General features: G+C 39.4%; 4 protein-coding genes across 5 annotated transcripts; 1 reads left to right on the top strand and 3 right to left on the bottom strand.

Moving 5' to 3' along the window:
• Positions 1-18,594: 18,594 nt before the first annotated feature.
• Positions 18,595-20,920, bottom strand: LOC127514847 (thymosin beta-11). Of its 2 annotated transcripts, none has more exons than XM_051898083.1 (3): positions 20,776-20,920; positions 19,727-19,836; positions 18,595-19,504 (listed from the first exon to the last, which is right to left on the bottom strand). In XM_051898083.1, exons 2-3 carry the CDS (start codon positions 19,824-19,826, stop codon positions 19,473-19,475), a joined length of 132 nt encoding a protein of 43 aa, XP_051754043.1. In that variant the 5' UTR covers positions 19,827-19,836; positions 20,776-20,920; the 3' UTR covers positions 18,595-19,472. The 2 variants fall into 2 exon arrangements, with proteins under 2 accessions (XP_051754043.1, XP_051754039.1); XM_051898079.1 differs by having other exon boundaries at positions 19,727-19,839; positions 20,776-20,919.
• A 520-nt stretch (positions 20,921-21,440) lies between these two features.
• On the top strand, positions 21,441-38,427 carry pwp2h (PWP2 small subunit processome component). The gene is made up of 22 exons (XM_051896377.1): positions 21,441-21,608; positions 21,850-21,962; positions 22,103-22,197; positions 22,474-22,573; positions 22,672-22,815; positions 23,113-23,248; positions 24,030-24,301; positions 24,937-25,080; positions 25,623-25,693; positions 25,783-25,919; positions 25,994-26,142; positions 30,373-30,520; positions 30,805-30,955; positions 31,056-31,236; positions 33,593-33,740; positions 35,786-35,894; positions 36,015-36,080; positions 36,250-36,468; positions 36,574-36,724; positions 37,735-37,809; positions 37,948-38,072; positions 38,154-38,427. Exons 1-22 carry the CDS (start codon positions 21,591-21,593, stop codon positions 38,195-38,197), a joined length of 2,796 nt encoding a protein of 931 aa, XP_051752337.1. The 5' UTR covers positions 21,441-21,590; the 3' UTR covers positions 38,198-38,427.
• A 9,585-nt stretch (positions 38,428-48,012) lies between these two features.
• On the bottom strand, positions 48,013-50,164 carry LOC127514373 (nicotinamide N-methyltransferase-like). The gene is made up of 3 exons (XM_051897162.1): positions 49,783-50,164; positions 49,489-49,696; positions 48,013-49,068 (listed from the first exon to the last, which is right to left on the bottom strand). Exons 1-3 carry the CDS (start codon positions 49,940-49,942, stop codon positions 48,645-48,647), a joined length of 792 nt encoding a protein of 263 aa, XP_051753122.1. The 5' UTR covers positions 49,943-50,164; the 3' UTR covers positions 48,013-48,644.
• Positions 50,165-56,978: 6,814 nt separating this feature from the next.
• LOC127514368 (nicotinamide N-methyltransferase-like) lies at positions 56,979-59,143 on the bottom strand. Its single transcript, XM_051897148.1, has 3 exons — positions 58,739-59,143; positions 58,443-58,650; positions 56,979-58,022 (listed from the first exon to the last, which is right to left on the bottom strand). The coding sequence occupies exons 1-3, from the start codon at positions 58,896-58,898 to the stop codon at positions 57,596-57,598; spliced, it is 795 nt and encodes a 264-aa protein (XP_051753108.1). The 5' UTR covers positions 58,899-59,143; the 3' UTR covers positions 56,979-57,595.
• Between the last annotated feature and the right edge of the window lie 1,805 nt (positions 59,144-60,948).

The following is a 60,948-nucleotide window of genomic DNA, read 5'->3' as shown; positions in this document are numbered from 1 at the left end:
AAGATTTAAAGTGTGGCAGACCTTATCAGATTAATTTGTTACCTTTGTTGCTGTCATGTTTGACCCTGATCTTAGTGACTGGCAGTTTGAATACTTCTGAATATGTTCATAATTTTATTATGACCTTGACTTTTAATAATCATACATACAGTATTTTAACTACTTAAACTGGTAGTAGTTATGTGTTGGTAAAATGCTATCAGCTGCCATGGCAATGGCATCCAGACCAGAGCCAGTCATTGCCGCCTTGAGGAAGCTACGGTAGTGAGAAAAGAAACCACAGCAAGAAAACACTGAAAACCTATAAAAGGCACTATTCTGCATAAGAGCTGTCTAAACTCTCTGTTCCTCTTTGACCTCTTCTATCAGAGCATCCTTTGAGAAGATAATACAGCCCAACACACACACAAAAGCACTATGAATCAGTTTTGTATAACATGTAACAACTGCAAACTCATCAAAGGGAGATTTATAAAAAGAGAGTTACTATAATACAGAGGAAGTAGAACACACTCTCTTGTTGTAAAAGGTAAGCTAAATGAATTTAAATGAAAAAAGATTAAAAAGCATATATGTCACAGTGTGTAGCTGATAAAGAATGCACGATGAAGGAAATCTTTACAGAGAACTTTTAATTCAGTAAACAACTCGAACAGGAGAATAACTAGGAGAAATTAACAGCCAAAACACCATAAACATTCAACATCACAAGACAAGGGACTAAATGAAACAGAGGGCTTAAATAGAGCAAACAGAGGGAGGTACTAACTAGATAATTAATACAACACACCTGAAAAAAGGAATCTAATCAATTAGTAACTATGGAGACAAACAGGGAGAGAACGAAGGGGAGTTCAAGGGGCAAGGGCGGAGCCGGCAGTTCAGGGGACCATAGCAGCGCTGGCAGCTCAGGAAGCCATGGCAGTGCTGGCAGTTCAAGAACCCATGTAGGCGCTGGCAGTTCAGGAAGCCATGCCGGGTTATGAAGTGAAGTGGGTTGGAGGGGCTGGAGCAGACTCTGGTGCAGGCTCATGGGCTGGAGCGGACTCTGGAAAACATATTGGTCCGGACTCTGGGGAACATACTGGACCGGACTCTGGAGAGCGTACTGGACAGGACTCTGGAGAACATATTGGACTGCACTCTGGAGAACATACTGGACTGGACTCTATACCGTGCTCAAGGGCTGGAGCCTGCACTGGACTCTGGTCAGAGGCTGGAGCCGTATCTGGGCTCCAAGACATCCCCTCATACTCCACCAATACTCCTAGGGGCACATGTGTGGCGGCAATGACGGGACGAGACTCTGGAATGGCGGCCATCTTGGCGAATAACTTGGAGAAATTAACAGCCAAAACACCATAAACATTCAACATCACAAGACAAGGGACTTACTGAAACAGAAGGCTTAAATAGAGCAAACAGAGGGAGATACTACCTAGATAATTAATACAACACACCTGAAAAAAAGGAACCTAATCAATTAGTAACTATGGAGAAAAACAGGGAGAGAACGAAGGGGAAGTCAACTACAGTATCTCACAGAAGTGAGTACACCCCTCACATTTTTGTAAATATTTTATTATATCTTTTCATGTGACATCACTGAAGAAATGACACTTTGCTCCAATGTAAAGTAGTGAGTGTACAGCTTGTATAACAGTGTAAATTTGCTGTTCCCTCAAAATAACTTAACACACAGCCATTAATGTCTAAACTGCTGGCCACAAAAGTGAGTACACCCCTAAGTGAAAATGTCCAAATTGGGCCCAAAGTGTCAATATTTTGTGTGGCCACCATTATTTTCCAGCACTGCCTTAACCCTCTTGGGCATGGAGTTCACCAGAGCTTCACAGGTCGCCACTGGAGTCCTCTTCCACTCCTCCATGATGACATCACGGAGCTGGTGGATGTTAGAGACCTTGCGCTCCTCCACCTTCCATTTGAGGATGCCCCACAGATGCTCAATAGGGTTTAGGTACCCTCAGCTTCTTTAGCAAGGCAGTGGTCGTCTTGGAGGTGTGTTTGGGGTCGTCATCATGTTGGAATACTGCCCTGCGGCCCAGTCTCCGAAGGGAGGGGATCATGCTCTGCTTCAGTATGTCACAGTACATGTTGGCATTCATGGTTCCCTCAATGAACTGTAGCTCCCCAGTGCCAGCAGCACTCATGCAGCCCCAGACCATGACACTCCCACCACCATGCTTGACTGTAGGCAAGACACACTTGTCTGTGTACTCCTCACCTGGTTGCCGCCACACACGCTTGACACCATCTGAACCAAATAAGTTTATCTTGGTCTCATCAGACCACAGGACATGGTTCCAGTAATCCATGTCCTTAGTTTGCTTATCTTCAACAAACTGTTTGCGGGCTTTCTTGTGCATCATCTTTAGAAGAGGCTTCCTTCTGGGACGACAGCCATGCAGACCAATTTGATGCAGTGTGCGGCGTATGGTCTGAGCACTGACAGGCTGACCCCCCACCCCTTCAAACTCTGCAGCAATGCTGGCAGCACTCATATGTCTATTTCCCAAACACAACCTCTGGATATGATGCTGAGCACGTGCACTCAACTTCTTTGATCGACCATGGCGAGGCCTGTTCTGAGTGGAGCCTGTCCTATTAAACCGCTGTATGGTCTTGGCCACCATGCTGCAGCTCAATTTCAGGGTCTTGGCAATCTTCTTATAGCCTATGCCATCTTTATGAAGAGCAAAAATTCTTTTTTTCAGATCTTCCGAGAGTTCTTTGCCATGAGGTGCCATGTTGAACTTCCAGTGACCAGTATGAGAGAGTGAGAGGGATAACACCAAATTTAACATATATGCTCCCCATTTACACCTGAGACCTTGTAACACTAACGAGTCACATGACACCAGGGAGAGAAAATGGCTAATTGGGCCCAATTTGGACATTTTTACTTAGGGGTGTACTCACTTTTGTGGCCAGCGGTTTAGACATTAATGGCTGTGTATTGAGGGGACAGCAAATTTACACTGTTATACAAGCTGTACACTCACTACTTTACATTGTAGCAAAGTGTCATTTCTTCAGTGTTGTCACATGAAAAGATATAATAAAATATTTACAAAAATGTGAGGGGTGTTGTTACAGTACAGAAGGGACTGAGGCAGATATAACAGGCAAGGATGTTTATTGATACCAGCAATGGTGAAACAGCAGTGCAGGTGAATATAACGTGATGTAATTGAAGATGGATAGAGTGCAGATAAGTAATACTGTGATTTTGTTGATCGTAGAAGAGGGGAACTTGAATGACGCTGGAGAAACTTGACGTTGGAGACAGAGAACATTCACACACAGATGGGATTCACACAAGGAGAACAGGTGACGCTGGAGACAGGTAAGTAGTTTTATAGGAGTCCTTGAGGTAAGCATACAGGTAAGTCTTGATGCAAACGAGACCGGACAAAGTGGCTGTGTGTGTGAGTGCTCTAAATACTAGTGTTGATGAGGCTGTGATGAGGTGCAGGTGCCGGTGATCAGTACTCTGGGGAATCGGTGCACTGTGATTGGTGAGTGGTGGAGCCTGGCGTGTCTGTGACAGTACCCCCCCACCCCCCCCCCCCCCCCCCCCCCTCCATGGCCCGCTCCTGAGGGCCGAGGACCCCGACGTTGTGGTGGCCGTCCTCTTCCACGTAGGGCAGGTCTGTCAGGATGGTTGGAGTGGAAGGTGTGAAGCAGGTTGGGGTCCAGTATGTCGTTTCTGGGGACCCAAGAGCGTTCCTCGGGGCCGTAGCCTTCCCAGTCCACAAGATACTCTAGCAGACCACCACGGCGTCCGGAGTCCAAGATCTCGCGAACCTCGTATGCAGCTCCGTCCTCCAGGATGAGTGGAATGGGGGGTTCGGCAGCTGCTACGCCAGGCCCTGTGGAGAGAGGAACAGAAGGGTGGTGAGGTTTGAGGAGGGAGACATGAAAAGTGGGATGAATCCGATATTGTGGAGGTAATTGGAGTTGATACGTGACAGGGTTGATCTGCTTGGTGATGGTGAATGGGCCAATGAATCTGGGACTCAGTTTCTTGCAGGGCAGACGCAGTCTGATGTCCCGTGTTGACAGCCAGACCTTCTGTCCCGGTTGATAGGAGATAGCATTGGAACGACGAAGGTCGGCCATCATCCTGCGTCTGCGCAGGGCCTGCTGTAGCTGATGGTGTGCAGAGTCCCAGACCCTCTCGCTCTCTTCGAACCAGTAATCGACAGCTGGAACGTCCGATGGTTCCCCGGTCCAGGGGAACAGTGGGGGTTGGTAGCCGACGCAGGGAGTTTTGTGCGTACTCGGCCCAACCCAGATACTGGTTCCAAGAGTTCTGGTGGCCATGACAGAAGGTACGGAGGAAGCGGCCGATCTCCTGGATCTTCCTCTCCGTCTGCCCGTTCGACTGGGGGTGGTAGCCCGATGAGAGACTAATGGCCACACCTAGGAGTGAGAAGAAGGCCTTCCATACCCGTGAGGTGAATTGGGGTCCTCTGTCAGAGACGATGTCCTCGGGGATTCCGAAGTATCTGAACACGTGATTGAACATAAGTTCAGCGGTCTCCATGGCAGTGGGTAAGCCCCTCAGGGGAATCAGACGACATGACTTGGAAAATCCATCTACGATGACGAGGATGCAGGTAAAACCATCGGATACTGGTAGGTCGGTGATAAAATCTACTCCTAGGTGTGACCAGGGTCGACTGGGAACGAGCAGAGGATGGAGCTTGCCGGATGGAAGATGGCGTGGGCTCTTGGAGATGGCACACTCCCTACAACCCTGCACGTACCTTCTGACGTCAGCTGCCATGTTGGGCCACCAGAAGCGCTCCTTTAGCAGCGAGAGGGTTTCATTGACCCCTGGGTGGCCAGTGCCAAGTGACGTGTGGGCAGAGTGAATCAGTGGGGTGCGCTGTGCCCTGGTGGTGTAACGCAAGCCTGGTGGATAACCCGACGGAGTGTTGGTGGAGGCATTGGAGGAGGGCAATGTTTCCTCAGACCAGGTGATGGGACTTACGAGGATGGATTTAGGGAGGATGGTTTCTGGTTCTTCTGGTCGTTCTTCTGGAGCATGAAGACGAGAGAGGGCGTCCGCCTTGACGTTTTTGGAGCCGAGTCGATAGGAGATGGAGAAGTCAAAACGGGTGAAGAATAATGCCCCGCGGGCTTGCCGTGGGTTCAACCTCTTAGCAGCTTTTAAGTACTCCAAGTTCTTATGGTCGGTGAGAACTACGAAGGGGTGTTTAGCTCCCTCCAACCAATGCCTCCACTCTTCAAGGGCCAACTTCACGGCCAGAAGCTCGCGGTTCCCGATGTCGTAGTTGGTCTCCGCCGGGTTGAGCTTGCGGGAGAAGAAGGCGCATGGGTGAAGTCTACTTGGGGTCCCCTGCTGCTGAGAAAGTACCGCTCCCACTCCGGTGGTGGAGGCGTCCACCTCTACTACGAAGGGCAGGTCTGGATTGGGGTGGACGAGGAGGGGAGCGGTGGTGAAGGCTTCCTTGAGAGCTTCAAAGGCGTCGGTGGCAGCTGGTGTCCAGGACAGAGACTTGGGCTTATTTCGGAGTAGGTTTGTGAGTGGATGGGCGATGGAGCTGTAATCTTTGATGAATCGGCGATAAAAGTTTGCAAATCCGAGGAAACGTTGGAGTTCTTTGAGAGTGGATGGAGTGGGCCAGGTCTTGATAGCTTCCACCTTCCCCTCGTCCATCCGGATGCCACTGTGGTCGATGATGTAACCGAGGAAGTGCACTGAGGGCTGGTGAAAGGAACACTTCTCGGCTTTCAGGAAGAGGTGGAATTTCCTCAGGCGTTGGAGGACCTCCGCAACGTGGTGGCGATGTTCGGCCAAGCTCCGGGAGTATATTAGGATGTCGTCGATGTAGACCAGGACAAACTTATGGAGGAACTCCCGGAGCACCTTGTGGATGAAATCCTGGAATACGGAGGGGGCGTTGACCAGGCCATACGGCATAACGAGGTACTCATAGTGGCCGGTAGGTGTCACGAAGGCGGTCTTCCACTCGTCCCCCTCACGTATCCGGATGAGGTTGTACGCGCTGCGGAGGTCCAACTTGGTGAACGCAGTGGCACCGCGGAGATGGGCCGCTGGGACGAGAGGAAGGGGATAACGGAATTTGACGGTGATCTTATTCAGAGCGCGGTAGTCGATGCAGGGCCGCAAGCCTCCGTCCTTCTTTGCCACGAAGAAGAAGCTCGAAGCAGCAAGGGAAGTAGACTGGCGGATGTAACCTTGATCTAATGCTTCTTTAATGTATTCCTCCATGGATGGACAGGGGGTAGATTCTTCCCCTGGGCACTGACTCACCCGGAAGCAGATCAATGGCGCAGTCCCATGGCCGGTGTGGAGGCAGCTTGGAGGCTCGTTGCGGGCAGAAAACGTCACTGAAGGGGGCGTAACAGGATGGTATCTCGACAGAACGTTTCTCTACCGGACTCTCGATGGAAGTAGCACAGAGGGAGATTTCTTCAGAACGAGGAGATGAAGGAACTGGAATTTTGGAGATGCACGTAGAGAAACAGGTCTCGCCCTACTTCAGGATCTCGCCGCTGCCCCAGGAGATGACGGGGTTATGCTGCTCCAACCAGGGGCGCCCTAGGATCACGTCAGAGGTGGAATCCTTCAGAACCAGCAGATGGATGTTCTCTTGGTGCAGCACACCGATTCGCAGTTGGAGAGGGCCAGCACAGCGACTCACGCGTTTCTTTGTGAGGAGTTTGCCCGTTACAGAGTGGATCTGGTAGATGGTCAGAGAAGGCGTGGTCTTGAGCTTGAGTTGTCTGCAGAGGGTGCCGGAGATGAAGTTGCCGGCTGACCCTGAGTCGAGGAGCGCCACCACTGGAAGGGAAACATCAGCGGCAGTAAGGTTTACTACAGTGGTGAGTGGCTTCAATTTATTCATGGAGGGAAGGATAGCACTCACCATAGGACGCGGAGGACGGGTTGGGCATGTGGAGAGTACATGCCCAGGTAAACCACAGTATAAACATAAGTTTAGGGTCAGCCGCCGTTGTCGCTCTGCAGAAGATAGATGTGAGTTTTCCACCTGCATGGGCTCGTTGGCTGGTTCTGGAGGGCTGATGGATTCTGGTCGACGGAGGAAGGTGTTAAACAGTAACTGGCCCTGGTGTTCTTCAATACACGACTGCATACGGGTGGAGAAGCGAATGGAAAGCTGGATGAAGCGCTCGAGGCCGATGGAGTCCTCATATGCAGCGAGATGCAACCGCACCCGAGGATCCAACCCTTGTCGGTAGGTGGTAATCAACGCTTGTTCATTCCAACCACTAGAGGCAGCTAGCGTTCTAAACTGCAAAGCATATTCATTAATGGACATGGAACTTTGTTTCAGGTTGTATAATTTCTCACCGATCGAAGAGTCAGAAGTTGATTTCCCGAAGACCTCCCGGAAGTGAGCAACGAAACTGGAATAGGATTGCATGACTGGGCTGTTCTGGGACCAGATGGAGTCGGCCCACTGAAGCGCTTTGCCTTGCAGGTGAGAAATTATAAACGCTACTTTGGTACTTTCAGTGGGGTAGATCTCCAGGACCAGTGCACACTGCAGGAGGAATCCGCTGCAGTCCTCCGCCGAGCCAGAGTAGGGCGCTGGTTTGGCCATGGGACTGGCGTGAACCGGCGGTGAAGGAGTGGAGAGGGTGTTTGCGGAAGTGATCGCTGGAGCGGGTGACGGTGAACTGGAGGTGAGTGCTCGGCGCAGGGCGTCCACGAGCTCTTGGAAGGGATCCGGGTGACTCATGCTGGTATCAGGCTGTTATGGTCCGGTCTTCTGTTACAGTACAGAAGGGACTGAGGCAGATATAACAGGCAAGGATGTTTATTGATACCAGCAATGGTGAAACAGCAGTGCAGGTGAATATAACGTGATGTAATTGAAGATGGATAGAGTGCAGATAAGTAATACTGTCCTTTTGTTGATCGTAGAAGAGGGGAACTTGAATGACGCTGGAGAAACTTGACGTTGGAGACGGAGAACACTCACACACAGATGGGATTCACACGAGGAGAACAGGAGACGCTGGAGACAGGTAAGTAGTTTTGTAGGAGTCCTTGAGGTAAGCATACAGGTAAGTCTTGATGCAAACGAGACCGGACAAAGTGGCTGTGTGTGTGAGTGCTCTAAATACTAGTGTTGATGAGGCTGTGATGAGGTGCAGGTGCCGGTGATCAGTACTCTGGGGAATCGGTGTGCTGTGATTGGTGAGTGGTGGAGCCTGGTGTGTCTGTGAAAGGTGTACTCACTTCTGTGACATACTGTAATTAACAAACTCAAAACAAACCTAGAAACTTAGACATGAACAGAACAAGAAAACAGATCAAATAACAAACTCTAAACATGAACAAATAAACCAAAAATGTGACTTTTGTTTTTTATTTGACCTATTTCTACCACCTACTTTTCAAAAAGACTGGGTTTAAGGGTGTCATCTGTGCGCCATTTCTATAAATATTTCTGACCAGGTTACACTTTAAACTCTTACTTGTGGTGAACACTACTATGGTCCTTTCCCAAAGGAACCCTGGGCCCTCGCAATCTTCTGCACTTTTGTGGCGTAATGCCACTTTTAATGGCAGGTAGAAGTCTTCTGCGGAGCTCACTTGAGTGCGGGCTCAGCAAAAGTGCACATCGAGGATGCATATCGGCCGTAATGGGGGCGCTTGTGAGCACCCTTCTGAAACCTAAAATGACAAATGGGACAATCTGTGCCTAAGGTGTTGTAAGCTTAAAGGTAGGGTAGGCAGTTTCAGAGAGGCTAGCAATAGCAAGCTAGCTTTGAAAGCATGAGATCCCACCCTCCCTTCAGAGTGCTCTCCAAAGCCATGCCTCCTTTAAAACACATGAACACACAGCAGAGTCTGCAAAACGTCACAGGACGAGAGATGGCATTAAATTACCTCATGTCTCCAAGCACATAACATTACAATAATAATGAACGTAAACAACTTACAGAGCTCTTACTTGTACTGACTGCTGCTGGTTTATTTTGGCGTTGATAGTGTTGACATAGAAACGCATAAATTCGAGTTTGAGGATGTGAACAGCTCCAGGTAGAATGTCATGAATGGAAATACATGTTGACAGTCAGGTAGGAAATCGAAACCGAATGCAATGATTGGACGAACATTTTTTTGGTCCTGAGACTTCCACAGAAGATATATGTACGTTTTAAGTGTGCCATTTGTGACAGGGTCTAAATAAATCCCCTGTAAAACTGTGGGAACTTTTCTTGTTATCTAGCAAGGAGTAGGGATGGGCGATATGACCAAAATCTTATCAATATGAGTAATTTTCACAGTAACAATATATATCATTGTCACGTTAAGTTTAGTTTAGTTGCAGTTTGTTTCAGTTTGTTTACCTTCATCACGTATGTCTCTTTGTCTTTGTTCCTGCCACTGATCAGTCATGACATGGACACTAACATCAGCCATGGACACTAAACATCACAGCTGTTTGTCTTTAGTCATCATCTCTGTGTATTTAAGTTCCTGCCTGTTTCCTGTTCATTGTCGGTTGTTGTCTGTGCACTAGCACACGGTCATGTATGTTTACCTGTTATTCTGAGTTTTGTAATAAATCTTAAATTATAGAATCTTCGTTTCTTATCTTCTGTGGAACTCAACGTTACAGAACAACCGACCTGAAGATTGGATTATGCTGCGATTCACGATTTTTTTATTTTTATCTTTTGCTGAGGAGTTCTTCCATCTCGACATCACCTGCCCCTTCGACGACGAGACTCTGAAGTCACTTTTCTGGATCCAGGACCCAGCCAGACTCAGAGCCCGAATCACCACTTTCGACCGCAGAGAATTCGTGTGCACCCCCCACAGACGGAGAGCTACTACCTGCCAGGACGCGTCAGCCAGAGCCCAAGGAGAAGAGGATAGAGCTCCACCTCCCGCCTTCGACCTCTTCGCTCCATCTCGACCTGTCAGCTCTGTCTTTGTTCCTCCCAACTTCGGCTCCACTGGAGACCCTTGGACTTGTGGCTCCTCCGGGTTCCCTCGTCCTGCCATGGACTTCCACCATGGACTTGCGGGCTTGTCAGCTCCACTCCGTCCCTCCACCCCTACGGCTGCAGCGGGTTCCTCCTTTCCCTCGGCGTCACCTCTGTCCTCCGTCTCACCGGCTCCACCTCAGCCCTCAGGTACTCTGGCTCCGCCTTCAGAGTTCGTTGCTACGGCAACCATCACCATCACTTTATTTCAACATCATGCCTTTACCATCCCTTCATCACATCCTGTCACCAGCCACATCCTCGTCCTCCTCCTAAACCTCCGCCATCTCTCCTTATGTCTTCACTCTTGTGCAAGGGCATGCCTTGCCGGGAGGGGCGATATGTCATGTTCAGTTCAGTTTATTTGCAGTTTTCATGGACTTTTATCTATTTTTTAAAAAATTTTATTGAACAGAACACAAATTAACAGCAACAATGTGACATAGTGACTTATACATAAGAAAAAAACAGTGACAGATATATACACAAACATACAAAGACAGAAAAAAACATAAGCTATAGATGTATGGTTGTGGTAGTTTCAACAGGTACAGAGGTAAATTAAATACATAGTTTCATGAATTGTATTAGTAATTATTATTATTATTTAAATGTTCTTGTGTTGTTGTGTTGCATGGACTTTTAGTTAGATACCAATATTGCACTTTTAAAAACTCTTTTTAACATCAAACACATCCCACACTTTATTACCCATTTGCCCATGTTTCTTTATTGCTCTAACGTGTCAAGAACTCCTGCCCACTAAAAGTGGGGGCCTTGAAGTCAAAAAGATTGAGAATTGAGAACCGTGCTAGTATGGTGTTGTGATTTGTGAATATTGAAGCTTTGGCTATCATCAAGGCTGTCATTATGTGAATGAGAGGATTCACTCCTTCCTACACAAAATAACATCTGTCTTCAAATTCCTTGCATGCCAAGACATGTAAATGCAATTGTGTGTACCTGTGTTTAGAATGAGTCTGTCTGTACATGTTCGTGTTGACTTTCTGTGTGCTGTGTAGCATACTTGTACAGTATATTGTAGTGCATTTTTTACTTGATTAGTTAACATAGATCATTGCCACATAAAATTCACAAGATTCATATTTTTAGTTTGCGCCATGTGCTTATGTGATTTTTAACGTCAACAAATATTAATCATCAAGTCTACTTTTTCAAACTCAGTCTGGGGTGCGTTTCCTGTACAATGACGTAGCTCGCTGCTTCACTACCATAGTACGATGCATCGTTGAGCAAATTAACTAGCTAGTCACGACTGTTTCCCAAAACCGCATTGTCGCAAACCTGCCGTTTAGCCACGTTGGTTAATAATGTCATGCAGGTGGTGGAGTAATAACTTATTTAAATGAATCCATTTGAGATTGAATTAATGCTAGATTTTTTGCTATAAATTACGGACATGGCATCTGATTGCTACTTCTCAGTTATTTTGCTTTGATTCATAGGCTCGTTCTTACGTACTAGAGCACACGAGCACATACGCACATGCGCACTCTTCAAAAACGTTGCTTAAAATCTCTTGACATATTAAAATATGTAAATGACATTTGTATATATTCGAAATATACAAATAGTGGAAAAGGTTCTCTTTAGATTTTTATAATATTCTCTACACTTTTTTTTTTTTTTTTTAAGGACTGTTCAAGGTTCTTTGGGGTACCAAAAATGCTTCTTCTGTGGCATTACTGTCTGGCTGAGAAGCAAGGGTTTGAATAAGGGGGAAGAAGGGGTCTATGTGTTATCATTAACAGAGTTAATACTGATCTAGGGTCAGCAACACATAATAGATCTTAGATGGTGCAGAATGCCTTGTGCTAATTAAAGTTTCCTCGACGTGAGACTGGCATGCACTGTTATTAAAAGGCCTGTGGGTAATTAAGCTGCAGTCTCTCTTCCTAGACACACTTTTTCAATGTAATTAACATACATTACATTCTGGTCTGCACTTTAAAGATATCCCCTCAAATGTGGTTTGTATATTTTGATATACTATAACACAATAAGAAACGTCCATAATAATAAGTTAATAATTATCATATCCTGTGTCATATGATAAGGAAAAGACATAGGCCTGTTTACCTTTTAACACTCTTCAAAGGTACAATATATCTGTAATCTGAGTGAAAATGAATATTGCATACGTGTTCCTTAATACATCACGTGGAAACACAGAAGGAAGTGACAAAGTTTAAAAATTGAGAACAGTGGATGTTTGTGTTGTCATATAACTATGAGGAAGGAGACAGTTGTCTCAGTGGTCAGCAATGAACTGTATCCCACATACACTCTCTCACACACGCGTTGCACTACAAAGCTGAATTGTAGTTGTTCGAGTAAATGTCATAGCTACTACTCATAGCTGACTCCAGACTTCTGATGGACTTCTGAGAACTAACAAGTGCTTTTACTGATAATCTTGAGGAGATGCAGTGATAAAGCTCCTGGTAATGGTGTGGGAATGAGAGAGACAGACATGCACCAGATTGCCCACACACGCTCTTGGCCTGCAGTTTCGAGGCTCCATAATGGGTTAGTCTCTCACCACAGTATTGGCTTTGATTCTGCTAAAGCAACATTATTGATTAGTGTTCCTAAGAGTCAGTGCATCAGTTAAATCTATATATCATTGTCCATTCCACAGCTGCTGCACTGATTTACGTTACACTGGCATAACTTAAGAAAGAACACTCTGTTTGTGATATATCAGCAATAATCCTTCATTTTCTCCCTCACACATCACTACATTATGATACCTGAAAGCACTCTGCAGCAATCCTATTCCTGGCAATGTCAGTTGCTTGGCTGACACGTGGTATTAAATGTACACACTATGAAGCTGCAGATGTCAATGATGTCATGACAACAATCACTGGCTGATGTGTCACCCCAAGGACATGCACAATCCTGTAGCTACACTAGTGACCCACTGCATGAGTTGAGATTTGAAGGCAGGCCAGACAAAGGGAGAAAATGTCAATTTTGCATGTTTAAAGTTGCTATGAATTGAAATAGTGACAGATCTTTTCTTTCATATTGTGACATACATCCGAGTCTAACGGTCCGGATTATTTTTTACTTGGTTCTATGTATCGGTTGCTGATTGGATGTTGAAATGCATTTAAAAGTGGAGGCAGATGAACACAAGCTTACAATGGCAAGGTTTAAGAAAACAGATGGTTTGGTGAAGTCCTGTGTACGTCAACAGAGAGAAGAAAAAATGAAATATGCATACATGGATGAATTAAATAAGATCTATAATATGCATTTAGAAAATAGAAACAGGTGAATTTTCATTTCACACATTAGGAGCGCTCCAAAATAATATATCACTAGCGAAACATCTACTATAATATAAGAGAATATTTGTGATGCATATGTTGTTGGCACAATTATTTATTTTTGACCAAAGAATGGTTTAGTTATGACATGTATTGGTGGATTACAATGTATTTATGACATTTTTTATTACTAAACCAAGGCATTGTAGGCCTATTTTTTTATTCCTCGAAAAATCTGTAAAAATTCGACGCAATATACTGTAATATGAATTCATTTTCCGTATTGATTTTTTACTAGGGCTTTACCTGTATTTTGAATTATGCATTACATTGTATTGTGTTTTAGGGTTGAAGGAAATATCCATAAACATACGGGAAAAGTAACTTCCTTTTTTCTAGATTTTTTTTTTTTTTACATTGTACAGATAAAAACACACGAGTAGTACACCAATGATTGAGCAAAGGATCTTGGCTGTGGTTGTAGTCGTTATTGCAAATATTTTAGGTGGTGTCTCTTGCTCAAATGGGAGGCTATAGCAAGCAGAACAAAAGAAACCACAGGAATGATACTGAGTGAGGTTGTGCAACATAGCAATATAAATGTCACATTAGACTATTAATTATATGATTTGTGTAAAAGAACATTGCACTTTGCTGTAGTGTTTCTGGACCCAATGATGGTTATTGAAATATCTAATTGGACAATAAATATTGTAAATATGGAATATTTAAACATGCCTCCTGCAACTACAATCAACAATATTGCTGTCTTGCTGTTTACAAGCATACAGTAGGTCTTTGCAATCTTGAAAATTGTAAATATTGTTAAGACACTAACAATATTACACAATAGCAGGCATTTAAATAGAAGAATATGGCTTGGAGACTATATTATATTTTATATTTGAGATGATTCAGTTGCTTTTGATTCTTATATACTGAGAAAATGCAAAGTGATACTAAGCATATAGACTCATTCAATTGTCTTTAATACTTAAAAGTGACTACAACACTGATACTTTCTCATGTAAGTCAGGATGCTGTGGAAACAGCAGTGCAGGCCTCTGTTTACCTTATAGGCACTGTGATCAACAGATGGAATGTTTTGGAAAGTAGCAGTGATTGTTGAAAAAAGTGAAAGTAGCAGAATTGTTACTATAGTGTCTTTATGTAGCCAAATTAACCACTGCTTATTACATACAGTACACTCATGTAAAGTGATATACTATATACCAGGGGTAGCGAACTCCGGTCCTAGAGAGCCACAGTCCTGCAGAGTTCAACTCCAACCCTGATAAAAATTCACCTGCCTGTAGCTTTCTAGTAACCCTTTAGACCTTGATTAGCTTGTTCAGCTGTGTTTGATTGGGGTTGAAGCAAAACTCTGCAGGACTGTGGCTCTCCAGGACCAACGTTCGCCACCCCTGCTATACTATATCTCAACTGCCTGATTTTGTTTTGTTTTTTATTTTGTCTCAAAATGTAACTATATTATCACCCAGCTTTATATATAAAGTTGGAATTATAAGTAAATCGGCTAAATGCGACTATAAGGCAAATTATAAACATTAAGAAATTATATTACTAAAATTATTATAATTATATTACAATATTATTATAGAAATTATATTACTATCTATACTATATTATATTAAGAAATTTTAAACATTAACATGATTTTTCTGTAAAACTGCTTTGAAACAATGTGTATTGTGAAAAGATTTAATTACGACTTGACACTTTTGTTATTTACCTTATTCTAATTAATAAGAATTGTTTATCTATTTTCCACCTACACAGTCTTTTTTGTCTACTATGGAACTGTTGAATCTGCTAATTTAAAATAATATGACATCTGAAGGGTTAAAACATTCCCTTCTGAGGTCCTTCTCCAATGCACTCTTTATTAGTAGCCAGCATCCCAAAGGCTCAACTTCATTTGTCTGTCTGAGCCAAGCATGAGACATGAAAGATCACTGAACCACAATTCTATGTGCAACGGCTTGTGAAAAGCTAAATGGCCTCCCATTGGCTTTAGTCGAGACACACCGGAACGATCAATGGGCCAGCCAGGCTGTAGCTTTCTGCTGAGGTCACACAGTGGGGCAGCTTTGAGGTTGTGCCTCAACAGATGTCAGTAACATTAAGGCAGACAGTTGGGAGAGAGGAGGCTTGATACTGCATTCCATATCAAAGGACTATTAGGCCTGATGATATTCAGATATTTACAGTTTAAGTTGCTCTCCTGGAGAGTGCTTGTGTAATCATATATTTCATAACATTCACTTTGGCACTATACAGTACATTGTTATTCTTCTGCTAGAGTGCAATAGAGCCTGTTCACTTTTTCAGCTAAAGTATTCTTTCTCCATAAGGACTTTTAAAAAGTCTTCGTTACAAGAGTTACAGGTCATGAACCAAACCAACCAGCTATGAGGTGAATCACAACATTATAAACTTTCATTTGAAGCAGAACAGTATTTGAAAATCAGACAAAAAGTCAAAGGTACAAAACTGTGTACTTAAAGGATTAGTTCACTTTAAAATGAAAATTACCCCAAGCTTTACTCATCCTCAAGTCATCCTAGGTGTATATGACTTTTTTCTTTCTGATGAACACAATCGGAGTTATATTAATAAATATCCTGATGCATCCAAGTTTTATAATGGCAGTGAAACAACGAGTATGAAGCTGAAGAAAGTGCTTCCATCCAAACATGTACTCCACACGGCTCCAGAGGGTTAATAAAGGCCTTCTGAAGCAAAGCGATGTGTTTGTGTAAGAAAAATATCCATATTTAAAAATATCTAGCTTCCGCCAGACCGCCTTCCATGGTCAACTTAGGAAGAAAGTGTAAAGCCTCTCACAGTTCAAAACACTTACGCTACTCCTACGCCTTCCGTTTTCAACTTACGAAAAAAACATTACTGACGCGACGTTATGCTTTCTTTCTAAGTTGACTACGGGAGGCTAAGTTGACTACAGAAGGCAGTCTGGCAGAAACTAGATATTTTACTTTATAACTTGTTAAAAATGGATATTTTTCTTACAAAAACGCATTGCTTCGGTTCAGAAGGCCTTTATTAACCCCCTAGAGCCATGTGGAGTACACGTTTATGATGGATGGATGCGCTTTCTTCAGTTTCATACTTGTTTCCCATTCACTGCCATTATAAAGCATGGACGAGTCAGGATATTTATTAATATAACTCCAGTTGTGTTCATCAGAAAGAAGAAAGTCATATACACCTAAGATGGCATGAGGGTGAGTAAAGCTTGGGGTAATTTTCATTTTAAAGTGAACTAATCCTTTAACAACTTTATTGAGGGAAAGATCTGCAATCTTATAAAGCACTGCATATGACTTATAATCAAATAAAAAAATAATGGATAAATATAAAAATATTGATTTAAAGATGTTGATTATGTATTTAGAAACAATATATTTTATTTTTATTGCAAACTGCTCTATACTAGTAAGCAAACTGCCCTATAATATATAAAAAGCGAAAAAATTTTGTGAACAGAGTAGTATTTCTGAATTCAGTATTCATAAAAGAGTAGGCGGATGAGTTACTACTTCCAGCAAGATTCTGAAGTGCGCATCTGATGGACATTTTACCACTCCCATGAGGCCATGGGAGAGGATTTGTGAACTGACACAACTAACGCTGGTAGGTCACATGACAATGACAACACATTCATACTTTAAAATATTTTTCAGCAGTTGCAAAGTACTTGAGTAGCCTATCCGATTTAAGATGCAGCCAGACTCTATTACATCATTCGCAGTGCTTCATGGGAGTGGGTGGGTGCTAAAGTGTTCTTTCTTTGCTTGTTTCAGTTCTCTGATTGGTGGAGATTTCTTTGCAGAATCATAATGTAACAAAAGCATATACATCGATTAACAACCTCTGAGCTAACAGTTGGTCTGTCTTTAAAAGTTGAGAAGTTATTGATGAATGGGATTGTTGCACTCTATAAATAAATTACAAAAATTCTGACCCAATTACAAGCCAAATAGCAGCTTCTAAAACAATGCCCACTTAGGCCTTGTTCAACAGAGAAGTCTATTCAATGAATGTACTAAGTAAAGTTATGTAACAGAAGCCCTGAGGACGAAGCCATTAATAAACTCTGCCCAGACAGCTATTGACAGATTCTGTGGCATGCCTGAATTTGCACTTTATTTAAGCATCCCCCTTTGGCATTTCTTGTCTTTACCAGGACCTGAATGCTTTTTTTAACCTCCAGTATAACATGATATATAACTGATTGGCTAAAAAGATCTAATATGTACCCCAAAGCTGTTTTCATTTTTGATTAGGATCTTGGAGAGAATGGATACTATGGAGAGAGAGGGAGGGTTTAGGGTTAATGGGAGAGGGAGGTGGGGTTAATGAAAGAGTGAGGGAGACTTGCAGATGAAGCGGACCTTTATTAATCTATCTGCTTGTGATGTAACTGACATGAAATGGACACAAACAAAGAATCTTCTAGTCCCTCGCTTCCAACCAGTGCCATTCCCAAGAGATTAATACAGTATTAAGTGTAAATGACTTAACACCAATCCACTTACAAGGACACATGCTAAAATCCTGATTTTAAGTATGCCAAACGCAGCTCTACAGTAAAGAAAATCACCAGCGAATTAGATATTTGTTCCATCAAGGAAGTTATGTCCATTTTAACTGTCCTCTTTAATCACATGCATATTATTGGCTGTCCCTGAAGGCAGAGTTTAGAGGATAATGATGATAATAACAGTTATGGTGTGGATTAACAATTCTAAATATTAATAAAAGCTGATTGTGATTACTCATTGTCAGATAGAACCAAAGTGAATTAGCAAGTGAATTAGCAAAGTGAATTAAAATGGTTTCACTTTGGATTTTCCCTTGGCCTCCTCCACTGTTATCTATTGTATGTATTTTTATTTTATTTTATTTTATTTTTTCACTTTTAAAACTTTTTCAAACCTGAGACTTGTCTTATACATATTTATATGGAATCTGTGTCACCATGCTAATGTAATTAGGTTTCAGAGAAAACACTAATCCATGGTGCAGGCGGCAGGCTTCAGAAATCCCCACCAGAACAGATCATGATCACAAGCTAATTGGATGGTCAGTCTAAGGGTGGAGACTGGAATTTTTAGACATAAAAATGTTAACGTTCTCACTGAACTTTATCTATTTTGAGATCTTGCATATGGGAAAATGACAACAAAACAAGACTGAACACAAAAAATCCTGATAACAAAGTTTTTTATTACAACAGTTTCAATGTTCCATTATCGATAAATGGTTTGTGGCAATATAACATGGTTGCTGAGGTTTTTTCATTTTACAAACCCAAGAAAAAAAAACCTGATCTACAGCTGAAAGCGATCACATTGAATTTACATTTTGAACGATGATAACCGCCGTACAATAAGACAACCAAGATAGGGTGCAACACAAAGCAACCCCAAAACCACATCGATAAAAAGGGCACAATCAATTAACATACAACACCCGGTCCTTAGAAGTGTTTTCACATCTAGACTGAATTTGCTTTTTTTCTCTTCTTCTTTCTTACCAATAAAAAAGCATTTCACTGAAGCAGCACTAACAAGAAGGTGTTAATCATTACCAACAAAAAAATCCAAGATTGTGCAGTTTATCCTATAATTTGAAATAAAAAATACAATGCCATAACTTTGTGAGCTGGTCACTGTCTTGTCAACAAAAAGCCACGCCTCAATCGGATGATGAATATTTGGGGATATCCACTAGGCCACGCCCCCTTGTCCTATGGCATAGCCGAAACCAATGCAAAATAGCCCACCATGGGCACCAGATGAATCCATGCCACATGCTCCTGGAAGTAGAAGCTCTCTCTTTCCTTCTCATCACTGGACTAGACAAGGGAGGCAGTCCAGAAACATCTAGGTGTTGCTAGAGGGGTCGGCTCATCCCATCTGACAGTGATGCAGCTTTAGATTTTCTCTTTTTTTTCGGTTTCATTTTTTTTTTTTTTTTTTTTTTTACATTTTGGTTACAAAGTTATACTGCTAAAAGAAGTGAATGAAAAGAAGGCAATGCAGGGAAGGGAGTGTGCACAGTGCATGATGGCAGCTTGTGTCTTCACGAGGCCGCCTGCTTCTCCTGTTCAATGGCTGTGGACAAAGAAGGAGTAAAATTTAAATTCACCTCATCTTTGTGATCATTTGCACTCAATTTGTGCTTCTAAATCTCATTTGATAACAACATTGTGTGTGAAGATTAACAAATTATAACCTAAGGACACAGATATAGAAGTTTCCAAGCACAGCTTATAGATACGTAATACCAGACAGCCTGGTAGTCAAAAAAGGAAAATTTAGTGCTTAAATTCTTACTTTCTTTAGATGGCAGTGGGTTTTTCTCCTGTGTCTCAGTCTTCTTCAACTTGGTTTTGTCAAAGCTGGTGACCTCATCCAGGTTTGGTTTGTCAGACATGATTGGTTGTCTGCTTAAGGAACAAAAGAGAATAAAAATGTCATTTCTTTTCCATGCTTTCTTGTCTATAAAAGCACTTAAGTCATTCGGAGAGAGCGAGGGTTGCTTCGCTAAAACACCCGAGGCATGAAGCTCTTGAAATCTATTGTTCATTCGGAGGCGATTTGCATCACATCCCGTTGATGTTCATGACAGTGCCACACAGCACTGAACAAAACCGCACCCTTTTTGAATGGCGTCTGAGACAGCAAAAAATGAATATTTACATAACAATAGCAGTTCCCACGCTGAGATTACAAGAGAAGCGCAAATATGATAATTCAATTCGACAGCGGATTGTTTTGCATATATATATATTTTCTTTTTTTCCTTCTTTTTTGCGTCAGTAAAAATCTGACAGACTTTTGCTCATTCAGCTCGGTTTCTTTCGTGTGCATGGTCGCAAAGACCATTTAGACTGGATTTCATAGAATGTTATTGCATTCAGGAAAAACCACCGCCCTGTACCGCTTTATCAGCCAGCACACAATGCTGCCGTTTCTTTTAACGCCCAATTCACCAATCACACGTTATAACATATTAGCCTACTCAGCCTTTGATACAAGGAGCAAATGTGCCAACTGACATAATGAGTCACATCCTTATTAATGCATTTGCAGCACAAAGAGGCTTAACAAAGGAAAATAGGTTAACCGCCTTGATCGCCTGGAGTTATCGACTTTAAAGCAACATTTGCGTATTTGTTATTACTATTTATAATGTTCTAAATATGGTTTGAACACAGCATGTCTTCAAATAAAAAGACATATCCTATGCTGTCCAGAATTATTAGGAAAAGGACAGATTTCACACGTCCAATAAAAACACTGATATAACGGTTTGGGTTTTTACCAGTCGTTAACATGGTACCAATAGAATTATTTAATATGCGTAGCTCTAAAACACATACCTTCGTAGACGGACTGTAGTTTGAAGTCTTTAGCTGAATTACGTTGCAGTACTGTGGCGCGCCAATGCGCAAGCATGAAATATATAGAGGGAGATATGCTAATCAAAAGCTGACGTCAGTTCTCCTGGAGAACAGAACAGGGTTCAGGACAGGTATTTGTAACAGTATCTAAATTATTCGTTTTAATCACAGATACTCACAAACGTAAAAACAGACGTCTTATATGGTTTATGACAAAGAAAACAATATATTTGCATTATTGTTTCTTTCTTTTTTGAGTTTTAGATTTAAGATGATTTTAGCAACGTGCCAATACGCCATCTGGTGGACATGTTAGACTGTAACATTTCATGTTATGCACGAACATAAAATTTAATTGATTTTGTTCAGCAGTTTAGTTAGATTAGCAGGGGCTAACATAACAACTTAGATCGCGTTAGATGTATTGTTTACGTGTTTTTATAAATAAAAATAGAGGATGCCATCTACAAATGATAAATTAAAACACATTTAGAGTGAAATATATGCCATAATCAATATAAATATTACGTCTCCCCCAAACCCCTCCACCGTTTGTACCTGTTTCTTAGCACAATATATTTTTTATTGTATAGGGTATATTGTATATATTGTATACCTTTCGCAATAATCTTTGGGGGACTTTTACGTGCTAGTGTAGGGGGCTTTTAGTTTGGTAATGATCCGGAAGTGATCGTGAACACATGTCCGTTCATGTATTTAGAGTTTCTCACGTGTTGAACGATGCTTAGTTTTGATGCTTAATTGTTTGTTTATAACTTAACATCTCAGAAAACATGAAGTTTGCATACAAGGTATGGCAGTCGCTATTTTATTCGTGATGTTCTTGTGAGTAATTGTATTGTTTTTCCTTTGATATCTTTGTGAGATCTTGCCTGCTGGTTTACGAAAATGTTTAGAATGTATATTAAATAAAAAATATTTTACAATGAATAAAATAGACAATCAATTGTTTGTCTTATGTGTATGCCTGAAAGAGAAACATTCTCTTTTGAGAACTGAACTGGAATTGAATTTGTTCGTATTTCCTTCTAGTTTTCCAACTTATTAGGGGCATTTTATCGCCACGGGAACCTGTCTTTCTCTAAAGATGGGAATTCTGTCATCAGTCCTGTCGGGAACCGCATCTCCGTCTTTGATCTGAAAAAGTAAGTATTTCTCTTTCATAACGTTAAAACACACTGATTTCATAGCCTGTCTAAGTGAGTTTGTGAGCTGAAAATATTCTTTTACAACTGAAAGTTATACTGATTTAAGCTGAGGAATGTTATTTTTCGTATTTTTTCAGTAACAGATCAGAAACCTTACCAGTGTCCACCACAAAGAACATCACCTGTTTAGGAGTCTCTCCAGATGGGAATCTTGCCATACTTATAGATGAAGGTATTGAAAAGTCCACCATTCTCCATGCATACTTTTTTCTGTCATGTCATGTGCTGCGAGTGTTATGAATCAAAGAAAGGTTGTATCATAAAATGCTAATGAAATGTAATAATGAATATTTGTAAGGGGAAAACAATGTAATGAATGAGAAAATATAAGCATAAAACAAGCTGAGTTTTGGACTTCACTGTCTTAAGTTGACAAAAATGTGGCGTTACAGTTTGTTGGTTAGTTTTTGCCAAGAAAGTTTAACACTGTTTGCTGAATGTGTTTCAGATGGAGCAGCCATACTGGTCAGCTTGGTCACTCGGGCAGTACTTCACCATCATCACTTCCATAGTCCTGTTCATAGTGTGTCCTTCTCCCCTGATGGAAGGTCAGCTATTACATGCCTGCACACAGCGCTTTTTATCTACGCAATTTGACTTAATTCATGAGTAACTCTTATGTCATATTCCTTTATTTTTTTTATAGGAAATTTGTAATAACAAAGGAAAATGTGGCTCTAATGTATCACGCGCCTGGAAGAAACCGAGAGTTTAATGCATTTGCATTAGACAAGAGTTATTATGGACCATTTGATGAGACAACTTGTATCGACTGGACAGATGATTCCAAGTGCATAAAAGCTTTTTTTCTATATATTTTTTTCTTTTCTTTGATGTATGAATGCAGCAGTCTTTTTTTTTTTTTTTTTTTTTTTTTTTTATATAAACAGAGCATTTTATACTACTTTTTTAATGCATTAACATTAGTATGAATCACATGTTTTGTGTTTGTCCATTTTTACATACTGGTTTCTTACGGTACTCTATCTATAGTAATGTGTTTGAAATATAACACTGCAAATAATCCTTGGACTGTGTTTTACCACAATGTAACCAGTTACACTTACTCTCCTTCACTGATAACTAGGTGCTTTGCTGTTGGTAGCAAGGACATGACCACTTGGATCTTTGGAGCAGAGAGATGGGCGAATCTCATCTACTACTCGCTTGGTGGTCATAAGGACATCATAGTAGGCTGTTTCTTTGAGAAGGACAGCTTGGATGTAAGTTTGTATGAAGTGTCTGCTGCATTTGTGTAACACATGGGTAAATCATCTAGCAGCCCACCAACCCCTTTCATTACAGTTTTATTGTGTCCAGATTATTTTGTACCATACTGTTGTATATTAAACATCAAAAAAGGCATAATGGCATAATTCATTGCATTTGTCTGCCTTGGTATATGGCAACATTGCAATACTACATAACCAGACTTCTCCCAAACAGAAGTTTATAACATGAAGTTTATAGCTACTCATAGCCACCTTCAATTCACCTGACCCACACAAGAAACCCTGGTGTATATAACGTGTACACTGTAAAAAAAAAATTCACATTAACGTTTTTTCAAAAGTTGTAAATTAAACAGATTATTGGAGCATGTTTTACAAGAAAATACTATTAGTCTACAAAATTTCACATTTATTTCGATGTGTTACTTGGCTTTTCTTTGTGCAATTTACTAGCAATTGAGTGAAAATTGTTTCTGCTCCACTTTTTTTTTCAGTGTAGTATATCTTCTAATTAATCAGATCAGTTGCTAGCTCTTTTAATAGGACTTGATCAGTCTCAACATGTGGGAGGGTTTCTCTTTCATTATCTATAATATTCAAAACTACAGTTTATAACTGAATCTAGTCTTTGAAAGCTTTCGGGGTAGTGTCATGAGTGACTGAGTTAGAAAGAAACACTGTAATTACTGTAAAGTTTGTTTTTGCAGTGCTCTAATGACATACCTGTGCTCACCTATGGCACCTTTAAGCTGCTTTTCATTTGTTTTTACAGATGTACACAGTGAGCCAGGAGGGCACTTTGTGTATATGGGAAAGTGACACTGAGCTCGAGGGCTTACAGAAGGGTCCAAAATACTCTGAGAGAAAGAAGATGCAGGAGGAGAAAAAAAGAAGGGATGAAGTAGGGGAGGAAAATGAAGATGCTGATATTGTGGAAATTGTAGGCGAGAATGGAGAGACCACAGGAGATGTGATTAAAGGAAGCACCGATACACCCAAAGAAGTGGAAGGCATCAAAAACGTTCGCTATTCACAGAGGAGCAAGTGAGTTTTTCAGTTTTTCTCTCAAACTCTTCAATCTCTTCAATATGTTGGTCAATTCTTAAGGCCTGTCCACACCAAGAAGAACGTTTGGTGCGAAAATATGGTGTGATAAGCATTTTAATTAGATTAAACGGCAGTTAATGCACCTTTTCAAACTAAAGCAAACATTTTGCATGACAGATTTTTCACAGAGGTATTTTAATCATGATTGTCAACTACTTGCTCAAAAAGTCCCTAAATGTCACTAGATGACGTCATATGCTAATTAGCGTGTTTGTGATGTTATTGTCGTATTTGCATTCTACAATGAATGCATAAATAAATGCAATTATGACCAAACATAAGAAAATTAATAAAAAAGGAGGAAAAATGAAATGCTGTATTTTAGCATCTTGATAAGCAAAATAACATACCGCTTTCCTTGTGTACTGCTATATTTCTGTGCTTCTGTAAGCACCATCTTCTGTCAGAGTGATTGTTCTGAACAGACAAATTACATGTGAAAACTGGGCTGAATTTTCATATTACGTATCTTGGTCTGAACAGGCCGTGAAACTGATTATAAAGCATGGCAAAAGCCCTCATGTGTCTATAATAACATGCAAAAATGTGTTTCTAATATTGCATTTAAACAGACACTATTTTAACAAGGAAGGTGATTTCAACAAGTTGACAGCGGCTGCCTTCCACAAGAAAACGCACATCCTTGTGACAGGCTTCGCATCTGGAGCTTTCCACCTGCATGAACTGCCAGAATTTGACCTCATTCACTCACTCAGGTTTGCCATATATTTCAAGTGAATATTTGTCAAATATCTCCAGTTGGGCTGGGTGTCAGTTTTTAGATGCAAATGGGATTCAGCTCTCTATTTGATATGTATTTTGGGCATATTTCAGCTATAATGTCCTTTTTTACTTGCATTAAAAAACAATTATATCTCAATTAATGCAGTAAGTTATACAGGGAACCTTCTAACTTGGTATGTTACAAGAATTTTAAAATGACACTATAAAAATGAAGAACAGAGCCCAAACTATGCCGTTAATTTGCTGTTTATTTAACAATTAAATAATCAAAACTCAAACAAAAAACTTCTCTATGGATAACAATTGACGTAAACCTTAAATATGTGTCGCAGCTTGCTTGAAGAGTTTAGAAAGTCTGAGAGTGTTTTTCTAGTGATTCTTTTTTTTTTTTTTTTGTGAATCGGACAGCACTGTTTACACTGTTATTGTGTGAAGCCTTACCAGGACATCGTGATAGAAATATGCATTTCCATGCTGTTTTTTGAATTGTAATATAGTATAGTATCACATCTAGTATTTCAGATCAGAGGATTTCTACCATTTCTATGAATCCCACTGGTGACTGGATTGGCTTTGGCTGTTCAGGTATAATTCTTACAACCATGTCTTTTTCTTGAGAGCTCAACAGTGTACTATACTGTGCTCCAATTTCTTGCTTCTGTTCTCTGTTAAAGGTCTGGGCCAGCTGCTGGTTTGGGAATGGCAGAGCGAGTCCTATGTGTTCAAACAGCAAGGACACTTCAACAACATGAACTCTTTGGCTTATTCACCTGATGGTCAATATCTTGCTACCGGAGGGGATGATGGGAAGGTGAGTCCTCTAATACTAGGTTTTTGTTGAGGGAATATATAAGTGAGAGATTAAGTTAAACTGCTGCTTTCCAGGTAAAAGTGTGGAACACCAACAGTGGCCTCTGTTTTGTGACGTTTACGGAACACTCCAGCAGTGTCACCAATGTTGCCTTCACCTCCAGTGGCTTTGTGGTGGTCAGCGCCTCACTAGATGGCACTGTTAGAGCATTTGACCTTCACAGGTATGATGTTATTCATTTTGAACTACACACTTGTTGTGCAATGCTATTTTCTTGGGTTTTCTCTATAATATTTATTAGTTTTGCCCTTATTTTAGATTTTTTTTTTTTTTTTTTTTTTTTTGGATCCTGTAAGGCAGCAACAGCAAATTAGCATATAGTGATGCACTGACATTTTGGCAGTCAAAAAAAAAAAAAAAAAAATTTCAACCGTTTGAGGGCCGAAACCATGGTGTTTTATTAGCACTTCTCGTGCATTTTGGCACATTAGCAGTGTGGATCTTATGGCTAGGTTGACGATATCAAATTTCCCAATTTTATTTGATATTCATTTTGGCAAACGGATATTGTTACTTGAATCACAAAACCTTTATTTTAATCTATGCTGTTTTCAGCTGATGCTTGAGAAAAACTTTACTAAAAATTATTTGTTGCACACCTACCGTCCAATAATCACAACTTACTTTAAAACAAGGTCTTAGCTTTCATATTCTGTTAATTTGATAAATTGGTCTTTAATGTTGCATCACTGTAGCCGTCTTCGTTCAAGCGCACATGAACTTCTCTTTACTGCTAGTTAACTAGTACTACTAGGAATAAACATGAATGACCATCAGAAGGTATGTAAAAAAATAAAACAAAAAAACAGTGCAACAATCTGAAATGTATCATGTCTCGTGTAATCACTTGGCGTTTCAACCATGGAAAGAAGTTAATAAAACAGCTTATAAGCAATAATTAAATGACCATAGCTCATTAGTTATCTAGAAATATTAACTGTAGAGAATAGTATTGGCTAAATATATGCACTAGATTATATATTCATTATATTTTTACTTAATCTTTTAGTATGTCTCATTTATTGTATTTGCATAAGGTTTTTTTTTTTTATGGCAGCCAATTGTAAAATTTTATTTCGACAAAGAATTGGAGTATAAAAGTTTATATAAAAAATGGTCTTATGTAAAAAGTTATTTTATGTTTTTATTTGAGCATTTATTATTAAATAAAGTTGAATAATTAATTGTTTATTAAACTTTAATTTCGTTTTTCAGCTAAATGAAAATTTCTGGTAAAAAAAAAAATCATTACAGTGCAACACTGATAAATAAGTCTGTCTTTGTTATTAATCCCATGTTTGAAATTTAGTGTTGAATCCATTGTTTGTGAGATACTCCCAGACTTTTAGTGTAAAAAAAAAAAAACAAAAACAAAAAAAACCAACGCTGAACGGCCGCTAATGGCCTGGAGCTCACATTTGCGAAAGTGTCAAAACAGATTGTGAAATAGGCGCTATGTTTATGTATGAGACACATATTTGAGGTCTAAATAACTACATTCTCACCAAAAAAAACTCTTAACTACATTTTGTGAAAAAACAATAGTAGTATTTATAAAAAATAAGGTGAATTTGCTCGACCACCATGACAGTTTGCCACAAGTGGAGTGATACAAATGGTGAATATGTATACAGTGCTTAACATATTTATTAGACCACCACCCAATGTAAGGTTTGTGCCACAGCTGCTCTAAACTAACAGTATTCGTGATTTACAAAAATTATTATAAAATATAATTATTGTTGGGATTTAATGGATTCAAAGATGGATCGTACAAAAGTTTCAAGCAAGCAAGTATGCAAGCTGTTATCAAGGCCAAAGGAGGCCATACAAAATAAAATGTATAATTTATTTTGGTTATTATATGTGAATCAGTGGCGAGGCAAGAAATCGCAAAGTGGCTGGACCTTGGTGAAATAGGGTGGAACTCTGTTTTTTTTTTTGTCTAGTAGAGCTGCACAATTCTGTATTTTATAACAACTAAACAAAATAAATGTAAAGTTACTATATGTTCTGACAAAATGATAATTGCTGCAGTCTATTTAAATTAATTAATTTGAATCATTCAAACCTAATTTTTTTTAAATAAATGATTCAATGATTCACTCATAAAGACTTCAGTTGTTTCATAACTGGATGAATGAGCGTTTTTGAACAAATCTCTTGAATGAATGAATGAATGAATGAATAAATTTTTTTTTTAACAGTCACTTGTTGCCACCTACTGGTGTAAAAATGTAATTGATCTGATCTTTATTTAAAGTGTCTAGTTAATTTTAAAAGAATTTAGGCATACTCTATTTTGATCGCTACTGTAGACATCAGTGTTTATATCTGAAATATAAACTTTTATCCCAGTATATTATATATTATATCCAATAATTTGAATGTTTATTAGACAGAACTACTGTTGAGAGATATATATATATATATATATATATATATATATATATATATATATATATATATATATATATATATATAGTTTAGTATAGGCCTAAAGATAGCCTACATTTATACTAAATATAAATAATAGACTGAAAAAAAAAAAAAAAAAAAAAAAACTAGAATGCTGCTAGAATATTTAAATGTAATATTTAGCTACTGATTAAATAAATGGTCCGCTACAAAAAAAAAAGACCTGAAATGCCATATGGGACTCAAATCGGTGAATTTGTTCATTAAGAACCTTCCGAATGAACCGATTCACTAGAATGAATCAGTTTTTCCAAAGCTACACATCAGAGAAGAAGGACCGTTTAAGATGAACCGATTCAGTAGAACAAATCAGACTTAACAGCGCTATATACGAGATAGAGCTGACAGTGTGGTTTACCTCCGCTCGCTCGTCAGTATACAAATGGGACATTAAAAACAGATTCCACTAATTGTTGGAAAGTAGCTTTTTCCTGCAAAAGCTTGTTTTGAATGCAGAGCTCTTCTCAAAGCTATATGTGTTTAGAGTGTCACCATCATAATGAACCATAGCACAATTTAATTTAATTGTCATCACTTCATTTTGTAGAAATTGTTTATACACAGATCACAAGACTGTTACTGTAGAATAGAGCTGCACAATTCTGAATAAAATGACAATCACAATTTTTTGGTTTCATATAAAGATCACAATTCTCCAACGAATCTAAATATAAAACTAAACAAAATAACATGTAATTTACTAGAGGTTCTGACAAAATATTAATTGCTAGACTGTAATTGCTGGAAATATGTTGAATTAATTTAAATGAATTATTTAAAAAAAAAAATGGTTTTGAATAAATTCAGTGACTCATTAATAAATACTTGTTTCATTACTGGATGAATCAGTGTTTTTGAGTGAAACCTTTGAAAGAATGATTCAATCACAGATACATTTTTAAACAGTCACTTGTCGCCACCTAGTGGCGTAAGATGTAATACAACCGTTATTTGAAGCGCCAAGTTAGTTTCAAAAGGTGCTCTATTTTGATCGCTGTCATAGACATCAGTGTTTATCGTAACTTTAAGCTTTTATCTCAGTACTTCTGTGGTAATTTGAGTATTTATAACACAGAAATAGCTACTGTGTGGTTCAAAACTGCTCTCTCTGGCTCAGCACGGCAGAACAAACACAGATTTAAATGTTCCGGTATGATTTTGTCAAAGGTTTAATAGACACAGGCGAAACGTTGTGATGAATAAAATAAGATCGCGTGGGTGCTTGAATCGAGATCGCAATTTTTTTTTTTTTTACGAATAATCATGTGGCTCTACCGTAGAATTACTAATCACTCTAAAAATTAAACAAACCAGCACAGTATTATCAGCGCGAATCATCAACGGTGACGCACGCTACAAAGCTGATTGAGTATACTATACTATATGTATAGTAAAACATACTATATGTTATATGTATTTGTAATAATACACTTTTCAAATTATATATACACAACAGATTTTATTATTTTGCAGTTCTGTTTTATTTCCAGACCATTAGTAGTTTATTCTGGCAGCTTTGGTTGGGTGGGCCAGCCATCAATCTGGATGGGCCACGCCACCCTGGCAGCAGATCCATTGCGCATCTCATAGCAACACTCAGCCGTGTTTCATTACTGAATGATTCAGCGTTTTTAACGAATCGGTTGAGTCAAAGATTCAGTTGTCATCAGATGTAGCTTTGCACACTGCCAGCATCTTGAATGATTTTGATCAGCATTTTCGTGTTCATATCAGAGGGCTCTGTCAATTTATATTTTACAGTTTGTCAATTGATAAGATTTTGTAGGCTTTGCATACACATGTGCACCCCTCGAAAGCCTGAAACCACATAACCACAATTTTTTATTTTTTATTTTTTTCTGGGCACAGATTACAAAATGTGGTGCATGGTGCTGAACTCTCTCTGTTCTCTCAGGTACCGGAACTTCCGTACCATGACATCACCACGACCGGCCCAGTTCTCCTCACTGGCAGTAGACAGTAGTGGGGAGTTGGTGTGTGCAGGTTCTCAGGACTCCTTTGAGATCTTCCTATGGTCCATGCAGACTGGACGACTGCTAGAGGTCAGACACTGCTGAATTAGTGTGCTCATTTCTGATCTGACAAATGCATGTGTAACATCCTTTTTTTCTATACAGTTGTCATATTGTCAATAAACATTTTTTTATTAATTTGTGTAATAGAAATGATACTGTAGTTATTGGCTGGCTTAACATTGGGTTTGAAATTTGTTTTTTGGCACAATTGGTCCATAACTTTCTTTCTCAGCCAAGAATTTTAATTTTGGTGCATCACTTTGCAGTTCATGTGTAATTCAGTTCTTTGTAACTCTTTATTGCTGGAGCAGGTGCTCAGTGGTCATGAGGGTCCGGTCAGCAACTTGTGCTTCAGCCCAGTCCAGTCTGTGCTTGCCAGTGTGTCATGGGACAAAACTGTCCGGCTGTGGGACATGCTAGACAGCTGGCAGACCAAAGAGACACTACGGCTCAACTCTGATGGCAAGTTCACGAAGTGACCGTTATTGTAAAACAATTCAGAGAGAAATAGAAATGAAAAGGATGTGTTATTTATAGATGTCTTGCACCTGTGTTCATTCAGGACTGGCTGTAACATATCGTCCTGATGGTCAAGAGTTGGCAGTGGCCTCTCTGGATGGTGAGATCACATTCTGGAACCCTCAAACTGGAGGACAGACTGGCTGTGTTGTTGGCCGCCATGACCTGCAGATGGGACGTAAAGAGACGGACAAGATCACTGCTAAACAGTCTGCCAAGGGAAAGTAGGTCACAGACGGTAGCAGAGGGGTTGGAAATGGACTCCAAATTCTTCTTAACATACAATAAAAGCTCCAAAAAAATTGTTAGCCTAAAAAACATATCAGCCGTAGGATGTCATTCACTGACACAAAATTATTTAATTAAATTGACCTGGAAATAGTGGTTCAACGGATCACAAAACTCACGGTCTAATCATATTACAGTTTTTGAGTCATGGATCAGATCATTTTTCGGATTAGCAAGAAAAAAATATTTTGGGGGTAACTTTGCTTTCCACTTACTACTTAAAGGGGACCTATTATGCCCCTTTTACAAGATGTAAAATAAGCCTCTGATGTCCCAAGAGCGTGTATGTGAAGTTTTAGCTCAAAATAGCCCACAGATAATTTTTTTATAGCATGTTAAAATTGCCACTTTTTGGGGGTGAGCAAAAACACGCCATTTCAGTGTGTGCCCTTTAAATGCAAATGAGCTGTTGTGCTCAGCCTGAGAGGGCAGAGCTTCAAGAGCTCCGACATTCTTCGGTGTCAGGAGTCAGTCAGGACGCACTATAATGTCAGAAACTACGAATATATGTTGCATGGAGATAGAACAGGTGTAGTTTAGTTCAATTATGGTTATAACTAATATTGTCTTGTTTTTATCCACTATATTAGTACAAACCAGTTTACCGATGAGTTTTATAATGTTTATTGTACTTCACACAAAATATGAAGCGTCTGTTTTCACTCTAGAAAATCACTGTAAGAGCTTAAAACACAGTGCAAGTGTGCATTAAAATATTATCCATAAAATCTATTGAATGTGTGAACTAGCAAGACAAAACACGTGTAAATTATAAACTTTCAGTCTATGGTGGTTGAACTTGAAATTAATCCGCGAATCACATGCGTGCCCAACCGTGGTGTCTGGTCCATAGGATCACGGATCAACAACGATTCATTTAACCCTAACTGGAAAGCATTAATTAATGAAAAAGTATCATTTGAATTTGAAATTAATTCTGTTTATTGAAAAGCATTCACAGGACAGTAGATTAGAGATGAAGCATTTAACACTTCACTTTAAGAATGGGAATCTTTAGACAACTTATGATTCAATTCTGTATTGGTTTAATGAGTCACAATGTCATTACAAAAATTATTCTCAGGGCATCTTAATTTTTCTGCAGCACCCTAGGGGTTTAAATCTTTGGTGACCTAAAGGAACAGCCACATAACACTTTTCGTTCCGTTGACTTGCATTTATATGTATGCGAATGCAGGAGGCAGAAAATGCAAGCTTGTGAATTTCGCAACGTTCCAAAGTTCAAGTTTGGTGAACTCTCACCTGCATATCTCTATCACGTGACAACGTGTGACCAATAGAAGGTTGATTTGTCACGTCTTGGCCTCTTTGCTTAAAAGAACGCAAACTATAAATATACAAGTTTGCAGCAGCAAAGTGGAGTACATTGCTGCGTGTTTATAAAAAGTAATTCAGAATATAATACATCCAAAATATGCAGATTGTGACATAGTATGCTGGCTGCAGTGTCCATAAAAATGTTTAAAGTCTAGTGCAGGGGTTCTCAAAGTCTACATCTAAAGGTCCAAATCTGAATTTTCATCAATGTCAAAGGTTCGGAACAATTGGTTATTACAAAACTTGTTTTTAATAAACATGCATAACATGCATCATAAACCAACACTAATTTTTTGAAAAAATGAAGTGCCATTTGCATTCAAAATACATTAATAACAAGCGCAAAAGTGGCAAAACAATTAATTTAAGTGTCAGCATTTTTTATGAACAAAACACAAAAGTAGCATGGTGCAAAATACAGAGCAGTCCAATGTGAGAAATTGCACTGTCTGGATGTCATGACAACAATGTCACGCAGGAAAACTTTAAGTATCTCGCCTTCGCTTTGATTTCGGGCAGTCACCAAAAAGACAAACTAAACAAATGATTTGCAAGTTTAACATGATTTTATCAAAGTAGGAAATCCACACTTTTAATCTTTTACACACAATTAGTGCTCTTGAAATACGAAATGGAGGCGGGTCCGGACTTCGAGAAGTGCTGGTCTAGTGTGACCATGGCTTTAGGTGGCTTTTACCACCTCCAAATTCTGTATAAAATTTGTGCATAAAAGCCATGCTACATACATAGAGAGCCATACATAATGCCTGTAGGCTGTTGCTGAAAATAAATGTTCTGGAAAAAAATTTTTTGGTAATCGCTTTGACTCCCTGAATTAACAACAGAATGAATTCAGACTTCTGAATATTTCCATCCCAAATAAACTTGTTTTACCCTGCTGAACCTGTTAGTAAACATCATTAAACACTCATTTCCTCTTTTACTGATTTGTAGGTCCTTCACCTCCTTGTGCTACTCGGCGGATGGTGAATCGATCCTTGCAGGTGGGCAGTCAAAGTTTGTGTGCATTTATAACATCAAGGAACAAGTCCTGATGAAGAAGTTTGAGATCTCCTGTAATCTCTCTCTGGATGCTATGGAGGTACATGCTTGTTAGCAGACTTGCTTGTTTGTACTGCAGAGGTAGACAAAACTCCCTATTTTTATCATATTAAGAGAATTTCTTTAGTAAATTAGTTTATTAATAGTTATTGTAGATTAATAATTAAAGGATTAGTTCACTTTCAAATAAAAATTAGCCCAAGCTTTACTCACCCTCAAGCCATTCTAGGTGTATAAGACTTTCTTCTTTCTGATGAACACTCTCTGAGATATTTTAATAAATATCCTGATGCATCCAAGCTTTATTATGGCAGTGAATGGGACCTACGAGTAAGAAAGTGAAGAAAGTGCTTCCATCCACATCCATCCATCATAAACGTGTACTCCACACAGCTCGGTGGGTTAATAGAGGCCTTCTGAAGCGCATTTGCACGTTGAAAACAGAAGGCGGTCTGGCTGAGCTGTGTGGAGTACACATTTGTGATGGATGGATGTGTATGGAAGCACTTTCTTCAGCTCATACTTGTGGGTCCCGTTCACTGCCATTATAAAGCTTGGATGCGTCAGGATATTTATTAAAATATCTCCGAGAGTGTTTATCAGAAAGAAGAAAGTCATCTACACCTAGGAAGGCTTGAGGGTGAGTAAAGCTTGGGCTAATTTTCATTTGAAAGTGAACTAATCCTTTAACTTAATAAAGGGGTCATGAACTCATCTTTTGACATAATAGGCCATTGTGCAATTAAAAACATACTGTAAGTTTTACAACTCGGAAGGTCCTTGTTCGTCCAAAAACAGCTTTTATTGAAACCAAGCTCCCAAAATGATTTTCTACTTCTGGGTTTTATTACATAATAGACATGAATACATCAGCACAAGACTGCCTACACAGACATAGATTAAAGCCTGCTTCTTTCATCATTGCCTCTTTGACCCGCCCACTGACGTATTAGTAAAGTGACAGCAGGTGAAATAAAACAGGATCACTGGACTAAAAATAACATTACTTTTCAATGGATTCTAATGTTTGGAAAGCGGTTGTTTATTTTCAGTTATGTGAATGTCTCAGTAGAGCTTTTTAGTTGTTTGTTCTGTTCATTTTAATGTGGATTCTTTGGTAAACCCATCACAGGCTTTGCAAACAGACATTTACTTTTTAAAAATAAAATAAAAAAAATAAATTGGGACAGTCATAAATATAAGTATTGTAATATTACTGTTGTTCTTTAAAATAAAATTTTATAATGCATTTATTATTGAATCATTTTATACAGTACAATAGTATTGTTACTATAGTAATATTATTTTTATTTAATTAAAGTAAAGAAATGTTTATAATTTTTTTTTTCTTTTATAATTATTATTGTGTAGTCATATTGACATTTTGTTGTTTGTTGTTTAACTGTTTAAAAACAGAACAGTATATGGGAACAAGAAAAAAATCACACTAATTTTTGGGTTAAATCCTGCAGCCTTACACACTTGCGATCACAGTTTTTATCAGAAAAAAATTGCAATTTGATTTTTCCTAAATCGTTCTGCCTGTTTTTTTTAATGAAATTGTGCACATGCAGTTTTATAGCTAGTAAAAAATATTTATTAATATTTGTATTTATAAATGTTAAATTGTCAAGTTACTGGCTAGTTTAGACCCTGGATGTAAGCATTCGTGAGAGTGCAGAAATTGCTTTGCAATGGCGAGACCATTGCGTTTGTGCACTCAAAAGACATGACTGTGATACAATCCTCGGCACTGCAAACTTTCATGCAGTGGGAGTAGATCTGATTATGTTATCAACACTTTTAAGGATTAGTTAATCTCAGGAGCTGTAATAGATACAAAGTTCCACATGCAATATGAATTATAAGTTAATTATTATATGCAAACATTTACAAGTGCACCTCAGGAACAAAAAAAATATTTGCAGTTCATGGCCCCTTTAAAAAGTAGTTTAAAAGTAGTTAAAAGTAGTTTTTAACATGTCTGTAAATCGATTGTAATCATGCAATATACATTAGATTAGCATTTCAAAATTATTTTACACTTGCCTATATAGCAATTCTGACATGTTCTTTTGTTTTCAGGAGTTCCTCGACAGGCGTAAGATGACCGAGTTTGGTAATCTGTCTTTAGTGGATGAAGGCGCAGGGGATGGAGATGGAATAGAGCTCAGTCTTCCTGGAGTCAAGAGAGGTGAGTCCACTCCTTATTTATCATAAACCAGCCAATCAGTTTAGCTAAGCATTATGCTTTTAAGAGCATTGAAAGTATAATTGGATCTAACTTTTACTCCTTTCTCTCCTCATCTCTCAGGTGATATGAGCTCCAGACGCTTTAAACCAGAGATCCGTGTTAGCTCTCTCCGCTTCTCACCTACTGGTATAGTTTTTGTATATACAGTACAACACATTAAGAGTGATATAAGAAATTGCACATCGTAGCAATCCTTTCACTATATTTAACCATTCAGCATTTAGTTTACCAAGACTTCCCAATATTTTCATTAAATAATGAAAGGAATTAAGTTTTGGCATTCTTCTCCATTCAGGACGCAGTTGGGCAGCAGCCTCAACTGAAGGTTTGCTGATCTATTCTCTTGATGCTTCACTGGTGTTTGACCCTTATGATCTGGACATGGATGTCACACCAACAAGCATACGGCGGCAGGTGAAGAAAAAAGAGTGGGCATCTGCAATTTTGCTGTCTTTTCGCCTGAATGAAATGCCACTCATAAGAGAGGTTCTGGAGGCAGTGCCTTATGACCAAAGTGCGTTCCTTTTTAAAACACTGTTACATCTGTTGTGATTTCTTGCCATATTCAAAATTCATAATTTTGTTGTTGTTCTTTACATATTATTGTTTGACATTTCAGTTACAGTCGTATGTAGCTCACTTCCAGATGTGTATGTGGATAAGCTTCTAAACTTTGTGGCCACAACATTGGAGAAGTCCAACCACCTGCAGTTCTACCTCAGCTGGGCTCAGTGTCTGCTCACCTTACATGGACAGAAGCTCAAGAATCGGTCAGCAACATAACACTTTTCAGAATAAGCTCACACTGGTTATTGAAATCTTGCTGTTTTTATTTTTATTTTTTAATGCACAATTGTCAACCTCAACTATTCAACTGTTACCCAAGTAATTGGACAAAAATGTTTTTGAAAGAAGTTTCTTATGCTCATCAAGCCTGCATTTATTTGATCAAAAATACAGAAAAAACTGTAAAATTGTGAAATAATATTACAATTTAAAATAATGGTTTTCTATTTTAATATACTTTAAAATATAATTTATTTCTGTGATGCAAAGCTGAATTTTCATCAGCCATTACTCCAGTCTTCGAAGGTTAGTGCAACCAAAAATGAAATTTCTGTCATTCATCACTCACCCTCATGTCATTCCAAACCCGTGAGACCTTCATCTTCGGAACACAAATTAAGATATTTTTGATGAAATCCGAGAGGACATTTATCTCCAATAGAAAGCAACGAAATTGCCAAAATTCAAGTTCCAGAGAAGTAGACATTGCTAAAATAGTCAACAAGACTATAGTGGTTCAACCTAAATGTTATAAAGCGACAAGAATACTTTTTGTCCGTAAAAACAAAACAAAAATGACAACTAATTCCACTGTTAGTGTCACACTTCAAATGATTGCGTGTAAATTTTGTTTGTATTTTCAAATTACAAAAACTTTCAAATTACTTGTATTTTAATTAAATTTTTTTTTTTACAGCAGTATTTTGTATTTTATTTAAATACATTTGATGAGTAATATTTGTAATTTGTATTTAAATACTTTTTGATGTATTTGTGCCCATCTCTGCATGCATGCATCCAGAGGCTCTGTTGTTTCTTTTGATATATTGCATGTTCAACTGGTACCTTTTATTAAAAAAATGCTTGCAGGGAAGAGTTGAAGATATATACTTTTTAGATCATATATAGATTAGCGTTTTACAGGGCTATATGCAGAGTATCAACATTTATCTGTTGTTGGTGACTACTGTAAGACTTTGTGTCTCATTTTCAGATCTGGAGCTGTACTGCCTACTGTACAGCAGCTGCTGAAGAGCATCCAAAGACATAGTGATGATCTGTCCAAACTGTAAGCTTTTTTCAGTTACAAATTTCTAAAATATGTATGCATGTATTAGTTTTCCTTTCTTAGTAATTTTGTGGATTTTCAAATTAGTTAAAGTCTCTTCTTTCATTAGAATTAAACATTGTTTTGTTTTCTTCCCAGTTGTGACTGGAACATTTACAACATTCGCTATGCTACTGCTCTGTCCAAACAGAGAGGGATGAAAAGAACAGCAGCAGAGTCCCTCAGTGATGAAGAGGAGTCATCAGAGGCAATGGACTCTGCAGGTGATGAGGAGAATATGATGAATGAGCCTGTAATTGAAAACTGAAATGCAGATCATAAACACTTCAACTGAAATTTTACAGAGCCAGCACATCACCCAAATAAATGGAAAGCAGGTCAGGGCTAGGACAAGGAACAGAGAGATGTTTTGTTTTATTGTTCTGGTGTGTGTATTCTGTCGATGTAAACAGACTGACTGTACAAATCTGCTAGAACTGGCATGATGCATTTTAGATATATATAAAATGTGAATATGGGCTCAACTATTGAAACCTGTTGATACTTTTTTTTTATTCTTGTATGGCTGAGATGTTTTGTCTTACTGTAAAAAAATAAATGTTGATTTAAATATAGAAAGTGTTCAGACTTTTACTGTAACAACGTTGACCTGCTTAAGAACTTAAGAGCCAGTGGATATTTTTAAATTAGAATAGTCCTAGCTTCTCTAGATGGCCTAATAATGCGTTGTCATTGAGCATGGGATTTCCCAAAGGATACGTGTAATGATTTATGTCCCATTTATCAGCAGATGTAATGCCAGGCTTTGTGGCAGGCTGTCCATAATATTGTCATAGAATTGCCTATTTTTTGGCTTTTTAAAATGGTTATTTAAAAAAAAAATTAAAACATTTAAAGCTCCCTTTTAAAGTGTATTATGTAAAGAACATAAATCATGCAATTGATTTCACAGTAATGTTTATTTTATTAGTGAACAAAAGCCATAATAAAAAGAAAAAAATTATTTGTGTGTATATGTTTTAAGAGTTATGCATTCCATATTCATCTAAAATCTTGTGCCATTTATTAGTAACCAAGAAAATAAACATAGGCTATATAAAAATGATTTAGCTGTGCTCAAGCTTTAAATACAACTGATTTTGCTTTATATAAATTCCTCTATTTTCTCTGTCACAAGATGAAAAACAGCCTCAAAGTCAGACACGGATTTGCTCTTCGGGTCTTCTGCAGGCAGTATATTAAACTCGTGGATAGAGAGGCCTAAATCTCAGCGCTTCCTCAATATCATACTGATTCAGTCTTAGACAAAAAAAGGGCCGTTCATCCACCTTGTAGAAAGTCTCACCCAGAACACCTACCATGACAAAAAGTCCACCAGGACGCAGGAGCTTGGTCAGCCCATGTAAAGCGCGACGGTATGTCTGAATGTCTTTACACGCTGCTTCCAGGCACAGAGATGTAATGACGCAGTCAGCTGGTTCCAATGTGTGCGGAAAAAATGGATTCTCCAACCGGACATCACATTTTAAAACATTTTTGACTCGTTGCTTCCAAATCAGATGGGCTTGAATAGTTCAAAGATTAATTAAAAGCCACAAAAATAAATAACAAAAAAGTGAGTATGATAAGTAAGTAGTATCATGTGTAAATATATGAGCTAGGCTCTGTAATATTATAATTTTTTTTTTTTTTTTTTTTTTTTTTTTTTCAACTTTACATAGTTTTACCAATGGACTTAGACTGCCAGCTTATTCCAAAATTGTTTCAGAAGTGTACCGCTGTCATACCATACCAGGCCTATGTTAGCCTATATCGTTTGAAATGTGATGAAAATCACAATGTTAAGAAAAGAGAATTTTCCTCTGTTAGACAGTGTTAGGCAATTAAACTTGAGAGCGAGTTTTCTAAAAAAAATAAATAAATAAATAAATAAAATAAAATAAACAACCAAAACTGCCCTTGACAAAACACCCAAATAATATACATATAGGCTATTAACCTTACCTTTTCCCCTCCAGTTCACAAACGTGCTGCAAAATAGGTTTCCAATCTAAACAGCCTTCTTGATTTTTCAACCATTTTTCAATTTCTCTCCGATTGTTATCAGCAAAATCAGACAACACAATTTCGTCATAATATTCGCATGTGCTTAAGACGCTGTGGTGATGGTCCGCTGCCCACATCAATCAGCCTCTGACCTCTGTGTTCTCCTTTAAAACAAACATTTAAGTCAAACTTATTTAGAAAAAAAAAGTTAAACATTTAGATCTAGCTATAAGATTGACTGGGGTTACTTACCCGTTGAGAAAACTCGGCTAAGGCATCTTAAAACGAAAGTAAGGAAATCGTACTTGGTTACTAACGTAACCTCGGTTCCCTGAGATACGGAACGAGTACTGCGTATGGGGAAAGGTCTCCTTTTTCCCCGTTACTGAAGCCTTTTTCAATAACGCAGTGTAACTGCATCGTCATTGGTTCACTCATGGAAAGTTGTTGAACCAATGACAGCACGGCATAGCTGCCCGGCCTATGGCGACAAAGCGCGCAAAGAAGCCCGCCAAAAGAGGCGGGGCTTACGGCTATATAAGCAGGCATTTCGCCATAGGATTTCAGGTCATAGGACTGAAGCGACGACACTGAAGCCGCAGCCTCGTGGCACGGCATGTAACGCAGTACTCGTTCCGTATCTCGGAACCGAGGTTACGTTAGTAACCGAGTACATTCCCTTTCGATACTTAACTCGTACTGCGTATGGGGAACGAATTCAACTGCGCCGTGCCACGGCAGGGAATGACTGAACTTGTCTTGGACACCGTGAGGAAACCAGTGGACAAGTGAGAGGGCTGGAGCCGTCGAGCCCATGTGTTACACTTGCAGGAAGGGAGCTAACTCCTGGGGTGGCATGAGGCCGAGCTCGATAGAGGCCGCTGTATCATGCCGAGAGGACCCGAGCTTGTAAGATCGGGATATCCAAGTTATAAAATCTGACAAAAGTGGATGGTGAGGACCAGCCGGCCGCCTCACAGATGTCTTTAATAGGAACTCCAGTGGACCATGCCCAAGAGGAAGCCATTCCTCTAGTGGAGTGGGCTCTAACTCCTATGGGGCAGTTGAGGCCCATAGAGGAGTAGCAAAGAGCAATAGCGTCGACTATCCAACGCGAAAGACGTTGCTTTGAGACCGAAGACCCTTTGGTGCGGCCGCCATAGCAGATAAAGAGCTGATCGGATTGCCGGAAAGGCTGTGATCGCTCAACATAGGTCCTCAATGCCCTGACAGGGCAAAGAGCGCCCCAACCCATGTTGGACGCATCTGTCGAGAGCACTGTCCTTCTGGACACCGCCTGTAGGGGTACTCCAAGACTGAACCATACAGGGTTCGTCCAGGGTTTGAGCTGTCAAACAGGCCTGATTGACCCTGAGACGCAGGCGGCCGTGCCGCCAGGCATGAGGAGGGACCCGAAACTTCAACCAGTATTGCAGAGGCCGCATCCGAAGAAGGCCGAGCTGCAGAACCGGGAAGGCGGAAGCCATCAGCCCTAGCATCCTCTGGAAGAACTTCAGAGGGAGGTAGGCTCTGTTTCTGACTGAAGCCGCGAGCTGCTGAATGGCCAGGGCGCGCTATGGCGAGACTACCGCCGTCATACGGACTGAGTCGAAAACTGCACCCAGGAACGTGATGTGTTGGCTGGGAAGCAGCGAGCTCTTGGCAAAGTTGACCCTGAGTCCTAGGCACTCCAAGTGGCTGAGGAGCACGGATCTGTGGAGTTCTAGCTCGGCTCTCGACTGGGCCAGAATGAGCCAGTCATCGAGATAATTCAGAACACGGATTCCCATCTGTTTCAGTGGGGAAAGCGCCGCGTTCATGCACTTGGTAAAAGTGCGAGGAGCTAGGGACAGCCCGAAGGGAAGGACTGTATATTGGTAGCCCCAACTTATGGTTCCCAGGACCCAACTTGACACCCCGGGAATGGCTTGCCAGGCCTCAGCCCGCGTGACAAGGGGTTGTATGACTTCTGTGCTGCTGTGAAGCGTTCCGTGAAGCCCTCTACCGCTGGCCCGAAGAGAACGGAAGGAGAGACCGGGGCGTCCAAGAAGGCCGTCTTGTCCAGGTCCTTTATCTCGGTCAGGTTGAGCCACAAATGGCGCTCGAGCACGACCAGGCTGGCCATGGATCGTCCAATGGCCTGGGCTGTGGCCTTTGTGGCATGCAGGGCTAAGTCAGTGGCGCTGCGGAGGTCACGAAAGGCAGGTGCATCAATGCCGGACTCGTCCAGAGAGCGGAGGAGCTTCGCTTGGAACACCTGGAAGATCGGCATGGTGTGCAGCGCTGAGGCAGCCTGGCCTGCGGACGCGTAGGCTCTGCCAGCCAGGGCAGAGGTGGTCCTGCAGGGCTTGGATGGAAGGGCCCTCTTCGTCTTCCAGCCCACAGCCACGGGGGGACAGAGGTGAGCCGCCACTGCTTCATCCAGGGGCGGTAGGTGCTCGTAGCCCTTCTCTTCAGAGCCGTCCACAGTGGTGAGAGCTGAATGGTGCGTAGTGCGTAGGCGGGCAGAATAGGGAGCGCGCCACGACTTTGTCAGCTCGTCGTGCACCTCTGGGGAAAAACGGGGCGGAGCGTTGGCGAGGGGCCTGGCGACGACCCAGCAGGAACCACTCATCAAGCCTGCTCCGCGATGGCTCTTCTGGCGGGGCCCATTCGAGGTCCAGTTCCTCCACTGCCTTCAAGAGGACGCGGAAAAGCTCGGTGTCCATGCCCGGCTTGCAGTCAATGGGCAGTCAATGGGCTCCAGCGAGGAGCGTGTTCCCACCTGGGACCTCTCTTTGGTCCTCCAGCGTGAGCTCGCACAACTCCGGGCGCTTATCCACTCTGCCCCGCTGTCTCTTCCTAGCCGGCTCGCAGGAGGAAGAAGACGGGAGGGCGCGAGCGGCGGGACCGCTTTCAGTGAAGAAAGCGATCCGCGAGCGTAGAGAGGCTAGACTCATGCTCTCGCAGTGAGAGCATGAGGTCCCGGTAAGAAAAACACAAACGTGTTACAACGTGTCTTCACACGTACACAACACTTCGGGAAGACGATCGGTTACTCGCACTTCCGACCGGTCGCCATAAGAACGCATTAACAACACGTAAGCACATGTAGGAACGTGTTACATGAAATAATGATATGATGTTATTCTGCTAGGTGGCGACAAGTGTCTGATACAATGATACATCAAATACAGTTTATCATTCATTCAAGAGATCCGTTCAAAAACTCAAGGCTGTAAAATCTGTTGTTTATCCTTTTGATCTTTCATTTAAAAGACTGTCTATCGTGTTCTGATCTAGCCCGCATTTCCCTTCATTTGTGAAATTCAAAACTCACGCAATTCTTTAATTCATGACACATTTACAAAAAAAAAAAAAAAAAAAGTCTAATAGAAATGTATAGAAAATATGCTTGACAGTTTATGGCAACTAGTTCAACCATTTTGCATTTAATGACTCATGCAAGGAACTAATGCCTAGATGTTTTGAGGGGTAAGACTATAGTCTTTTATATTATATTATATATGAATATATTCAACAGGGAACCATATCATATATTTTGATCAACATGACATAAGCAATTGATAAATTAGGAAACAGCAGATACTTACATAATCAATTGCATGAGTGTACCAAAGCATTTTCATTTTTTTTTCAAGAGAATGAGAAATTGCTTTTATGATGTTGTTATGATGTTTTATTTGTGTGTAGAAAGATAATTTTAAAGATAATTACAGATAATTAGTATTTAGGTACAAAATATCTATATGTAATGCCTGTAATGTCCATTTATAGTCTTTACACATCAGCTTGGCTCCTTACATGGTCAAAAACCAGTTAATTTCAAGACGCTGGCGTCACGTCAGGTCATCGCGTGGGTCACCCGCTCAGTTAGACGCTCAAAGTACAAGACGTTCGGATAGACATTCAGTTTGACCTTCGATCGATCGGTCGGTCGTTCGGTCTTTCCAGACTTGCGCAACTGACGCTAGAAATTGGTGGCGTGCACGTACGTACAGACCTGCTGGGGCAGGGGCGGAAGGACAAAAAAAAAAAAATAGCACTAAAAACATTACTTTAACTTTTTTGATCCACTTCAAATGTTGACAACTGTAGATCGGTCTAATTTAAATTGGAAAAGTAAGACCTATTGCCCCTTGGTTAGCTGCTCAATTTCCAGTTTTACTTCTGTAGAAACCATGGAAACACCAAAGATGCTTTAATGTATTGTGTTTTATTATACAGGTGAGCAACTGTTTGGATACCTTCATCAACATATTAATCATTGTTCTGTAGCTCAACACAATTAGTCTTATTGTTTGAATCTCTTGTTTTCTTTGTTTTTACCCAAAAAGTAAATCAGACAACACTATTTTGTCAAGTAGCTAACATAGCATAATCAGAAATGGCTTTATTTGTAGTAACAGTAATACAGCATTTTCTCCACCACACAATGTTTTAAAATTAATTGCATGCCATATTTAGCAATACAAGTCATCCAAGCTTTTATTAATATGATATTCTAATACCGATCTAGTTTACTGCAGTGTGCAACAATTACCAGCCACCGAGTAACGAGTAATGTTATAACATAACTTTCAACACACTCAAATGTATTTTTAGTTTGATTGTTCTGTGTTACCCCACAATTTTAATTTGTCAAATAAAATGACCTGTATGAGTAATTCAGGATGGCTGAAATAAACTAATGTGAATTTAACTGATCAAATGTAACTATAACAAAGTTCAAGTTCAAGGAAGAAGGATGTGAACGTTATAGTAACTTTAAAGGTAACTTTAATCATAAAATATGCATAAACAATAAAACGAAAGGAGCGGAGTGGCTAACTGCAGCATACAAGCATAATAAAAACAGTAATGTAAAATGTCCCAGGTTCTCGGCCCCGCCCTGCTTCATACCACAGTAACGTTAAAAAACTTTAATACATTAGCTCATCCATGAACATGATTTCTGCCTGAGTCCTGTTGGATTGCTTTCCATTGGCTGTGGAGCTGAAGAGGACAACTCGACCAATGATTCTACGCTCATTCACAGCGTCATCAAGCTATGCTTTTGTTATTGTTTTGAACAAGCGACCTCTAGTGGCAAAAATTACATACTGTGCCTTTAACATAGTGGCTAAATTTATATAACTGGCCCCAGGTTTAAGAACGAACCCTTCAGTACAACAGAAACATCCAGCACACTTGCACACGTCAGTGCTTGATGTGGGGAAAAAAGTGATACTCTCTTATGCAATGGCTGGCATATGCAAATGAGCCGATTCTGCTTGAATTCACACGATTTGTCAAGATGAGAGGTAATTCACGTAGTGTGATGTCATTACTAGTAATGGGAGAAACAAAGCTTTTCAAAACTCCAAATCAGTTAAACCAATAGCTTTGTAAAATGATTCACTGTTTCAAAATGCTCAAAACACCACATGCTGGTGACATCTGCTGGTCAAAACTGTGTAAATGCAACGAAAAAGCCCAAACGTGTTAAAACCAGTGCTCGAAGTGAGCCGGTATGCACCAGTAAGCAGTACCGGCACTTCTCAATTTTTACATAAAAAATACTGTCGTAAAAAATACTGGCGTACCTCCAGTTTTCCTTCCGTACCGACACTTCTGACATGTCGCTCATATAGAAGCCTGCCATGTCCTCCCTTCTTCATGAACGTGTTTTGAACCGAGCATCGGGAGTACCGGCATGTAGTTTTATTTTTCCACTTCAAGCACTGGTAAAAACACCCTTTGCAAAACCAATAGCAAATGTTTTCTTGAAAGGTTAATCTATTAAATGGAATCTACAAATCATCAAATAGCCTACCATTAAATATGAAGTGTTTGTAGAATATGTGCTCTTTTATTAATTTGTTGGGCTTTTTTGTGTTTTATGGAGGGCGTGGTTAGTCAGGCCAACAAGAGACAATTAACTATACTCTTATTTTATATTATACAAATGTGTCATTACAAATGTCTACAATTTTATAAAACTGATTCAACATCAGGTAAAAATAGACACTGGATCATGGATTCACTGAGATCGTCCCTTAATGGTGAACCATTGAAATTTCACAACTTTTGAAACAGTTAAGGCATGACGAAGCAGTTTCATTCGGGCTCTAAAGCACTGATTCAAAACAAACGTTTTGCAAAGGTTTCGAGGCTTCACAAAGCAGTGTTTTGAAAACAGCCATCACTAGTAATTAAGTGTGTTCGACTTAAAGCGGCGCTGCGCAGACCGATCGGTTTGACATCAACAACAAGTACTGCAAGAGAGATTATGCCGCTTTTCTACTGCGTGAAGGCTACTACTTGGCTCAGCTCGCTTTACTTTCGGTTTGCTTTTCCACTGCAGTTAGTACCGCTTCAAAGTGGGTGGGATTATAGTGGCTGATCGTTATAGTTGCGCCGCCTCTACTGCCGTGGATCCGCTCCTTGTCTACCAACGAGTCTGCACCTCATCTACTGACCATGATACAGCCATTTCTTTTTTCAAGTTGCGTGCCATGGTCGTTTAGAGCAAGTCGTTTCTCGAACAAATGATACTGGGGTGTCTGTTACTGACTATTTAAATCTACCGGGTTTGGTGTCTCATGTTTCAAATCCGTTGACGATTCTCTCTGACCAATCAGTGTTTACAGGTCACATTTAGTATCGGTACAGCTCGCTTGGAACCTCAACCGAGGTGGTACTATTTAAGCGAGCCGTACCATTCTGTACCGATCGAGAATACTTTTTGTGCGTAAAAACAAAACAAAAAACGACTTTATTCAACAATTTCTTCTCTACCCTGTCAGTCTCCTACGCAGTTGACAGTGTAGCGCTTCTGTGTTTACGTCTGAACGCTGGCTCAGTATTGGTCGACGCTGTTCATGTGAGCACCACAATGCATGCGTGTGATGGTGGCGTAGGAGCCGGCCAATACTGAGTCGGCGTTCTGACACGGACACTCTGCAATGTGTCTTCAACTTAAACTGTGTAGGAGAATGACAGGGTAGAGAGAAAATTGTTGAATAAAGTCATTATTTTTGTTTTTGCACACAAGTATTCTCATCGCTTCATAACATTATTGTTGACCCACTGTAGTCACTTTGACTATTTTAACGATGTTTTTACTACTTTTCTGGACCTTGATTGTGGTAATTTTGTTGCTTTCTGTGGAAGATAAGAAAACCTCAATTTACCTTAATTCGTGTTCTGAAGATGAACAAAGATCTTACAGGTTTGGAATGACATGAGGGTGAGTACATAATGACAGAAATTTCATTTTTGGGTGAACTAACCCTTTCAGTGTCATGATCCTTCAGAAATCATTCTAATATGCTGATTTGATACTCAGTTATTATCAATGTTGGAAACAGTTGTGATGCTTAAAAAGTTAAACACAACACACACACACACACATATATGCATGGATGCATGCAGAGGCTCGGTTATTTCTTTTGATGTATTGCATGTACAACTGGTACCTTTATTGAAAAAAAAATTCTTGCAGGGAAAGAGTTGCAGATATATATATAATTTTTAGATACTATATAGATTAGCGTTTTGCAGGGTTCTATGCAAATTATCAACATTTATATTATTCCCCAAAGGATACGTGTAATGATTTATGTCCCACTTATCAGCAGCTGTAATGCCAGGCTTTGTGGCAGGCTGTCCATAATATTGTCAAAGAATTGCCTATTTTTTTTGGCATTTTAAAATGGTTCACAATCAAGACTGGAATGCTTGGATTAATAATATTCCCTAAAGACAAAGCTCCTTTTTAAAGTGTATTATGAAAAGAACATAAATCATGCAATTGATTTCACAGTAATGTTTATTTTATTAGTAAACAAAAGCCATAATAAAAAATAAAAATAAAAAAAAGGTATTTGTTTGAGTATTTTGGTAATATTTTCCCCTACGCACCTGACCTAAATTACCTGGTGTCCCTGACACCTACAAGAATTATCCTCAGGTGACCCACTCTGCCTGCAAAGGTTGACGCCTAAGTGTAACTACTGCTCTGACCGCATATGATGTCTAAGATTTATGCTGTAAGTTACCTGACTGCAATCAGAACACTGCCTAAGAATGACGTCTCATCCCCTACAACACTGAACCTGGGAAATAGATTTCAAGTGTCTACGTTGCAGCGCTGCACAAAAGCAGAGACTCCAGTTGTTGTCCTTAAATGCTTTAATCATCAAATCAAATCATGGCCGGGAGAATCCCTCTTGTCCAAAAAAATACAGCAGGTTTTACAGGATTTCAGGTCACACAGTCAGTATAACATGATCTATTACTCATAATCATCAATCTTAATATATTGGTTCAGATTTGAGAAAAACAACATAGTTCCTCTGCCACGCTTACTGGCAGGGTAAATTTAAATTTGAACAACTGAATCACAGAATTATCAAAAATCTCCAGGTTAATAGTTCACTGATTACCCAATAGGTCAAAACAATTTTTTATAGACTTCTTATATCTAGAAGGATAGTCTAGCCAGCACAGCAAAATTTTTCTACTTGTTACAACACACAGTCCTAGTGACTATTTCTCTATTTCAAAGTTAGCTTGTTAGGCCTGTAGGAGAAAAGAAATGTTACTTCATAATTAATTAGTTTAAAAATTCCATCACAGTATACAGTGTGGTATAGTTTTAAGAGTTATGCATTCCATATTCATCTAAAATCTTGTGCCATTTATTAGTGAACAAGAAAAAAAAATCATAGGCTATGAAAAAAAGATTGATTTAGGCGTGCTCAAGCTTTAAATACAACTTTATATAAATTCCTCTATTTGATCTGTCAGTCAGGTTTTCTCGCCACAAGATGAAAAACAGCCTCAAAGTCAGACACGGATTTGCTCTTCGGGTCTTCTGCAGGCAGTATATTAAACTCGTGGATAGAGAGGCCTAAATCTCTGAGCGCTTCCTCAATATCATGCTGATTGAGTCTCAGACAAGAAAAGGGCCGTTCATCCACCTTGTAGAAAGTCTCACCCAGAACACCTATCATGACCAAAAGTCCACCAGGACGCAGGAGCTTGGTCAGCCCATGTAAAGCGCGACGGTATGTCTGAATGTCTTTACACGCTGCTTCCAGGCACAGAGATGTAATGACGCAGTCAGCTGGTTCCAAAGTGTGCGGATAAAATGGATTCTCCAACCGGACATCACATTTTAAAACATTTTTGACTCGTTGCTTCAGCGAAGCCTCCAAATCAGACGGGCTGAATAGTTCAAAGATGAATTAAAACAAAACAAATGATAACAAAAAAGTAAGTATGATAAGTAAGAAGTATAGTATCATGTGTAAATATATGAGCTAGGCTCTGTAATATTATGGGGGTTTTTTTCTTCAACTTTACATAGCTTTACCAATGGACTTAGACTGCCAGCTTATTACAAAATTGTTTAAGAAGTGTAACGCTACCGTTGTCATACCATACCAGGCCTATGTTAGCCTATATTGTTTGAAATGTGATAAAAAAAACAATGTTAAGAAAAGAGAATTTTCCTGTTAGACAGTGTTAGGCAATTAAACTTGAGAGCGAGTTTTCTAAAAAATAAATTAATTAATTAATAAATAAATAAACAACCAAAACTGCCCTTAACACCCAAATATTATACATATAGGCTATTAACCTTACCTTTTCCCCTCCAGTTCACAAACGTGCTGCAAAATAGTTTTCCAATCTAAACAGCCTTCTTGATTTTTCAACCATTTTTCAATTTCTCTCCGATTGTTATCAGCGAAATCAGACAGCACAATTTCGTCATAATATTCGCATGCGCTTAAGACGCTGTGGATAGATGGTCCGCTGCCCACATCAATCAGCCTCTGACCTCTGTGTTCTCCTTTAAAACAAACATTTGAGTCTAACTTATTTAGAAAAAAAGTTAAACATTTAGATCTAGCTATAAGATTGATTGGGGTTACTTACCCGTTGAGAAAACTCGGCTAAGGCATCTTAAAACGAAAGTAAGGAAATCCTTCTCGTCAAAGTGACCGCGAGGGCAGGAATAGAAATTCTTAAAATATGCACGCGGGTCAAAATGCTCCTGATAGAACTCCCCTTCGGTGAAGTTCATGCATTCACTCATGATTACAACACGTATGTGACGACGACGACGACGACTGTAGTTGTTTTTAAAGAGCAAACTGTCCTGTCCTTAGTAGCGTACTGGACGGAAGAACAGCAGAAAAGGCGGAAATGGGTTGTCCCTTACGGCGCGTACTCCGTGCCAAAATCAAGCGTCCGTCCGAACGACCGACCGATCGATCGAACGTCAAACCGAACGTCTATCCGAACGTCTTGTACTTTGAGCGTCTAACTGAGCGGGTGACCCACGTGACGACCTGACGTGACGCACGCCTCTTAAAATTAACTGGTTTTTAACCGCGTAAGGAGCCAAGCTGATGTGTAAAGACTATAAATGGACATTAAATACAGATATTTTATACCTAAAACAATACTAAAACATTTTTCCTGAATCCTGTGCTTGAAAATATGTGTTTTACTAAGAGCATGTAACTGTACAGACAATCCATAGTCTTAATTTGACCCGTTAATTTTAACTGTTAGCTTTATTGCCTACTGTACAATTGTCTAAATACCAGTCCATCAGACCAGTCTCTTTATATACTTCCCAGGAAATCTACAGAATACCAATCAGGTGATGTCATGTGTTTCAGGAGAGCCTTTAGTGCTGGCTGTTAAACTGAACTCTGCTGGTCGTGTCCCTGCAGGAACTGAATTGAATAGCCTTGCTTTATACACTTTCTTCACCAGTTACTTTAAAAATGTAATTAGTTATAGTTACTAGTTACTTCTCACAAATAGTAACTAAGTTAGTGAGTGAGTTACTTCATTATAAAAGTAACTAATTACCAGGGAAAGTAACTACTGCGTTACTTAAAAAAAATGTTTTCCAAATATGTCAAATAACTTGGATGCCCCCAATATTAAATATGTTAAATGAAAGAAATTGACACTAAATATATAAATATTTATTATAAAACGTTTTACACGAATCTACACTATTTTAATGTTGCTGTGGGACAATGTGAGACACACCTATCAAATTCATTATATTATTGTAAATATTAGGCTATCATTACTATAGTGGAACAATAAAACACATTAGATGGTTTAGAACTTTTAATATTTGCACAGACCACAACTGGCCAACAAATAAGTCTAAAAATAAATGCTTGATCCGGCTCGTGACTCATGATCCGCTCTTGCTCACGACATGAAATTTCTCTGTACATAGGCTACTGTTGGTAGCCATTAAAGAAAACGTATTTAGCTTCATATTTATGTTTAAATAGTCCTATTATAATGTTATTTTTTTTAATTTCATCTATTTGATTATGAAAAGTGAACAGCATGAGTAAGATAGGATCATAAGATGCGTAATATATCGAGAGACATGGAGTGGGTCAGACAGACATGATTTTGACCACTTCATTAAGTTTTGTTTTGTAGAAAGCCTTTCTTTAAAGTGAGTTTCGTTTTGTAAAAAAGTTCATTTTCAATGATACACACACGAAAGGCGCAAATCGGTGGTAGTTCTATAGGCTCGTGGCGAAGCGACGGTCTGCAAGCGGTGCTCACACCCAAAATCCCGTCACTTGCGCGTGCACAGCTCTTCATTATTAATAGAGGTTATAAATGGCCTATATGGCATTTATAAATATTGTGCACACAAAAGTGAGCTATACGTGACTCCTCCGCTTTCTCTCACACACACATAGGCGGAGGGTGAACTAACTTAAGGCTAAGGAGAAGTACTTCACCTTTAAAACATATTTCAATTTCCTTCTATAGTCAGTTCACGTATCGTCTCAAAACCTACACAGCCCAGCATAAACACTCCTGATAAACCATTTGTTATTAAAGCGTCTAAGGTGACCAAATTTCTGAAATGGAAACCGGGGACATTTCCTTTTGAGTGTTAAAAATATCACCGAAATCACATTTGTATCTACTAGCCTAATAAAAAACGGGGACAATACATTTTTGAATGTTTTTTTTTTTTTTTTAAATTGTTACAGGTTCCCTATATAATTACATTAATAATTATGATTTAATTTTATTATTGGGATTTTTGTTCTGTTTTTAGGCTATTACAATTCACCAAAAAACTATTAGGTACACTATTAACCAGGCCTAACTAAAAAAACTATTAAACTATTTTGAAAAATCACATTACAAAAATAAAACAACATAAATATGAGATAAGATAGGCCTAAATAAAACAGCATTTACCAAATATTTTTAACATTTATTATTGAATTTAATATTTTCATTTTTACGAGCTGTTTAGAGGCTAGCCTACTGTACAGAAATTACAACTTTTTAAACTTGTAACTATTTTTAACTATTATTTTGCATTTTAGACTCATTTTAAGCACTAAGTAAGTTGCAAGTGTATTATTATTTATTTATTCACATCTGAGTGTACCTTCACCACGTGATAAGACGTGTGTGGAGATTGCTGCGTTAATTGTGACTGGGGACGTTTAAACCAGGGGCGATTCTAGGGTCAGAGCTTTGGGGTGCTGAGCACCCAATGAGCCCCACTACCATCACCCACCCTCTTTTCACACAAAAACAAAAAATATGTCTATTGAAAAATAACTTTATCATTTTAACATTGATTCAACAACTCCAAAATCCAGATTTTTTTTTTCTTTTTTTGAGACCTTTTCAGAACACCAGCTTAGTTGTGAGAGTTCACACAGACAGCCCCCTGTAACAAACACAAAACCTTCTTCACTCAGCTGGTTTTCCTGACCGTTAACTCCATGTGCCTCCTTTTGTATCAATAGTCATCAGATTGGTTAGATTAGATTCAACTTTATTGTCATTGAACAAAGTAACAGGTACTTGGACAACAAAATGTAATTCATCTTCTGTAAATTATTTACAAATGGCCATCTCTAACATATCTGGTTGCACACCTGTCTGAACTTTCATAAACCAATATAAGTCATCAATAAATAATAATAAAACAAGCTTCACATCAAGAGCAAAAAAAAAGAAAAAGAAAAAAAAGAAGGTAAAACCAAAAAGTCCAAAATATCCAGATTATTTACAGAGGTCTTGAAAATACTTAGAAAGTAAAGATATAAAAAAAGAAAGAGAGGGAAATCTTTGAAGTACTTCCCCTGAATCCCCATTTGGCTCTACTTTGGGAGAGTTAATCTATGTCGCCGCACTTTGAGGGTGGCAAACCTGTCAATGACCCTTTAGTGTTCAATTTTTTCAAGCAACTCCTTCTCAATAGACATCACAGCTAGGTGCTGGAGTCTGCTTTGGCCTGTGGTCCTCCTGAGCCATGTATGGAGCCGACGCAAGGCACTAAAAGACCGCTCACATATTGTCAAGGCAACCTGCATAACAGTTTTCAGTGAACTGTTTCATTTCCGAATCTAGGAGTTTGTACACTGCTAGCATGTCCTGAACTGTACCAGCCTCACACTTGCGCTTCAGAAAGTTTTTTGCAACTATCACTTCCTCTGACTTAAGTTCAATATGGTAATGCAGAGCCAGTGCTGTCAGATGAGGCTCAGACAAGAAATGACCTGAGGTTGGACTGCATGCCTGAATTCCATTGAGCACATCCTCATTCACACCAGAAAAACACCTCTCAAGTTCACAGATCATTCAGTCCAGACAAGGAAACAAAATTTTCCTCCTGAGATCTCCACTGTAGGTTTGAAATAAATAATTAAAAAATAAAAGCAGGGGACCATTGCCTAGATAAGTAATTTGATACAACAACAGATGGTTTGCATTATCTGTTACTTTAGCTTGCTTAACACTTTTCAGAAGAACAAAAAAAAAAAAAAAAAAAAAAAAAAACAAGACAGAGGTCATTATGGACTGTCCCTAGTCTCTCACCGGAATCTGTCTTTTTTCTTTTAAAGAACTGTCGTATGTCCATTGCTCACTGGCAGGCCACACACACACAGAGAGAGAGAGAGAGAGAGAGAGAGAGAGAGAGAGAGAGAGTAATGCTAGGAGTTGAGGAGTTAAGCCTGGTTCAGGTTAAATCCTCTGTGTGTGAGGAATGAATAAATACAGCAAAAGAAAAACATTAAACTTTCTTTTATTGTCTAGTTTGATAGTCAGCCACAACTGAAAAATAACAGATATAAATCTAGGAATGAATAACAATTCATTTAAAAAGCCACAGTGAGTGTTTTCACACATACTGGTGGTATACAGTGATATGTCGTTTGTTTTCACTCTGGTCCAAACGCCAGGGCTTCATGTTTCCATGACGACTGACCAGAAAATACGCACGTGACGTCATGTTCACATGACTCCCGATTGTTAAAATGAGTATCAAATTAACGATAAACTTTAACAACAGGAGACACACGTACGTACTACACAGGTACGCATTTTATTTGTCGCGCTGCTGTTTTTGTTTCACGCTCTAGCAGTTAATAAACAGAACTGCATGAGTCTTGCAGAAGAACATTGTAACCGGCGCTACTTCTCTCCGTTTATGACTATGGACAAGTCACCCAGGTCCTGTCCTACTCCACAGCGGCGGCGACCCGCTGGACTAAAATAGTCCGAAAATAAACACTTATTATAGGTGTACCATGGTGATTCAGGATAGTGAATCCAGTACTCACCGATATGGTTTCGGAATCGGAACAACTCTAGGTAAAAGGAAAGAAGTGTGAGACACAGCTTTGGAGCAACTTAGTTGATTCACAACACTACATAACGGGTTCTCACTCTGCGTGTGTTTCGAGCTGGACGACTGTCGTGCTGAACGGTGCAGGTACAGAGGAGAAGTAGAAGAAGAGAAGAGGATGACACCATTTGCTAAGGGGGATGTTTTCATTTTCACCCTTAACACATGCATTTTAAACCACAAACTACGGAGTATGTTTTGGACATTATTTAACCTTGTAAAAGACAAACAAAAATTTTAGAATAACAACATTTCTTACTCCAAGTTTTAGGGGTGCTGAGCTCCTTTTTAGGGGTGCTGAAGCACCCCTAAAATGGGGCTAGCCTCGCCCATGAAGTTTAAACTATCCAAAACAATCTCGCACCCTGTTGAAGCCCTGTTATAAAACACATAACCGTATTAGGCCTACTTTAATTTAACATGAATAGTTAGTATGTTACTACCTTGAAAGTCGAAACAGATTACGATGTTTCTTTTGGATAATTGATGATAATGGCGCTCTGCTCTGGTCCTGGTTACGCTGCGTTAACGCTTCTCGTTTACTTTGAATGGGTGACGTCATGCGTTGCCGAACTGAATTGTGGGTTCCGTCGCGTCGCTTCACTCGCGTTGCAGGCGGCAGAAGTTGAAGATTTCTCAACTTTTCAAGTATGAGGTGTCGTTTATCCTTGCGTAAATACCTTGCTAACTAAGCAATCAGTCGTGTCGATGGTCGCGTACCTTGCCGTGAGCAGAAGCCGTGACCAATGACGTGTGATAAGAATCGTGACACTTTTTTTTTTTTCAAGTTGCGTGCCATGGTCGTTTAAAGCAAGTCGTTTCTCGAACAAATGATACTGCGGTGTCTGTTACTGACTATTTAAATCTACCGGGTTTGGTGTCTCATGTTTCAAATCCGTTGACGATTCTCTCTGACCAGTCAGTGTTTACAGGTCACATTTAGTATCGGTACGTACCATTCTGTACCGATCGAGAATACTTTTTGTGCGTAAAAACAAAACAAAAATAACGACTTTATTCAACAATTTCTTCTCTACCCTGTCAGTCTCCTACGCAGTTGACAGTGTAGCGCTTCTGTGTTTACGTCTGAACGCTGGCTCAGTATTGGCCGACGCTGTTCATGTGAGCACCACAACGCATGCGTGTGATGGTGGCGTAGGAGCCGGCCAATACTGAGTCGGCGTTCTGACACGGACACTCTGCAATGTGTCTTCAACTTAAACTGCGTAGGAGAATGACAGGGTAGAGAGGAAATTGTTGAATAAAGTCATTATTTTTGTTTTTGCACACAAGTATTCTCATCGCTTCATAACATTATTGTTGACCCACTGTAGTCACTTTGACTATTTTAACGATGTTTTTACTACTTTTCTGGACCTTGATTGTGGTAATTTTGTTGCTTTCTGTGGAAGATAAGAAAACCTCAATTTACCTTAATTCGTGTTCTGAAGATGAACAAAGATCTTACAGGTTTGGAATGACATGAGGGTGAGTACATAATGACAGAAATTTCATTTTTGGGTGAACTAACCCTTTCAGTGTCATGATCCTTCAGAAATCATTCTAATATGCTGATTTGATACTCAGTTATTATCAATGTTGGAAACAGTTGTGATGCTTAAAAAGTTAAACACAACACACACACACACACACACACACACACATATATGCATGGATGCATGCAGAGGCTCTGTTATTTCTTTTGATATATTGCATGTACAACTGGTACCTTTATTGAAAAAAAAATCCTTGCAGGGAAAGAGTTGAAGATATATATACAATTTTTAGTTACTATATAGATTAGCGTTTTGCAGGGTTCTATGCAAATTATCAACATTTATATTATTCCCCAAAGGATACGTGTAATGATTTATGTCCCACTTATCAGCAGCTGTAATGCCAGGCTTTGTGGCAGGCTGTCCATAATATTGTCAAAGAATTGCCTATTTTTTTGGCATTTTAAAATGGTTCATAATCAAGACTGGAATGCTTGGATTAATAATATTCCCTAAAGACAAAGCTCCCTTTTAAAGTGTATTATGAAAAGAACATAAATCATGCAATTAATTTCACAGTAATGTTTATTTTATTAGTAAACAAAAGCCATAATAAAAAGAAAAAAAATGGTATTTTTTGAGTATTTTGGTAATATTTTCCCCTATGCACCTGACCTAAATTACCTGGTGTCCCTGACGCCTACAAGAATTATCCTCAGGTGACCCACTCTGCCTGCAAAGGTTGACGCCTAAGTGTAACTACTGCTCTGACCGCATATGATGCCTAAGAGTTTCTGTAAGTTACCTGACTGCAATCAGAACACCGCCTAAGAATGACGTCTCGTCCCCTACAACACTGAACCTGGGAAATAGATTTCAAGTGTCTAAGTTGCAGCGCTGCACAAAAGCAGAGACTCCAGTTGTTGTCCTTGAATGCTTTAATCATCAAATCAAATCACGGCCGGGAGAATCCCTCTTGTCCAAAAAAATACAGCAGGTTTTACAGGATTTCAGGTCACACAGTCAGTATAACATGATCTATTACTCATAATCATCAATCTTAATATATTGGTTCAGATTTGAGAAAAACAACATAGTTCCTCTGCCACGCTTACTGGCAGGGTAAATTTAAATTTGAACAACTGAATCACAGAATCATCAAAAATCTCCAGGTTAATAGTTCACTGATTACCCAATAGGTCAAAACAATTTTTTATAGACTTCTTATATCTAGAAGGATAGTCTAGCCAGCACAGCAAAATATTTCCACTTGTTACAACACACAGTCCTAGTGACTATTTCTCTATTTCAAAGTTAGCTTAGCTTAGCTTGTTAGGCCTGTAGGAGAAAAGAAATGTTACTTCATAATTAATTAGTTTAAAAATGCCATCACAGTATACAGTGTGGTATAGTTTTAAGGGTTATGCATACCATATTCATCTAAAATCTTGTGCCATTTATTAGTAAACAAGAAAAAAAAAAATTGATTTAGGCGTGCTCAAGCTTTAAATACATATAAATTCCTCTATTTGATCTGTCAGTCAGAAGGTTTTCTCGCCACAAGATGAAAAACAGCCTCAAAGTCAGACACGGATTTGCTCTTCGGGTCTTCTGCAGGCAGTATATTAAACTCGTGGATAGAGAGGCCTAAATCTCTGAGCGCTTCCTCAATATCATGCTGATTGAGTCTCAGACAAGAAAAGGGCCGTTCATCCACCTTGTAGAAAGTCTCACCCAGAACACCTATCATGACCAAAAGTCCACCAGGACGCAGGAGCTTGGTCAGCCCATGTAAAGCGCGACGGTATGTCTGAATGTCTTTACACGCTGCTTCCAGGCACAGAGATGTAATGACGCAGTCAGCTGGTTCCAAAGTGTGCGGATAAAATGGATTCTCCAACCGGACATCACATTTTAAAACATTTTTGACTCGTTGCTTCAGCGAAGCCTCCAAATCAGACGGGCTGAATAGTTCAAAGATGAATTAAAACAAAACAAATGATAACAAAAAAGTAAGTATGATAAGTAAGAAGTATAGTATCATGTGTAAATATATGAGCTAGGCTCTGTAATATTATGGGGGTTTTTTTCTTCAACTTTACATAGCTTTACCAATGGACTTAGACTGCCAGCTTATTACAAAATTGTTTAAGAAGTGTAACGCTACCGTTGTCATACCATACCAGGCCTATGTTAGCCTATATTGTTTGAAATGTGATAAAAAAAACAATGTTAAGAAAAGAGAATTTTCCTGTTAGACAGTGTTAGGCAATTAAACTTGAGAGCGAGTTTTCTAAAAAATAAATTAATTAATTAATAAATAAATAAACAACCAAAACTGCCCTTAACACCCAAATATTATACATATAGGCTATTAACCTTACCTTTTCCCCTCCAGTTCACAAACGTGCTGCAAAATAGTTTTCCAATCTAAACAGCCTTCTTGATTTTTCAGCCATTTTTCAATTTCTCTCCGATTGTTATCAGCGAAATCAGACAGCACAATTTCGTCATAATATTCGCATGCGCTTAAGACGCTGTGGATAGATGGTCCGCTGCCCACATCAATCAGCCTCTGACCTCTGTGTTCTCCTTTAAAACAAACATTTGAGTCTAACTTATTTAGAAAAAAAAAGTTAAACATTTAGATCTAGCTATAAGATTGATTGGGGTTACTTACCCGTTGAGAAAACTCGGCTAAGGCATCTTAAAACGAAAGTAAGGAAATCCTTCTCGTCAAAGTGACCGCGAGGGCATGAATAGAAATTCTTAAAATATGCACGCGGGTCAAAATGCTCCTGATAGAACTCCCCTTCGGTGAAGTTCATGCATTCACTCATGATTACAACACGTATGTGACGACGACGACGACGACTGTAATTGTTTTTAAAGAGCAAACTGTCCTGTCCTTAGTAGCGTACTGGACGGAAGAACAGCAGAAAAGGCGGAAATGGGTTGTCCCTTATGGCGCGTACTCCGTGCCAAAATCAAGCGTCCGTCCGAACGACCGACCGATCGATCGATCGAACGTCAAACCGAACGTCTATCCGAACGTCTTGTACTTTGAGCGTCTAACTGAGCGGGTGACCCACGTGACGACCTGACGTGACGCACGCCTCTTAAAATTAACTGTTTTTTAACCGCGCAAGGAGCCAAGCTGATGTGTAAAGACTATAAATGGACGTTAAAGGCAGTAAATACATATATTTTATACCTAAAACAATACTAAAACATTTTTCCTGAATCCTTGCAGGTTCCCTATATAATTACATTAATAATTATGATTTAATTTTATTATTGGGATTTTTGTTCTGTTTTTAGGCTAATACAAGCCAAAAAACTATTACACTAACCAGGCCTAACTAAAAAAAACTATTACACTATTTTGAAAAATCACATTACAAAAATAAAACAACATAAATATGATATAAGATAGGCCTAAATAAAACAGCATTTACCAAATATTTTTTACATTTATTATTGAATTTAATATTTTCATTTTTACGAGCTGTTTAGAGGCTAGTCTACTGTACAGAAATTACAACAAACTTGTAACTATTTTTACCTATTATTTTGCATTTTAGACTCATTTTAAGCACTAAGTAAGTTGCAAGTGTATTATTATTTATTTATTCACATCTGAGTGTACCTTCACCACGTGATAAGACGTGTGTGGAGATTGCTGCGTTAATTGTGACTGGGGACGTTTAAGCTGTCCAAAACAATCTCGCACCCTGTTGAAGCCCTGTTATAAAACACATAACCGTATTAGGCCTACTTTAATTTAACATGAATAGTTAGTATGTTACTACCTTGAAAGTCGAAACAGATTACGATGTTTCTTTTGGATAATTGATGATAATGGCGCTCTGCTCTGGTCCTGGTTACGCTGCGTTAACGCTTCTCGTTTACTTTGAATGGGTGACGTCATGCGTTGCCGAACTGAATTGTGGGTTCCGTCGCGTCGCTTCACTCGCGTTGCAGGCGGCAGAAGTTGAAGATTTCTCAACTTTTCAAGTATGAGGTGTCGTTTATCCTTGCGTAAATACCTTGCTAACTAAGCAATCAGTCGTGTCGATGGTCGCGTACCTTGCCGTGAGCAGAAGCCGTGACCAATGACGTGTGATAAGAATCGTGACACTTTTTTTTTTTTCAAGTTGCGTGCCATGGTCGTTTAAAGCAAGTCGTTTCTCGAACAAATGATACTGCGGTGTCTGTTACTGACTATTTAAATCTACCGGGTTTGGTGTCTCATGTTTCAAATCCGTTGACGATTCTCTCTGACCAGTCAGTGTTTACAGGTCACATTTAGTATCGGTACGTACCATTCTGTACCGATCGAGAATACTTTTTGTGCGTAAAAACAAAACAAAAATAACGACTTTATTCAACAATTTCTTCTCTACCCTGTCAGTCTCCTACGCAGTTGACAGTGTAGCGCTTCTGTGTGTACGTCTGAACGCTGGCTCAGTATTGGCCGACGCTGTTCATGTGAGCACCACAACGCATGCGTGTGATGGTGGCGTAGGAGCCGGCCAATACTGAGTCGGCGTTCTGACACGGACACTCGCGTTGCTTCACTCGCGTTGCAGGCGGCAGAAATTGAAGATTTCTCAACTTTTCAAGTATGAGGTGTCGTTTATCTATTTACCTTGCTAACTAAGCAATCAGTCGTGTCGATTGTCGCGTACCTTGCCGTGAGCAGAAGCCGTGACCAATGACGTGTGATAAGAATCGTGACACTTAAGTAACAAGTAACTTTTGCCAGTTGTTATTTTGTAAATTGTCTGTAAATTCTGTAAATTAGTGTTTTTGCTTTGTTTTGAGGAAAAAGAAAAAAACATTGTTAACATTTTAGCACCTCAAAATCGCTGAATATTTCTCCATTCC

The sequence above is a fragment of the Ctenopharyngodon idella genome, chromosome 1 (genome assembly GCF_019924925.1).
Source record: "Ctenopharyngodon idella isolate HZGC_01 chromosome 1, HZGC01, whole genome shotgun sequence".
In the NCBI taxonomy this organism is placed as follows: Eukaryota; Metazoa; Chordata; class Actinopteri; order Cypriniformes; family Xenocyprididae; genus Ctenopharyngodon; species Ctenopharyngodon idella.
The sequence above is the reverse complement of the archived record's forward strand: the minus strand, read 5'-3'. Positions and strand labels throughout refer to the sequence as shown.

What these genes read in the sequence shown, in the direction of transcription:
- pwp2h (XM_051896377.1), top strand. An exon ending in GATTGGCTTTGGCTGTTCAG is followed by an intron (nt 25,694 to 25,782) that starts GTATAATTCTTA and finishes TCTCTGTTAAAG; the next exon opens with GTCTGGGCCAGCTGCTGGTT. An exon ending in CCGGAGGGGATGATGGGAAG is followed by an intron (nt 25,920 to 25,993) that starts GTGAGTCCTCTA and finishes GCTGCTTTCCAG; the next exon opens with GTAAAAGTGTGGAACACCAA.
- LOC127514847 (XM_051898083.1), bottom strand. Translation starts at nt 19,826, where the DNA reads ATGTCTGACAAACCAAACCTGGATGAGGTCACCAGCTTTGACAAAACC. An exon ending in CCCACTGCCATCTAAAGAAA is followed by an intron (nt 19,505 to 19,726) that starts GTAAGAATTTAA and finishes CTTTGTCCACAG; the next exon opens with CCATTGAACAGGAGAAGCAG.
- LOC127514373 (XM_051897162.1), bottom strand. Translation starts at nt 49,942, where the DNA reads ATGAGTGAATGCATGAACTTCACCGAAGGGGAGTTCTATCAGGAGCAT. An exon ending in TAGCCGAGTTTTCTCAACGG is followed by an intron (nt 49,697 to 49,782) that starts GTAAGTAACCCC and finishes TTTGTTTTAAAG; the next exon opens with GAGAACACAGAGGTCAGAGG. An exon ending in TGTGAACTGGAGGGGAAAAG is followed by an intron (nt 49,069 to 49,488) that starts GTAAGGTTAATA and finishes TGAACTATTCAG; the next exon opens with CCCGTCTGATTTGGAGGCTT.
- LOC127514368 (XM_051897148.1), bottom strand. Translation starts at nt 58,898, where the DNA reads ATGAGTGAATGCATGAACTTCACCGAAGGGGAGTTCTATCAGGAGCAT. An exon ending in TAGCCGAGTTTTCTCAACGG is followed by an intron (nt 58,651 to 58,738) that starts GTAAGTAACCCC and finishes TTTGTTTTAAAG; the next exon opens with GAGAACACAGAGGTCAGAGG. An exon ending in TGTGAACTGGAGGGGAAAAG is followed by an intron (nt 58,023 to 58,442) that starts GTAAGGTTAATA and finishes TGAACTATTCAG; the next exon opens with CCCGTCTGATTTGGAGGCTT.